This window comes from Poromitra crassiceps (genome assembly GCF_964638095.1).
Source record: "Poromitra crassiceps genome assembly, chromosome: 16".
NCBI classification, from domain to species: Eukaryota; Metazoa; Chordata; class Actinopteri; order Beryciformes; family Melamphaidae; genus Poromitra; species Poromitra crassiceps.
In genome coordinates, this window is record NC_139645.1 from 16,962,874 (window position 1) to 17,034,962 (window position 72,089).

At 45.5% G+C, this 72,089-nt stretch overlaps 2 protein-coding genes across 2 annotated transcripts; both read right to left on the minus strand.

Moving 5' to 3' along the window:
• Nucleotides 1-4,139: 4,139 nt before the first annotated feature.
• On the minus strand, nucleotides 4,140-36,617 carry LOC310791036 (putative palmitoyltransferase ZDHHC13). Its single transcript, XM_083652750.1, has 17 exons — nucleotides 36,509-36,617; nucleotides 32,718-32,944; nucleotides 27,906-28,028; nucleotides 24,822-24,899; nucleotides 24,036-24,180; nucleotides 23,852-23,916; nucleotides 23,298-23,460; nucleotides 19,972-20,097; nucleotides 18,986-19,119; nucleotides 17,265-17,367; nucleotides 16,582-16,704; nucleotides 15,800-15,862; nucleotides 15,545-15,638; nucleotides 13,706-13,789; nucleotides 12,414-12,571; nucleotides 6,369-6,466; nucleotides 4,140-5,028 (listed from the first exon to the last, which is right to left on the minus strand). The coding sequence occupies exons 1-17, from the start codon at nucleotides 36,530-36,532 to the stop codon at nucleotides 4,890-4,892; spliced, it is 1,947 nt and encodes a 648-aa protein (XP_083508876.1). The 5' UTR covers nucleotides 36,533-36,617; the 3' UTR covers nucleotides 4,140-4,889.
• Nucleotides 36,618-37,801: 1,184 nt separating this feature from the next.
• On the minus strand, nucleotides 37,802-39,631 carry LOC310790984 (uncharacterized protein). The gene is made up of 4 exons (XM_083652706.1): nucleotides 38,483-39,631; nucleotides 38,302-38,370; nucleotides 38,119-38,187; nucleotides 37,802-38,025 (listed from the first exon to the last, which is right to left on the minus strand). The coding sequence occupies exon 1, from the start codon at nucleotides 39,441-39,443 to the stop codon at nucleotides 38,811-38,813; it is 633 nt and encodes a 210-aa protein (XP_083508832.1). The 5' UTR covers nucleotides 39,444-39,631; the 3' UTR covers nucleotides 37,802-38,025; nucleotides 38,119-38,187; nucleotides 38,302-38,370; nucleotides 38,483-38,810.
• Nucleotides 39,632-72,089: the final 32,458 nt, after the last annotated feature.

A 72,089-nucleotide genomic window follows, 5' to 3' on the forward strand; every position in this document is an offset into this window, starting at 1 on the left:
CCTGCAGGACACTCGGGAGATGCCCACCCCCACCCCACCCATTGATTTCCTGTCCCCACCTTGACTCTCATTCTTTCAAAGTGTTTTATTGTTTTAGCAAAAATGTATGTAATTACTTTACAGCAAGGTGTCCATTAATAAACGGGGTATTTATTAGATTAGATTATTAGATCAAATATACTTTATTTATTTATTTATAGCTTATGTGTATTCAATTGTAACCAAATAATCGCTCCCTGTGAAAATAAAATGTAAAATTTCTATACATTTCTAATAAAAGTTTAGCTAAAATACTGTGGTTTATGCATATTTTCACATGACTTTAAAAATATATGCAGAGTAAATGGCTAAAGGAGATATACAAATGATTTCTGATGTATAATTTAGAATTTTCCAGTTAAAAACCAAGTCATTTGACACCAGAATCCTCAAAATCGCCCTGGACAGTGAAGTCTATGGTAAAAAAATAGCTGAAATGGCAGCCATTTTGAAATGTACATGGAATAAATCTGGCTTCTCTCTGGTCATAAATGTATGGTTTGATAGCAAGATCATTCATATTGGACAACTCTCGCCAAAGTTGCCCCCAAAATAGTGTTTTCGGGTTGGAAATGGCGGCCATCTTGGAACAATCTTGATTTGTGCATGGCTAATGAGTTTTTAATCAAAATAACCACAAGGAGTATTTGTGCCAATGTTGGCGCTTCTTTCCGGGAGGTGAACGATTTTACATTGAAAGTGCATTTAATCTGCCCCACTTCCAGACTCCTCTGTGGATTTTTCAGACCAAATTTGCCATTTGGAATATAGCTAGATGGTTATTATGTACATACATGGTTTGAAAATCCAACTGTTAACATGTATGTTACATTCATGCAGCTTTTTAAAAAACATACATTGCGTCGCTTTCATTTTGAATGCTAAACGTCAAAATTTGTATATATTCAGTAGCGTTCGGCACCGGAACTCTTATATTCGCCGGTAGAAGAACAGAGCGGCACTACGCGGAGGTGGAAGCCCCGGGCGGAAGATCTGCGCTGTATAGGAAGCCTAAAAAAAGGCACGGCTGTCCCAGAGTCCATTTACGTGGCGAAATAGACTCTGGGTTCCTCAGATTGGCATATTCCTAACCTTGAAACACACAAGGGTTAACTTTCAAGACTTCATACCCTGTGCAGAGGGGCTGGTCGAGCCTTGCTGCGGTGACCCTGGAGGAGAGGCCATAGTCAGGGCAGCAGTATGGCTGGGAGGCTGGGAAGAGACAGTAAGTGTATCCACTGGAGCCTGCTGTGGCTGGGGACGATGTGTTCCAGTGGAGGTTAGCCCTGATGTCCGCGATGCAACTGTACTTGTAGGTGCATTTGGTCGAGGTTGTTTTGTGGTAGCACAAAGCCATGTGTCCACTTTTAGAGGCTCTGTGGTTCGTGAGGTAACGTTAGTCTGGACGATGATCGGAGTGCCATAGCTCATAACTTTGACGAACGCCACAGCAGGAGAAACGGGTGTGAGTCGAAGTGGCCGTGGCAGCTGAGTGATGTCAACAGCTCGGTTTGAAGAGATGGGTGTCACAGTGTGGGTGGGGGGCGGGGCTGTGACCATCTCTGTTGTCCCCGATTGGCGGGAGGAGGTGGTGACATATTGCGCCGGTGTGGGGGCCGTGCTGCTGGTGCTGATGGGCGGAAGCTCACCTAAAGGAAGAAAACATTCTTCAGTGTTGTTGGAGAGGCTATCTTCTCTCAGCTCCTCTCCTCTGTTCTCTTCCCTCAGATGGAGTGCCGAGAGTGCGCTCTGCCACTCTGCCCTGAGTGTAGGGCTCTGAACAGTGTTGGGCGTAACTCATTACAAAAGTAACACATTACATGTAATATATTACTTTTAGCAGTAACTCATGAATATAACTTATTACAAATACGATTTCAGTAAGATTATACCAGTTACTTTGTCAAGTAACATAAGTTACAAATTCAGGTACTTTCTTCTTCATCAATCAAAGCACATATTTAAATAAAGATACAATCATTTCCTAATCAAATTGTGTGTTCTTATGCAAATAACCACTATACATGACAATAAAGGAGAAGGATAACATTTAGAATCTTGGACGGTTTACACTGACTTCAAAACGGTTGCATTTTTTATTTTTTTGATGGGCGGCGATGTCATTCTGCTACTGCTGTTATTTTGGTTAAAGTAATGCAAAAGTAGTGTAAAAAGTAACAAGTTACAATACAGTCTACACACACAGTAATATTGTAAAGTAACATATTACTTTCAAATGAAAGTAGCCTAACTAGTGTAGTATATTACATTTTTAAAGTAACTTGGCCAACACTGGCTTTGAATAACGCTCCCAATTTAACAGGTGCCAGAGTGCGCTCTGGGCGCTCGGAGGGCTATTTCCGAACGCACCCATATTAGGCTCGTTTGAGAGGACTTCTGGCTCGCCTGGGAAGCACCCGAGTACTAACCTCGCGTCACCAGGCTCTTTACGCTACCAGAGTACAGTCAGCCAGAGGCAGAGGCAGAGGGGGGCGGGTCATGCCCTCGCGGGGGGGGGGGGCAGACATACCTGCGGGGGGGGGGGCAGACTTACCTGCTCTGTGCAGCTTCACTTGGGATTTCAAAAGGGCATCGAGTAGCTTCCTCTGGCACCAGCTCTCCTGCTCTGGCCACTGAACTTTGTCTTCGTACTCCGCCATGGTTTTCTCCAACAGCCCAGAAATGTCCTGCGCAGCCGCAGTCAGCCGCTCGGTGAGCAGCGCTCTCAGCTCCGTTTCTTTTCCCTTTTCCAGCTGCGGCAGAAACAAGTCTTCAGCAGCGGCGATGATCCGCTCCTGAACACACAGCCTCAGCAGCTGACCAGCCCCCAAGACAAACATTTCACTCCCTCCGTTACTGCACGTTGTCCTGCTTCACCTTCCTTCAAAAGAAACACAGCTGCTCAATGTCAAAAAAACAAGTCTAGACTTCCCGAACAGTGTCAAGTGTGGTGTCCAGTGTTCTTCTTCTTCGTTAATTGCGTTAACAACTTTTAATTGTGTGCATACCGCCACCTACTGTACAAGCTGTGTAACATGTCATTTTACATCTACATTGTATCGAAGGCCATTTTAGGAGCTATATATAAGTAGGTGAAACAACTGTTTAGGGAAAACTGCTTTTAATGCTGGCACCCTAAATATTTATGGTGTTACTTTGTTGATATTACAATACATTTGACAATGATAGCAATGCTGTTGGACTTTAAGACCAGTTTATATGGTTTGGCAGAGCAGAGGCATGTTTCTGGTATTGGGCTGACCTGGCAACCTTGAGCAGTGAACAGGCATTTTCAGGTCACAATGGCAACATTCCTAAAAAGGGTTTTATTAGAAATAAAACGTGTGTGTTTCCGAGTGGTGAGATGTGAATGGAAAGAACACAGGCATGAAAAACCAAAGTGAAACAAACAAACATCCTTGCATTTATTTCTTGCAGTATCCAGTGCAGCGACCTGATGACACAAAGCGCTCTGTGGTTACTGATGGATCAGATGAAAACGTCCCAATACCTAAAACAAACGCTGTGACTTGGCCATAGCTAAAGCACACAGAGTGAATCATCACTGCTGAGAGACGAGGCTGTCCTTAGCACACACTGAGTAGCCTACATGCTGTGTTTCCAACAGAGCACAGGACTATCTGAAAGGAAAAGCAGGACACAGGTTTCTCAAAGGGGAACAGCTGCTGTGAGACCGCATGCATGAGTCTAGTACAGAGAAACAGCTGACGTGTTGTTGAACTCTGCTAGTATTTAAGGTGACCAGATTTCTGAAATGAAAATCGGAGACATTTCCAGCTGGGACAAATATGATATACTGTAAGTATCTTTACTCTAGCTTTAAAAATGAGCCTGCTGGAGCCTCTGAAAGACAGTAATGTCAGCTGTGCATGAGGAGTAGCAAGACAGTAATTTCAGCTGTGCATGAGGAGTAGAAAATCAGGAGGATATTTTCGGAGGACAGGTGCAGCTGGAGACAGGTCACCAAAAACGGGGGGACTGTACCCGGAAATCGGGGATGTCTGGTCACCTTCATCTTGGGTTGTGTCTCTTCCTTCCATGATAAAAAAAAAACCCAAATCGGTGATTCTATGATCTGTTGCTCTGCTAGAGGAGACTGGAGAATTGTAGACTCAGTCTCTATCCGCTTCGCTCCGTGCAGATCGGGGCGGTGACACGCAGAAGTCGTGTGCTTGTAAACGGATGAAACGGAATCAAATAACGCAACGTTGCGCCAGATATCCGTACTGTAGCTTTGTTAACGGCCGTTCTCGTCGCCATTAATTCAAGCAACTATTTTTTACAAGAAGAAGACGCACAACCCAAGATGCTGCCAGACTGAATTCAACAGACCTAAAGACTGGCACAACATTGCTATTTCAGAGTACCATATAGTGGTTATTCATTATTAAACGCATGCCTCTTTTACAAAAGTCAGAAAACATACATTTACAAAGATTCATCCTCCAGAAACCATGATAAAAATAGGCTTGACGCATTTATATATATATATATATATATGTATAAAAAAAAAATCTATTAAAAACTTCATATACAATTTAGGCCTTTAAACGTGGAGTTAAACTCACCCAAACTAAAACATCTGTGGGTTTTTTTCATTTCACTTCTTCTGGTCAAGTATAAGGCAGCAGCAGTCTGTACAAAGAGCAACCGAACACAACAATCACTACACGTCGCCTCGTCTTCCCTCCCCCTGTAGCCGAGTGGTCTCTCTCCACCAGGAGCAGAAGAGTACAAAAATAAATAAATAAGCTCTGTGCTTTTTGGTCCAGAACCACTGTGTAGCATCGGACCCCTGACACTGTGGGAGGGGGGGGGGGGGGGGGGGGTCAGACCATGTCGGGGGGTCCGAACATGTGCTGGTCACGGCCCGGCGGGAACTGCTGGGTCCAGTCGATGACGGCCGGCTTGAACAGTCCGCAACAGCGCAGCTTGAAGAAGGACACCAGGTTCCTCACGACACCCAGACTGCAGACAGAGAGATGACCAGGGGAAAACACAGCGATCAATAAGCAATAATCACATGATATACTGTATATCAGCGCGGCTGTGAGTCGGTGCAGGTGATTCAGTGCAGGTAATCCTAGGCATCCTAGGCATGTAATCCTAGGCATCCTAGGCAGGTAATCCTAAGCATGAAATCCAGTAGTTGGTGGTTTGCTGGCGCCATGGCTCCTGCGCCACATTGCGGGCTTGCAGGGGGAAGCCAAGCTAACTCTGGTCAGTTCTTGGATGGGAGACCGACCGCATGGTGCTGGAAGTGGTGTTGGAGGACCAGAAAGAAGCAGGTGCTCTTCCCTCTGATCTCATGAAAAGCTCTCCAATGCCCCAGGGCAGAGACAGGGACTCTGGCCTATGAGCGAGCACTTCGGATGAGACGTTAAACCGAGGTCCTGACTCTCAGTGGTCAGTCAAGAGTAGGGGTGGAACCCTGGCGCCCTGGGGGGCGTAACCCCGGTGCCCTGGCCAAATTCCATAGACATAAATAATATGGACGTATCTATCCCCTTAAATTTCGCTTTCCTGGCGGAGTTCAAACGGAGGGTGTCACCATCTTGATTTTTCGTCAGCAGAGTGGGAGGGAATGGGTTGAGTCCTTCCGCACCTCACGTGAGAGGGGTTTCCCAGAGCCGCAGCTCCGCGAGCTGCGTGATCACTGGACAGGCGATCTGTCAATCACCCCCTTTTCTATCATATATTTTACTCAAAAACGGGCGAGTTATATAAAAAATTACCCCCAACAGTTGTTATGAAAAGGTGTAATTAGCTATATAGACCAAAACCGTGTTTCGCCCCTCACTGGAAAGATGTTTAATCATCTTACAAAGTCGGGCATTTTAGGTAGGGAATTTCAGTAGGGAATGCCTACTGCCCCCGACGCCTAGTGGCCATTCGAGGAACTCCAGCTTTTCAATTCACTTCCGCATCCTCAGAGGGAAGGGGGCGGGCTTACTCACTGCTAAATTCCCACACGGCCCTTCCTTCCATCATGGCCACCTAACCATCCCTCCATATCTCATTGGCACATTCAGTCCTCATGACAGCTGATGTGTGCTGAGCGTTCTGGTGCAAAATGGCTGCCGTGCATCATCCAGGTGGGTGCTCCACATCGCTGGTGGATGAGTTGAGTCCTCCCCCTCCCTCCGCTGATACGTGAAGCACTTTGAGTACTGTACTTAGAAAAGTGCTACAGTATATAAATGCAACCAATTATAGAAACAGTTAAGATGGAGACGCAGATTTTTCAAGTTGCCAACATACTCTACAGGGACACGCTGAGTAAGAAAGGCGGGGCTATCTGAACTCACTTGTAGGGGTTCTGTCTCAGTGAGATGGATTGTGGGAGTTTCCTCTGGTGATGCGTCAGGCTGGTCCTCTCTGCTGTGGTCAGGCCCAGGAACGCAACCTGGAGACGCAACGGAGACACTTTAGTCACAGCTGGAAAATATAAAGTATGTAAGATAGAATTGGGTAAGTGGTGTCTATCTGTCTGTCTGTCTGGGTTCTGTCTGTCTGGGTTCGGGCTATCTGGGTTCTGTCTGTCTGTGTGGGTGGTGTCTAGGGCTGTCACTTTTTCCCAAAATAAAGTTCGAACGAACTTTAATTGCCCACAAAATGTTCGAATATATTCAAAGTTTTTTGGTTAATCTTTTTTTTTTTTTTGCAGGCAAGGGCACTGGGCATCGATCGGCCCAACGTGTTAGCTTGGACGCTCACAGTCACAACACTGCCTCACAAACTTGGCTGCATCCAACTCGAGACAACTTTTCAGACCCTGGAGACAATCTTTCTCAGAAGAGACTAACGCGACAAATCTGGAGACTTTTTCTGACATGGGATTAACATTACCAGCAAGCAGCAGTTGGTTAATTAAATTTTTTATTTTATTTAATAATAATAAAAAAAAAAATCGAACAGGTCAATTATACATTCGAACATGCCCTCCTCCCCCACATTCAAAGTTAAATTCAAATTTCGAAAGAAAAGTGACAGCCCTAGTGGTGTCCGTCACGATTTGTGATGGAAGTGATGTCACACGTGCAGATTTCCGTGTGTGTGTGTGTGTTGAATGCATTCTGCAATTGTTTAACTGTGATGTCACTCGAGCGTCACCCATCAGTGGGTGGGCGATGTCTGGGTGTCTGTCAGTCGCGAAAGTGACGCAGACAGTGTGTTTTTCCCAACTGTGAATTGCGCAACTGTGATGTCACTCGGGCAGGTGTGATTTCATCGGTGATGTCACTCGAGCAACTGTGATCTTACTGTTGTGATCTTAATGTTCAGTCAGAGGCTCCAGCAGCTCTCCTGCACTAAAGAACGTTACAGGAGGTCTTTTGTGCCCACTGCAATTAGCATGTATAATAAGTCACGTACATGCAGGGAGAGCAGACTCCTCCTTTCTCTCCCTCTCCCTCTCTCCTCCACACCCCTCTCATAGATACATGCAGGGAGAGCAGACTCCTCCTTTCACTCCCTCTCCCTCTCTCCTCCACACCCCTCTCATAGATACATGCAGGGAGAGCAGACTCCTCCTTTCACTCCCTCTCCCTCTCTCCTCCACAGACACACCCCTCCCATAGATACATGCAGGGAGAGCAGACTCCTCCTTTCACTCCCTCTCCCTCTCTCCTCCACACCCCTCCCATAGATACATGCAGGGAGAGCAGACTCCTCCTTTCACTCCCTCTCCCTCTCTCCTCCACACCCCTCCTCCCATAGATACATGCAGGGAGAGCAGACTCCTCCTTTCACTCCCTCTCCCTCTCTCCTCCACACCCCTCCCATAGATACATGCAGGGAGAGCAGACTCCTCCTTTCACTCCCTCTCCCTCTCTCCTCCACACCCCTCCCATAGATACATGCAGGGAGAGCAGACTCCTCCTTTCTCTCCCTCTCCCTCTCTCCTCCACACCCCTCCCATAGATACATGCAGGGAGAGCAGACTCCTCCTTTCACTCCCTCTCCCTCTCTCCTCCACACCCCTCCTCCCATAGATACATGCAGGGAGAGCAGACTCCTCCTTTCTCTCCCTCTCCCTCTCTCCTCCACACCCCTCCCATAGATACATGCAGGGAGAGCAGACTCCTCCTTTCACTCCCTCTCTCCTCCACAGCCCTCCCATAGATACATGCAGGGAGAGCAGACTCCTCCTTTCACTCCCTCTCCCTCTCTCCTCCACAGCCCTCCCATAGATACATGCAGGGAGAGCAGACTCCTCCTTTCTCTCCCTCTCTCCTCCACTCCCCTCCCATAGATACATGCAGGGAGAGCAGACTCCTCCTTTCACTCCCTCTCTCCTCCACACCCCTCCCATAGATACATGCAGGGAGAGCAGACTCCTCCTTTCACTCCCTCTCCCTCTCTCCTCCACACCCCTCCCATAGATACATGCAGGGAGAGCAGACTCCTCCTTTCACTCCCTCTCTCCTCCACACCCCTCCTCCCATAGATACATGCAGGGAGAGCAGACTCCTCCTTTCACTCCCTCTCTCCTCCACACCCCTCCTCACATAGATACATGCAGGGAGAGCAGACTCCTCCTTTCACTCCCTCTCCCTCTCTCCTCCACACTCCTCCCATAGATACATGCAGGGAGAGCAGACTCCTCCTTTCACTCCCTCTCCCTCTCTCCTCCACACTCCTCCCATAGATACATGCAGGGAGAGCAGACTCCTCCTTTCACTCCCTCTCCCTCTCTCCTCCACACTCCTCCCATAGATACATGCAGGGAGAGCAGACTCCTCCTTTCTCTCCCTCTCCCTCTCTCCTCCACACCCCTCCCATAGATACATGCAGGGAGAGCAGACTCCTCCTTTCACTCCCTCTCCCTCTCTCCTCCACAGCCCTCCCATAGATACATGCAGGGAGAGCAGACTCCTCCTTTCACTCCCTCTCCCTCTCTCCTCCACACCCCTCACATAGATACATGCAGGGAGAGCAGACTCCTCCTTTCACTCCCTCTCCCTCTCTCCTCCACACCCCTCCCATAGATACATGCAGGGAGAGCAGACTCCTCCTTTCACTCCCTCTCCCTCTCTCCTCCACACCCCTCCTCCCATAGATACATGCAGGGAGAGCAGACTCCTCCTTTCACTCCCTCTCCCTCTCTCCTCCACACCCCTCCCATAGATACATGCAGGGAGAGCAGACTCCTCCTTTCTCTCCCTCTCCCTCTCTCCTCCACACCCCTCCCATAGATACATGCAGGGAGAGCAGACTCCTCCTTTCACTCCCTCTCCCTCTCTCCTCCACACCCCTCCTCCCATAGATACATGCAGGGAGAGCAGACTCCTCCTTTCTCTCCCTCTCCCTCTCTCCTCCACACCCCTCCCATAGATACATGCAGGGAGAGCAGACTCCTCCTTTCACTCCCTCTCCCTCTCTCCTCCACAGCCCTCCCATAGATACATGCAGGGAGAGCAGACTCCTCCTTTCACTCCCTCTCCCTCTCTCCTCCACAGCCCTCCCATAGATACATGCAGGGAGAGCAGACTCCTCCTTTCTCTCCCTCTCTCCTCCACTCCCCTCCCATAGATACATGCAGGGAGAGCAGACTCCTCCTTTCACTCCCTCTCTCCTCCACACCCCTCCCATAGATACATGCAGGGAGAGCAGACTCCTCCTTTCACTCCCTCTCCCTCTCTCCTCCACACCCCTCACATAGATACATGCAGGGAGAGCAGACTCCTCCTTTCACTCCCTCTCCCTCTCTCCTCCACACCCCTCCCATAGATACATGCAGGGAGAGCAGACTCCTCCTTTCACTCCCTCTCTCCTCCACACCCCTCCTCCCATAGATACATGCAGGGAGAGCAGACTCCTCCTTTCACTCCCTCTCTCCTCCACACCCCTCCTCACATAGATACATGCAGGGAGAGCAGACTCCTCCTTTCACTCCCTCTCCCTCTCTCCTCCACAGCCCTCCCATAGATACATGCAGGGAGAGCAGACTCCTCCTTTCACTCCCTCTCCCTCTCTCCTCCACACTCCTCCCATAGATACATGCAGGGAGAGCAGACTCCTCCTTTCACTCCCTCTCCCTCTCTCCTCCACACTCCTCCCATAGATACATGCAGGGAGAGCAGACTCCTCCTTTCTCTCCCTCTCCCTCTCTCCTCCACACCCCTCCCATAGATACATGCAGGGAGAGCAGACTCCTCCTTTCACTCCCTCTCCCTCTCTCCTCCACAGCCCTCCCATAGATACATGCAGGGAGAGCAGACTCCTCCTTTCACTCCCTCTCCCTCTCTCCTCCACACCCCTCACATAGATACATGCAGGGAGAGCAGACTCCTCCTTTCACTCCCTCTCTCCTCCACACCCCTCCCATAGATACATGCAGGGAGAGCAGACTCCTCCTTTCACTCCCTCTCCCTCTCTCCTCCACACCCCTCCCATAGATACATGCAGGGAGAGCAGACTCCTCCTTTCACTCCCTCTCCCTCTCTCCTCCACACCCCTCCTCCCATAGATACATGCAGGGAGAGCAGACTCCTCCTTTCACTCCCTCTCTCCTCCACACCCCTCCTCCCATAGATACATGCAGGGAGAGCAGACTCCTCCTTTCACTCCCTCTCTCCTCCACACCCCTCCTCACATAGATACATGCAGGGAGAGCAGACTCCTCCTTTCACTCCCTCTCCCTCTCTCCTCCACAGCCCTCCCATAGATACATGCAGGGAGAGCAGACTCCTCCTTTCACTCCCTCTCCCTCTCTCCTCCACACTCCTCCCATAGATACATGCAGGGAGAGCAGACTCCTCCTTTCACTCCCTCTCCCTCTCTCCTCCACACTCCTCCCATAGATACATGCAGGGAGAGCAGACTCCTCCTTTCTCTCCCTCTCCCTCTCTCCTCCACACCCCTCCTCCCATAGATACATGCAGGGAGAGCAGACTCCTCCTTTCACTCCCTCTCCCTCTCTCCTCCACAGCCCTCCCATAGATACATGCAGGGAGAGCAGACTCCTCCTTTCACTCCCTCTCCCTCTCTCCTCCACACCCCTCACATAGATACATGCAGGGAGAGCAGACTCCTCCTTTCACTCCCTCTCTCCTCCACACCCCTCCCATAGATACATGCAGGGAGAGCAGACTCCTCCTTTCACTCCCTCTCCCTCTCTCCTCCACACCCCTCCCATAGATACATGCAGGGAGAGCAGACTCCTCCTTTCACTCCCTCTCCCTCTCTCCTCCACACCCCTCCCATAGATACATGCAGGGAGAGCAGACTCCTCCTTTCACTCCCTCTCCCTCTCTCCTCCACACCCCTCCCATAGATACATGCAGGGAGAGCAGACTCCTCCTTTCACTCCCTCTCCCTCTCTCCTCCACACCCCTCCCATAGATACATGCAGGGAGAGCAGACTCCTCCTTTCACTCCCTCTCCCTCTCTCCTCCACACCCCTCCCATAGATACGCTGGTGAACCCTCATTTCATCATTGCTGTTGCTGTATGTCACTTTATCATTATAATGATGTTGCACAATGTCCATTTTGGCCACATAGAACATGTGTGCTTGCTACTGCTGTAAATTACAGGTGCAATTTATTTTCTTATCTTATTTTATTTAACTTTATTGTAGATAGGATAACTTAAATGCTGGGCTTTCTTGACATGTTTCTGACAGGCGGGTCGGGGAACATGCGTTTCCCGACCCGCTGCCTCCCCGTGGCTGCACTGCTATGTTGTAATGTGGATACAGGAGATGACGAATATGTGTCTCGAATTGCGAATAGAACGACGCATTAATAAAACGCATTGGACTCAGTGTGCACGCCGTGATCTGTGTGTGACGATTTTTTTCAGATGACGGAAGTTATCCGCCACTAAAGACCTTAATTCTCTCCGTTTTCTGACAGCTATTTAAATTCAGTTGGGTCAAGATCTGTATCGTTCATGTTATTTGACGTGCTTCAGTCGCCTGCCTGTCTCTGTGCTCTGTGCTTGGTAAAGTTGGAAATATATGACAGATTCACACTTCCAACGCGACGCCTCCCTAGTTAGACAACGAGATACAAACTAATTTTCACCTAAAGCCGGACAAAGAAGTAATGAAAATGTGATTTTGCATTTTGCAACTTCTTTTGTTGTTTTATTGCGGAATTACCGACGGTTTTAACTTGACAACAAAAACATTCTAAATTGAACCCCCGCTCACTTCCTGTTGCAGTGTTTGCTATGGACATAAAAGAAAAAAAAACATTCAAGTGCAGGACTGACCATTCCGTGAAAACCGTCACTCAGTGATGTCACTCGAGCAATTGTGACGTCATCAGCGATGTTCAAAACAAACCAAAACAAATGAAATGTATTTTGTCTGCAGTCTGCAACACATTTTCTCTCCCTCTGACCTGGTACAGCTGCAGCAGCAGGACGACAGAGGACCAGGACGTGTGGTAGAAGGCCAGGCAGAAGACGCAGAGCACCCAGGGCGAGCAGCCCACCAGGGCCGACAGCACGCCCCACACCCCCTGCTCCGAGTACCGCACAGGACAGTGCTTCGACCAGTCTGACATACACACACACACACACACACGCGCACGCGCACGCACGCACACACACACACACACACACACACACACACACACGCACACACACGCGCACACACACACACGAGCATGAGGACCACTTGGAAGCACAAAACTTCAGGTACACAAAAGAGTACCTGTAGATACTGTGCTTACATGCTTATTGATCCTCTTTTATTGGAATCATAATCGTAACGATTTTGGGATATCATGATGAACTATTTACTCCTGTCTGAAATTATTATATTGAAATTATTAAAAAATGTATTATTAAAAAGGATTAAAAACTGACTAAATGAGGTATGATACATTTTAAGAAATATTATTTGAAAGATTTAGTCATGTTTGACTTCACATCTCATTCGGTTCAATGGTATGGATGTTGATTTGATTATTTAACATGCAATTCTCCAAGCATGATCCATACCTATCCACCTTATTTTTGAATGCCCCACTGTAAAAAAGAATCGTGGGTACAAGGTCCGGTTTAACGTGACTCATTGTTGCCGCTTGCCATTTCCTTTGTTATACTCTGGCTGCAGACCCGAATTATAAACCGGAAGCTGGAGTCCGTTATAAAAGTTATAAATATAGTCACGTTATAAACAACTAACCAACGCTGGAGGTCCGTATGGAAACTCGAAATGTGTGTTACTCGAAATGGTTAAAAGTTAAATCAATTTGGTGGCGTTTTACTGCCATGTAACATAGCTAGCTAGCTGCTAAATTAGCCACAGTTAGTAGCCGACTGTTGTCAACTGTTGTCGACGGCCTATGCTCCTCCAGGAGCGATAGGCGCAAGTAAGTAAGTAAGTAGCCGACTACCCACAATGCATTACGTTATCCCAGCACCCGAACGACACGGCTGTAGAGCAGAATGGCTCTGCTGTAAAAGGGTAAAATCCTCATAGACGTTTTTTTTGTCAGGGGCTGGGGGGTTATCTAAATTGGTTACACCGGAAATAGAACCCATAGTTAACGTAAGGCAAAATGGCCGCCAAAAATAAGGTGGATAGTGATATATCACTATCGGGGCAAGGGGGGTTACGATGACCCTGATGATATTAATTTCAACAACATGGCCCGGCTAACTGTGCTTGTGTTGGGTCACTCACACACGAGGCAGCCGTAGAACATCCAGGCTCCCATCATCAGGAGGGAGAACAGGAAGAGAACGAAGAAGTGATGGTTCCTCGCTCCTGATGGAGAACAAGCACACCACATGCAGGTTGTTAGACCGCCGAGCCGAGTGTGTTCACCTCTTCAACCTGTAGAAACTGATACTGTAATACATGTCAGATCATTTCATAACTTGTTAAATTGTAATGATATGCTGCTCTTCTAAATCAGTCAAAAACATTTAAAATTGTGGACTTTGTTTATTTGTTTCGAGTTCTGTGTTCGGTCACAGCTATGCCGTTTTACGTGCGATCGGGCTGAAACCTTCAGGGTGTGTAAAGGGCACCCGTGCGGGTGACCTGACAGAGCCGGATTTTTTAATTAGGCTAATTAGCTAATGATGTGATGTCACTCATCAGTGATGATGTCAAGAGTGATGTCATAAGGACGCACACACACACACACACACACACACACACACACAAGGCATTGTGACAAGACTGATCGGTGATGTCACACACACACACACACACACACACACACACACACACACACACACACAAGGAGGCATTGTGACAAGACTGATCAGTGATGTCATAGGGGGGCACACACACACACACACTGATGATGTCATCAGTGATATCATAATGGAACACACACACAAGGAGGCATTGTGACATCACTGATGCAATAAGATTTAGTGAGCAACACACACTCGTGTGCGCCAATAGGGCAGGCGAGGCCACGCATCAGCCGAGCTAGTTAGTGGCCAGGCCAGCGAAGCCTGTATTATTTTTATTTTTTTTCTTCCTCCCGGGAAGTTTGACTTCCCATGGATGAAAACTAACCAAACTTTGCACAAAGGTCCAGTCCCATGCCAAACGTCTTTGACACAAATTTGGGGCCAATAGTCCTAACGGTGGCACGACAGCGACCGTCTAAAGTTTAAAACTTAAAAGATTCATAAAAAATCAGGCATACGTGCTACGGCTTTGCAACTTTCACCGAAATGTGCGCCTAAATGAGGGGAAACTTTTGTACAATGCAACCTATGGCCAATTATGAAGTTTAAAGACCGCAAAACTGCAAAAACGATTAAACCCTACTCCTCCCACATTTTTTCTTCAAACGACACCAAACTTCAGTATCTGCATCGTTAGACTGTTCTACACAAAAGTATCAAACCAGATTTTCGATCGGTCAAAAATTGAGCCCACAGTGCATCAAAACGTTGAATTCTGGCCCCGTGTATAGCCTAATTACCTTAATTACCTTTGGCAATTAGGTTGTATTTGTGATGTCATCAGTCAGTCAAGCAATTGTGATGCCATCACTAATGTCACTCGAGCAATTGTGATGTCATAATATTTTTTTCCCCCATTGACTTGCATGGGGTTTCGAAAAATCTTGTTACATTTGGCAATTAGGTTGTATTTGTGATGTCATCAGTCAGTCAAGCAATTGTGATGCCATCACTGATGTCACTCGAGCAATTGTGATGTCATAATATTTTTTTCCCCCATTGACTTGCATGGGGTTTCGAAAAATCTTGCAGTAAATTAGCTGTAATTCAGAAACCATAACAGCTACAGCTACGAAACTTGGTAGGGAGGTGCACAGAGGGGCCTTTTATTCTACACGAAAGAATTACACAAATTGAGCAGATGGTGAAGCTATAACAGCCCTCTTTACATTCTGGTCCATAACTTCTGAACCGTATGGTCTATCATCAAAGCCTTGAGACTTGCCCGGCCACGACCCATTGCTGCGCAGCAGCTATAATTATTACATGAATCTGTCAGTTGAAACATAATCATTGCTGCAGTCCATCTCACCGATGCAGCCGTTGGTCCAGATGGAGTGATGGTCCTGTTTGGCCACACAGGCGTCACAGGTGAAGCAGTGGTTGGTCCTCATGGGTTTCTTTATCTGTGAAACAGACATGTGAAACTGTGCTGCTGGTTGTTCAGTGCAAGTGTCTCTATTCTGGAGGGCAACACAGTGGTGCCGTTAAAGTGAAGATGTGTGTGTGTGTGTGTGTGTGTGTGTGTGTGTGTGTTTGAAGTGCGTCGGTCCTTGGAGAGCCTCACCATACAGGAAGTGCAGAAGATCCTGGGGTCCAGACAGCCGGCCTCGGCCAACATCAACACGTTCTGACAGGAGAGGAGAAAAACTAGTTAATGACGTCCACATCAGAAAATAAGCCAGATCAAGAATCAAGACCCTGACGTGAAGCAGTGTTGACATTTTTTACAGGTGTGTAGCTGACATCAAAATGAAGGCCGAGCTGGAAAATGGGCGTGATCCGAGCAAGGGGGCCGGGCCCCCATATTGCCCCGCCCCCACTTTACGACCCTGGCCCACGTTCGCTTTAAGTCATCGGCGTCACGGCTGCTGTGATCCCATCGCAAGATGGTCTCTAGTCCTGCGTATTACACAGCCGCCTACCACACACATTCATCACACTTATACACAAAGATATCGAGACTATACATAGAAACATCCGCAGCTAGCATCCATGCTACATTGTAGGGCTAACTGTAACCGTAGCAACGTAAACAAATCCAGTCAGATTGCTGTTCAGCCCCTAACCAGCAATCAAAAGGTTCCGGATGAATTAAAAGAAATAATGGAATTTGTTTTTTTATGTTTTGCCACAAGGTGTCACCAGTTACTTTGATTAGAAATTAAGGAAATCGACCAGATGTCTTGACTACATACTTGTAGTGACTTGGTTTGAGGTGAAACAGCCGTCTGTCACTCAAAAAAAGACAACAGACAGCAGAGTGCGTTCATTGGTCAGAAACTGAGGTGAACCCACAAAGCAGTGTACAGATATTCAATATTATTCCATTTGAATGCTTGCTCCTACCATTTTCTTCTCTTCCTCAGTGGCCTTGACGAAGCCGGGGTCGGTCCTGCAGGTGCGGAGGTAGTAGTAGAGCAGAGCGGTGGCATTGACAGTGAACAGCACCTGAACTGTGGCGCTGGGTCCATGTGGGGGTCAAAGGTTAAGAAGCTCTCTCTCTCTTATCAGTGAGTGACCTGTCAACTCTCCCTTACAGGGAGGCCCCCCCTCTGCCGATCTGGGGAGAGCCATAGACTAGCACCATGCTTCCTCCGACACATGTGCAGTTGCCAGCCGCTTCTTTTCACCTGACAGCGGGGAGCTGGCAGGACGTAGTATGTGGGAGGATCACGCTATTCCTACCAGTTCTCTTCCGCCTCGAACAGGCACCCCGACCGACCAGAGGAGGCGCTAGTGCAGCGACCAGGACACATACCCTTAATCCGGCTTCCCACCCACGGACACAGCCAATCGCGCCTGTATGGACGCCCGACCAAGCCGGAGGTAACACAGGGGGGGCGAACCTGCGACCCTCATGTTGGTAGGCAGGGAATCTACCGCTACACCACCCGGACGCCCCCTACGATTGGACAGGTATTATCCATAAAATAGCAACCGAACAGCAACCATGTTTTAGGGTGGATTTCCCCTTTGAAGCAAACAACTCAGTCTCAAGTCAGGCTGTGAAGAGCTGACAGTCAAAGGATATCTGGCAGGAACCAGAGGCACCAGGTGACGAGCATCCAGAAGACTGAAGCCATCAGAGATGTCGCCGGGAGGAGAGACTGGAAGCCTGGAGCTGGAAAACTCCTGCTCAGACACAGACAGGCAAACGTTTCTTCATTCAATGATGAGCAACACTTTTGTGCAACATGCAATATGTCTGGTTGACAGTTCAGATTCAGATTCAGACAACTTTATTTATCCCAGAAGGACAATTCAGTTTCACAGCCTACCCAACACCTTCAAAAGCGCACAGTGAGCTACAAACTTCAGACATGACAAGACGTAGCGTAACAGCATGACATAACACAAACAAACAAATCATGTCAGAGATAGCAGATCAGCCTCATATAAACATGAACAAGAAATTAAAAGTATACATGTATTTCTAGACATAAGAACATGTATAAGAAATAAAAGATATATATCTATATATGTATGAACGAGCCTAACCTGTTCGTCACAGACAGGATACGTACAGCCTGTTGTGCGCTCATATAAGTGAAGGCATTCATTTAAAATGACTACTGTCTGTGTTTAACAGTCTTGACAGCTGAAGGGAAGAAAGACTTGGAGTACCAGTTAGTTCTCCCAGGGGGCGCATGGTAGCGCCGGCCTGAGGGCATCACAGCAAATTCACTGGACAAAATGTGGGGTTGGGTATCAAAAACCCCGGGTACCGATATGGTACCGGTACTTTTACAACCGGTACCACTGGTACTGAATTGCAACGCAGATTTAAGTGCCTCATTTAGGTGCCATGCCCGAGCTGCTGAGTGAAATACCTGCCGCTGCACGCACCTTCACTTACATTACAGGGCACATAACATTATCGTTTGAAATCCTCTTTACGGGCCTCTTTAAATAATAAGAAAAAATTGTTTATATCTGCTTTAATTTTTTTTAAAGTACCATCGGGTTTCAGGCACCGGTACCATTTTAAATAAAGGATAAATAAAAAATCAAATAAATCAAATAAAAATAAAATAATTCTCCTAGACAAAATGAAGAAGTGTCAAAAGAAGAGTGTGTTGTAGGGGTGTCACAATATATCGTCCCAGGAAATTTCGCGATAGTAAAACGTCACGATATGTATCGTTGAGATGAAATCTCATATCGCGATTTATTTTTTATTTTTATAATTGTTTTTTTTTTTATAATTGTTTTTTTATTTTTATTTTTTCAAAAATAGACTAAGAAACGTCTTTGTTTGTTGAAGTTCAATGTGTGGAAAGTAGTTCAGTTGAACAAGTCTCTGAAGAGACACATGAGAAGTTATACAGGAGAGTTTCTGGCAAAACGGTTTACTTGACAGGAAAAACTGAAGATGCATAAAAAATAGACTAAGAAAAGTCTAGTTGTTTGAGTTTGAAGAAAAACTGAAGATGCATAATGAGAATTTATACTGCTGAGAAACCTTTTAGTTCAAAGTAAATCTAAGTGACGGTGTAACTCATTCTATTTCAAGATAAGCCTTATCTCCAATCTCATGTTTTTTCTAGTTGTTATTGTAATAACAATTTCCCACAACAGCATGTTTTGTATTTGTGCATTTCAAATAAAATACTACTTTTCCAGTCATATATTGTCATTATTCAAGTTTAAAAAAATATCGTTAAAATCGTATCGTTATCGTGAACCCAGTATCGTGATATGTATTGTATCGTGAACTGAGTGTATCGTGACACCCCTAGTGTGTTGTGACCTTGCGGCGAGGTTGATCACGGCGATCACACAGGCGAGCAGGATGCCTTTGAGCAGCCAGGACTCAGACTTCATGTCCACGATGGCGCCCACACTTCCCAACACAGCGACGCACAGCAGGAACTGCAGGAACACCTGGAAACATTTCAACAGAGGGGGCGCGTCAAGAAGAACTTTCTCCACACGCGTTCCACACTTTGGCTGATTTGTGAGCAGCGTCCAAAAGTAACTTCTGTTGTCCACCGGCCAAATGGCTAGTGACTGTTCAAATTTGACCTAACACTCAATAATTCTTGTTCTTGTGTGTGTGTGTGTGTGTGTGTGTGTGACAGGCAGTGTGTGTGACAGGCAGTGTGTGTGACAGGCAGTATGTGTGACAGGCAGTGTGTGTGACAGGCAGTGTGTGTGTGTGTGTGTGTGTGTGTGTGTGACAGGCAGTGTGTGTGTGTGACAGGCAGTGTGTGTGACAGGCAGTGTGTGTGTGTGTGTGACAGGCAGTGTGTGTGACAGGCAGTGTGTGTGTGTGTGTGTGTGTGTGTGTGTGTGTGTGTGTGTGTGTGACAGGCAGTGTGTGTGACAGGCAGTGTGTGACAGGCAGTGTGTGTGACAGGCAGTGTGTGACAGGCAGTGTGTGACAAGCAGTGTGTGTGTGTGTGACAGGCAGTGTGTGTGTGACAGGCAGTGTGTGTGTGTGTGTGTGACAGGCAGTGTGTGACAGGCAGTGTGTGACAAGCAGTGTGTGTGTGTGACAGGCAGTGTGTGTGTGACAGGCAGTGTGTGTGTGACAGGCAGTGTGTGTGTGACAGGCAGTGTGTGTGTGACAGGCAGTGTGTGTGTGACAGGCAGTGTGTGTGTGTGTGTGTGTGACAGGCAGTGTGTGTGTGTGTGTGACAGGCAGTGTGTGTGTGACAGGCAGTGTGTGTGTGTGTGACAGGCAGTGTGTGTGTGTGACAGGCAGTGTGTGTGTGACAGGCAGTGTTCTTGTACCCGATATCTGTTGACTATCCTCCGGCAGCGCGAGTTGGAGCGGACCCTCTCCTGCTTGATGTGGTTGAGCATGTGGATGAGCAGCGGGCTGTGCACCTGGTGGGCCAGGTCGATGGGGGTGTGACCCTGAGGGAGGCGAGACAGAGGCGACACAGGCCGTCAGCTGTCACGGTGTGTCTCTGCACAAGCGACAAGAAGCTTTCTGTAGCATCGCTGCGTCTCATCATAAGAATCGTAATAATAATAATAAAACACGCTCAGAAATTACTTTCCGACACAAACGAGGGGTGCAACAGTTCTGCACGCATCATTGGCGAGATGTTTATTTCTGTAGTCGTTCAAATGACAGTTGTAGGGAACAGGACGTTTTTCACGGCTGGACTCAACCTGTCGTCCATCTTGTTTGTCGATCGGGAGGGAAACAAAGAACAGAAATCGGGTTGAGCCGCTGACGACCGATGACCACGAAAAGTCCAGCTTTTCTCGGCCGACAAGTTTGTCGGTCGTCCACATCGGCTGAGATTCCCCACCCCTGGTCACTCTACAGGGAAGGAATGGACCTCTGGTGACTTGTTGCTGACAGTTTGAACACAGAGTGAAACCTGTGGGACGCTCCTGTCTGTGTGTGTGATCTGTCTGTTCTGTGTGTGTGATCTGACTGTTGTGTGTGTGTGATCTGACTGTTGTGTGTGTGTGATCTGTCTGTTGTGTGTGTGTGATCTGACTGTTGTGTGTGTGTGATCTGACTGTTGTGTGTGTGTGATCTGTCTGTTGTGTGTGTGTGATCTGACTGTTGTGTGTGTGTGATCTGACTGTTCTGTGTGTGATCTATCTGTTCTGTGTGTGTGATCTGTCTGTTCTGTGTGTGATCTGACTGTTGTGTGTGTGTGATCTATCTGTTCTGTGTGTGTGATCTGTCTGTTCTGTGTGTGTGATCTGTCTGTTCTGTGTGTGTGATCTGACTGTTCTGTGTGTGTGATCTGACTGTTCTGTGTGTGTGATCTGTCTGTTCTGTGTGTGTGATCTGTCTGTTCTGTGTGTGTGATCTGTCTGTTGTGTGTGTGTGATCTGTCTGTTCTGTGTGTGTGATCTGACTGTTCTGTGTGTGTGATCTGACTGTTGTGTGTGTGTGATCTGTCTGTTGTGTGTGTGTGATCTGACTGTTCTGTGTGTGTGATCTGTCTGTTGTGTGTGTGTGATCTGTCTGTTCTGTGTGTGTGATCTGACTGTTCTGTGTGTGTGATCTGACTGTTGTGTGTGTGTGATCTGTCTGTTGTGTGTGTGTGATCTGACTGTTCTGTGTGTGTGATCTGTCTGTTCTGTGTGTGTGATCTGACTGTTGTGTGTGTGATCTGACTGTTGTGTGTGTGTGATCTGACTGTTCTGTGTGTGTGATCTGACTGTTGTGTGTGTGTGATCTGTCTGTTCTGTGTGTGTGATCTGACTGTTCTGTGTGTGTGATCTGACTGTTCTGTGTGTGATCTATCTGTTCTGTGTGTGTGATCTGTCTGTTCTGTGTGTGTGATCTGACTGTTGTGTGTGTGTGATCTGTCTGTTGTGTGTGTGTGATCTGACTGTTCTGTGTGTGTGATCTGTCTGTTGTGTGTGTGTGATCTGACTGTTCTGTGTGTGATCTATCTGTTCTGTGTGTGATCTGTCTGTTCTGTGTATGTGATCTGTCTGTTCTGTGTGTGTGATCTGTCTGTTCTGTGTGTGATCTGTCTGTTCTGTGTGTGTGATCTGTCTGTTCTGTGTGTGTGTGATCTATCTGTTCTGTGTGTGTGATCTGACTGTTCTGTGTGTGTGATCTGTCTGTTCTGTGTGTGTGATCTGACTGTTCTGTGTGTGTGATCTGACTGTTCTGTGTGTGTGATCTGTCTGTTGTGTGTGTGTGATCTGACTGTTGTGTGTGTGTGATCTGTCTGTTCTGTGTGTGTGATCTGACTGTTGTGTGTGTGTGATCTGTCTGTTCTGTGTGTGTGATCTGACTGTTGTGTGTGATCTGACTGTTGTGTGTGTGTGATCTGTCTGTTCTGTGTGTGATCTGACTGTTGTGTGTGATCTGTCTGTTCTGTGTGTGTGATCTGACTGTTGTGTGTGATCTGACTGTTGTGTGTGTGTGATCTGTCTGTTCTGTGTGTGATCTGACTGTTGTGTGTGATCGGTCTGTTCTGTGTGTGTGATCTGACTGTTGTGTGTGTGTGATCGGTCTGTTCTGTGTGTGTGATCTGTCTGTTCTGTGTGTGTGATCTGTCTGTTGTGTGTGTGTGATCTGACTGTTGTGTGTGTGTGATCTGTCTGTTCTGTGTGATCTGTCTGTTCTGTGTGATCTGTCTGTTCTGTGTGTGTGATCTGACTGTTCTGTGTGTGATCTGTCTGTTCTGTGTGTGTGATCTGACTGTTGTGTGTGATCTGTCTGTTCTGTGTGTGTGATCTGACTGTTGTGTGTGTGTGATCGGTCTGTTCTGTGTGTGTGATCTGTCTGTTCTGTGTGTGTGATCTGACTGTTGTGTGTGTGTGATCTGTCTGTTCTGTGTGATCTGTCTGTTCTGTGTGATCTGTCTGTTCTGTGTGTGTGATCTGACTGTTCTGTGTGTGTGATCTGACTGTTGTGTGTGTGTGATCTGACTGTTCTGTGTGTGTGATCTGACTGTTCTGTGTGTGTGATCTGACTGTTGTGTGTGTGTGATCTGTCTGTTCTGTGTGTGTGATCTGACTGTTGTGTGTGTGTGATCTGTCTGTTCTGTGTGTGATCTCTCTGTTCTGTGTGTGATCTGTCTGTTCTGTGTGTGTGATCTGTCTGTTCTGTGTGTGATCTGTCTGTTCTGTGTGTGTGATCTGTCTGTTCTGTGTGTGATCTCTCTGTTCTGTGTGTGATCTGTCTGTTGTGTGTGTGTGATCTGTCTGTTCGGTGTGTGATCTGTCTGTTCTGTGTGTGATCTGTCTGTTCTGTGTGTGATCTCTCTGTTCTGTGTGTGATCTGTCTGTTCTGTGTGTGATCTGTCTGTTCTGTGTGTGATCTGTCTGTTCGGTGTGTGATCTGTCTGTTCTGTGTGTGATCTCTCTGTTCTGTGTGTGATCTGTCTGTTCTGTGTGTGTGTGTGATCTGTCTGTTCTGTGTGTGATCTGTCTGTTCTGTGTGTGATCTGTCTGTTCTGTGTGTGATCTGTCTGTTCGGTGTGTGATCTGTCTGTTCTGTGTGTGATCTGTCTGTTCTGTGTGTGATCTATCTGTTCTGTGTGTGTGATCTGTCTGTTCTGTGTGTGTGTGTGTGTGTGTGTGTGTGTGTGTGTGTGTGTGTGATATGTCTGTTCCGTCAGACTCACGTTGATGTTTTCTGCGTCCACGCTGGCGCCGGCCTCCAGCAGGATGTGAGCGGCGTCGACGTTTCCTGCCAGCACGGCGCAGTGCAGCGGACTGTTCCTGTTCACCTTGTCCACTGCGCTCACAGACGCATTGTTTTTGATTAAGAAGTTGGTTGGCTCCGGTCTGGAACACAACAGGGAACCAGGTTTACTTTCGAACACTAGCCAGAACCACCAACATCCATCAAACAAAAATAAAAAAGTCAATGAAACAATGTTCCGTGGAGTTGTCACGGCGATGACCGGTGTTGGGGGAGGCAATACCTGTGTAAAAAAGTGTGTAAGATAACATTACAAGTAGTTCTGTTTGAACTTAACCCATTGATACCTGATGCAGCATTTGTGTGTGTATCCCTTTAAGACCGCGAACTGCGTTGACGCGGTTCGCAGTCTTAAAGGGATACACACACAAATGAGGGATATACACGCAAATGCTGCATCAGGTATCAATGGGTTAAAACAAATGGAGAATAAAAGCATGTCAGCAAGGGAGCAAGTTGCTGCTTAGTGCTTACCCAATAATCTTCTGCGCTGCTAGCATCAGCGGTGTCTGCCCGTTGCAGTCGGGGCCGTCTACTTCCTGGAAGCACAGAGGCAAATGAGAGGATAATCACCAGGGGGACATCAGAAGAAGAAAAAAAGCAGCTATACAAATGAGCTGAGAGCGAGTGAGGCCGAGCAGAGAGTTCAGGTCAGTACCTGTCCCTTAGCCATGAGGTACGCCGCGATGGCCATGTGCTGGAAGAGGATGGACAGGTGCAGGCTGCGGTAGCCTTCTCCGTCGGCGATCGACGGGTCCGCTCCCAATCTCAGCAGCTGGATCACCATGGAGAGGTGGCCCTGCCTGGCCCCGGGGGACGACAAGCACCGGCGCAGACTTTAGGCACAAGTCTATCAAGTCAAGAGCCAAGTCCAAGTGTAGTCGAGTCCAAAGTCCTTAATGTCAAGTCTCAAGTCTAAATGCAGAACCCCAAGACAAGTCGGAACAAATCAATAGTCCAGTATCAGTTTAATATCTTAAAGGAAAGGAAATATCTCAAGACTTTTCAATGTAATATGGTTTGAATAAAAACTTAGTGCTTAAGAACATCCTGAGTCATTTTCAACGTCGATCATTCCATACTTTACAGTTTAGACTTAAATGATACAAGTCTCAAGTCAGGTCAAAGTCTCGTGCAATTCTGTGACTCGAGTTCAAGTCATGTGACTCCAATCCCCATCGATGTATGTTTGGGCTTGAGTTCTGCTCTGACAGATGTGGGTATCTCTGCAGGTTTCAGCCCGAGTCACATGACTTGGCTCCCTCTGCTAATAACTAGAACTAATAATAATAATGCCCCTGCTAAATAACTGAATACTTCATAAACAAGTAAACATGTCGACCCCCCCAACGAATGATGCAGAGCATAACACACACTGGTGTTTGACAGACACAGGTCCAGACCCGGAGCGTAACAGCCAGCTGCAGTGGTCAGTCATATTCACCTGATGGCCCAGTGCAGAGGAGTGGAGTTCAGGTCTCCTCCCAGCTGGTCTATCACTGCCCCCTTAGAGACATAATACCTGCCAGAGAGAAGGGAGGGAAGGCACAGCAAACAAACTGCAATTGAAGATAATTTTAATTATGCAATTAAATGAATGCAATTCAAACTAATTCAAACTCTTCCGCAACAGTCTAGAACAGGGGTTTTCAAAGTGGGAGGCGGGCCTTCTTCCCCAGGCGGGGGCTCCAAACCGTTTCAAGGGAGGCTCAGTGAATGGACGTAAATAGGACATTAGTTATTACATAAGTTATCAAAAAGAGATCACATAGAATAGCCTAAATGTGTGTGGTTTGGTTATAGAGATTCAGTGATACAGTAGTTTGGGGGGGATTTTTAGCTGCGACCAGCAGCTCTATTCACCTTATTCACCACGCCCACTTTTTCTCTCTTCCGCGTTCAACGCAAACGTATTTGTTCTTCCGGTTCAGTGCTAGTTGGGAAGGCCACTAGTGGCTAATAATATTAGCCACTAGTTAGTTATGTTATATGGCAGTAAAATGCCACTGAATGACCAAATTGATATAACCGTTAACCATTTCGAGTAACACTGATTCCATACGGATCACCAGCGTTAGTTTGTTGTTTATAACGTGGCTATATTCATAACGTTTCTATCTCGGATGCGTTATTTCGAATCGCACATAGGTTACGCAACCTAACATAGGTGCGCAACCTAACGTCCACTCCACTAACGTCATCTTAAGAGCACAATATTCCTGGAATGCAAGTTTAACTAAACAGTTACATGTCCTCTGCATTCTACATAAAATTAAGATATTACGGGTTGTTTTATTTTGTATGTTACATACGTATTGGCCAAGATATGTTAGTTTATGGGGGAGTAATTTTGTCACTTTAGGAGCGGAGTGTGCGCAGCCATCTTGCCTGCGGAGTTTTTGGCAAGTCAAAACGGAAATACTATTACAAAATGACGTAATGCGGAAGCGTCCATGTGTGGGCAAAGAATAAGGTGAATAAGTCAGTCTGGTGGACGGTCGGTTGGTCCACAAAAAGTTCACCACACTTTAGCGGGCACAGTTTTTGCCCTAGGAGGCTGAAATTTGGCGGGGAGGTCAAGTGTGTGTGTTTGTCTTCATGCTAATAGACCCTCTTCACGGGGGCCATCTTGTGTCGAAAAGGCAGGCTAAACACAGGTGCAAGCGGGGCATGGTGGTGCAGTGGTAAGCGCTGTCGCCTCACAGCTCGAAGGTCCTGGGTTCGATTCCCACCTGGGACGCTGTGAACGCTGAAGGAATGTGTGTGCATTGTCCTCGACCGTCCGCATGTCCTCGAGTTTGCATGTTCTCCCATGTTCTCTTCTTCATATAGGAACCCCTTCACCAAAACATGCAATATCCTGGTTGCTGATGTGGTGCCTCCTCTGGCCTCCTCTGGGGCGCCTGTTCGGAGGGAGGGGAACTCGTTGGAATAGCGTAATCCTCCCACGTGCTATGTCCTACCGGTGAAGCTTCCCCCGTCAGGTGAAAAGAAGCGGCTGGCTAACTGCCCATGTCTCGGAGGAAGCATGGAGCCAGTTTCGGCTCTCCCCAGATCGGCAGAGGGTGGAGCAGCAACCAGGATAAATAAATTAAAATAAGCACTAATGGGGGATAAAAATGGGATAAAAAATCGGGGGAAAACAAAACAAAAAACAAAAAAAACAGGTGCAAGCAAAACAGCAATGAGGGTTTCCAACTTCCAAGTGGAAGCAACGACCGGGGCAGCAGGGGGAAAATTGTCCAAGTACAATTATTATTAATTATGAGGCTACAACAGAATAAAATGGATCTAATATTATATCACCATTCATTTTTCTAACCTACGATACGTATTGACACATTTTTTGCATTGCGATATATTAAATTTCAATATATCGTCCCGTCCCAACCCATCATCCTCTTTTCTTTTTTTTTTTGATTATCTTTGTGTCTGTCCATTATTACAGGCCAGTGTAAACTCTGCCAGGCACCTGCTAAGAGTCACAGCAGGACTTAAAGGATGGGTTTTCCGTGGGGAATATGAATATATATTAAATCTCACGCCCCTAAGGTTTTCGAATCCGTTGAAATTTTTGAAATTGGAGGTTTACTCACAGAGATATCAACCGAAATCCACTCTGTGTGTGGGGGGGGGTGGTGGGGGGGAGGTGCGGGTGCGGGGACTCGAAATACTACATTTCCCACAATGCACTGGGCTCGCGTGGCCTTCGTTTTTATGCCCACCCCTCAGGCATTTGGCTGATATCAAACTCCAGTAGGTGGCGGTAATGCACATATATGTTTGCCAACCGCCATAAAACTCAAAGAAGAAGAAGAAGAAGGCTTCGACAATAATATATGGAGAGAAGAAGAAATAAATCGAAAATAAATCGAAAATAAATTGCCTCCAAATTGCACCACATTTAAACTGAAGTATATATGTCGGGAGATGTCTTCATAAAAAAAAATTCATGCATTTTAAGGCATTTTCGTAGGAGTTACGCGCATCTGATGTTGTAACTATTTTCTGTAAAAATGTGTAAAAACGGGTACATTGCTCAGCGTTGATTTCGTTACTTCAACCCACCTACTACTAGATGTAAAATTTGACGAGCTTTCCAATGCCGCCAGTCCCGTGTCGATTAGTGCTTCCGTTCCCGAGATAATGGTCTCTTTGCAAGGAACTATGGGAAGCTAATATTAGCTACAGCAGGCTAGGCGGTTGGAAAGATGGCTGCCTTTTGGTTTTTGTCAAGGCCTCTGAAGGGGCGTGGAGGACCTCTAGAGGCGGGACCATGGCCAACAACAGTTGTAGTTCATAGGTGCACGACTTCCGCAAGGCGGACTTAGGCCAGATGACGCGAAACGCGTCGGCTGGCCCAAAAAATATGTGAGAGATGCTTGATATCTCTGGGAGTGAAGCTCCAATTTCAAGAATTTCAACGGATTCGAAAACCTTAGGGGCGTGAGATTTAATATATATTCATATTCCCCACGGAAAACCCATCCTTTAAAGCTGGTTGTGTGTGATTCTGTGCGGCTCTTACTGGACCACTTCTGCGCGGTTGTTGATGGCGGCCCAGTGCAGCAGAGAGACGTTCTCTTTATCCGGCTGTCTGACCTCATATCCTGCCTCCACCAGCTCCTTGCAGCGCTCCAGGATGCCGAACCTGAAACCAGGACAGAGGAACGTTTTCTGATGACATTTTGTCTTTTGTAGATTTGACAGAAGAAATAGCAGCTGCACTCTGTGACACCGCAGTTTGGTACGTTTTTCGATGCAGCAAAGAAGTAGAAATGCCAGAAAAGTTTCCGTGATTTTAACATTTTTAATGTATTTGTATTTTATTGATTTTATTATTTTTAATCTAGTTACATTTTTTATTTCAATTGACCACAATGTTTTCTAACCCTTTCATCTTTTACTTATCCACGATTTGTTCGGTTTGCAATGCGTATCAAGTGCCTGTATTGCTCGTATTGTGGGAACAACAGAGATCAAAGATGGCCAAAATGTAAATAAACATTATGTTGGTCGCAACGCGTTGGTCATTTGAAATACATATTGCCATGTAAAATAAAGGCCTTTCAATGTTGCACAAACCCTACAGTATGCATTGGATAATTTTGGACTTGCATTACATTTTATATATAGCGACCATACTCTACCCGCCCAGCACTTCCATTCACTTCATGCCTGGCTGCAGCTTCACGCTTGGAAAATAGGACTGAATCCTGAACGATCGCTTCAGCGTGGCTTGAGCGTGGCACGCGCGCGGCTGGTGTGAACGGCTTCGCCTGTTAACGAGGACGCCGAAATGAAACTTGTGGGTTCAGCGTAGGTTGAGCGCTGCTTCGCCGTATGGTGTAAGCCCTTGTTCACACAGGAGGACGCCGAACATAAGTAGAACTGAAGCTTGAAGCAGGCACAAGCTGAACGTACGCCTTACTGTTCATACAAGAAGCCTTCTCTTTTCCTCTCAGCGCCTACTCTCGCACCTTGAACCCCGCCCACAACTCCCATTGACTTCATGCCTGGCCTCACGCGTCACGCTTGGAAAATAGGCGTGAATCCTGAACGATCGCTTGAGCAAGGCGTGAGTTAGGGCTGCACAATATATCGTTTCAGCATCGTCATCGCAATGTGCACATGCGCAATAGTCACATCGCAGAGCATGCAATGTCAAGTAAGGCAAATTAACTCATAACATACAGTAATGCACGCCCTCTCTGTGACGTTCTAAGCTCTTTTCCTACTAACTATAGTACCTTTACTCACTTAGGATCCTGCAACTCACCCTGGATGCAGCTAAAAACACACTCACTTCCTACTACGTCAACCGTGCACGTTACCCACTAGGCCATCTTCTTAAACAGGCAAGGCTTGATAGACCTATTTAAGACTTTTGGTGAAAATTCCTGTTTTTTTTCATATCGCAATATATATCGCAGAATAAAAAAATATTGCAATGTCAGTTTTTTCCAATATCGTGCAGCCCTAGCGTGAGTAGGGCAGGGTTAAAGAAATCGATTATCCGACTTTTATTTTAATCCTTTGATATCGATTCATATGTCCAGAGATCGATTTAAAAAAAAAATAAAAAAATAAAAAAATAAAAAAAAATAAACATAGGCTATAATATTATAGGCTGTGTGTGGTAGTTGAAACATGGTTTCAAGTTGACGTTTATTTATGTTTGTAGTTGAAACAAAAACATAAATAGTGTAGGCTACATAAATGGAAATGTTTGATCATTAATATGTACTTTTAGAAATTATATAGGCTGAAATCAAATCACTGTGCATAATTGTGAAAGTGTCTTCATTGACAGATGAAAAGGCTGTTATTTACCCTTTGTCACCACCTGGTGAGTAAATATATGTGTAACTAAAACCATTAAAATTGACAACCGGTCCGCAACTTTTTTCCGCCATGTATCTACCGGTCCTTGGCGCAAAAAAAGGTTGGGAACCCCTGTGTTACATAACTGGACAATCATGTAATTCAGGTTACAGCTCAAAAAACATGTTTTAGTATCACTAACCAAATCGATATTGAAATTAATCGAATCGGAATCGAATGGGGATTAATCGATTCGGAACCTTGTGAATCGGAATCGAATCGATTCCGTTGCTTCGGCGTCCTGTGTGAACGGGGGCTTAGGCACTGAGGAAAAGACAGTGTGACCGGTTAAGCGTGAGCTTAACCGAGCTTGGGTTGTGTTTATGTTAGGCACCTGGTGTGAACAAAGGCTTTACTCCACCCAATTACACTGAGCCCTTCACAAGCAGTTTGAAGCAATCGAGATTGTCAGACTGTGTAGGAAACAGTGTGAACTGAATGAAACACTGAAGTGCAAACAGAGGAGGAGCTGCTTTTATCTACTCTCCCGCGGTCTTGCAAGAACACTGACCTTCGATCGGTCGGCTGCACCCTGAGTCAACGCACTACCTCACAGTCTGCCTGATTCCTGATCTCCTACTAACTATTTACAATCACCCCCCTCCCATGGCCAATGGTGTAGTGGTCCCCCTAAACCCCCCCCCCCCCCCCACACACACACACATTATAGGCTATAAATGTAACAATTAGGCTACCATAACCTGAACAGTACTGAATTTACTTCACTGACACCAGAATTTCAAACAGATTCACTAAGTTCATTTGAACCTAATTAGGCGCCAAAATAATGGAAAGGATGCATATTATATTGAAAGGAGGCCAAATTGACCCCCCAACCCCCCCCCCCCCCCCCGCCCCATCACTGTGACTATTTCTTCCTTAACATACAGGAATGGGTTTTATTTTGAAAACTGACAGTTTCATTTCCTGCCAGCCCAGCTCGATCTGCTCTGTGCTGCTTGACGCAACTCGAAGCGGGAAGTGAAAATGCTAACAGGGCCCGGATTTTAGCGGATTACCGGATTTAGCAGAGCGGAGAGCAGCTTCGGGGACCGTGCCGCGCTGACGTCTGGTGGCCTGGACACAGAGCGAGCAGCTCCGGTGTCGCGGTCGTAACGCGACACCTCCTGGTGGAATCTGCCGGTAGAAGTGGATATACGCAAAGCCAGCTGAAAAATAAGTGGGTATATACGCCATATACCAGCGAGAGCGTATACCCTGCACTACACCACTGCCCATGATGACTATACTGTATATGGAAATACAAATGGTGAACTTTCAGTTGAGCTGTCTGATCTGATATACAGTGTGTGCACTGAAAAAACACATCTGTCAATAGCAAGCAGCAGTGTTTCTTTAAAGTCGAAGTGAACCGTAACGGAATGCACCAGCGCGAGCGTCGGACACTGAGAACGAATTGAGAGGCGGACCATATACGTGTCGACGATTTGATTTGACAATTCTGAGGACTGGCTTTGGCATTGGCCAATCCTGGCGTGTTCCACCCCCAAATCGAGTGGGATTCAGCCTGTTGTCATGCTACGCGAGTGGGATCCGCAGAGTACCAGGGAGCCAGCTGCTTCGTGCGGAGCGAGCGGGCAATCCGATCCATAGGTGCTGCCCGCCCGCCTGGAATCTCCGAGAGACGACCCCTGACAGCCAGGGAGGCTGTCGGGCTCGGAGGCGCGCGCCATTATCGTTATAAATGTAAATAATATTCCTGGAATGCGTGTTTTAACGAGCCAGTTACATTTCTTTGCATTCTTAGACATTACCGTTTGATTTAGTTTGCATAATTGCTCAAGTTAGTAGTTAGTTTATGGGCTAGAAACTCTGCCAGATGACAGGCACTAGGCGCCATTTTCCCCTTCATTTGGAAGAGAAAATGATCCTGAAATGAAGATTTAGACAGCTGCATGTCGTGAAATGATTGGTTGAAATGGGGTAGAAATTTGATAGTAGGTGACGTCAGCAAACTGTAAATTACTGTTATCAATGAAATCTGGAAAAACAAACTTTTGATGTGAAAAAGTGTGAAAAACTAAAGAAATTAGATTGTTGTGATTTGTTTTGCATACATTATTAAATAGGTGCACTGCATACCCAGGTATTTGAACTAAAAGAAAAGAAAAGTCATTCTTGGGTTCAGCTCGACTTTAAGACAACAGGACCTAAACTCACCAATAGATTCCAATAGCAAAGCTCACTGAACCAGGCCAACACAATGACATGGGAAAAGACTATGCCGTTCTAGCTGCTGTTTCAGTAGTCTCAACGCCAGATCCACGAGAGTTCTTACGCTGATACACTACGTTACTGCATGCTGCAGAGCTCTCTGTGGGTCTGATACACTACGTTACTGCATGCTGCAGAGCTCTCTCTGGGTCTGATACACTACGTTACTGCATGCTGCAGAGCTCTCTCTGGGTCTGATACACTACGTTACTGCATGCTGCAGAGCTCTCTCTGGGTCTGATACACTACGTTACTGCACGCTGCAGAGCTCTCTCTGGGTCTGATACACTACGTTACTGCATGCTGCAGAGCTCTCTCTGGGTCTGATACACTACGTTACTGCATGCTGCAGAGCTCTCTCTGGGTCTGATACACTACGTTACTGCATGCTGCAGAGCTCTCTCTGGGTCTGGGACACTTTCCCTCAGCTGGCTGGTTATGGGAGGGAACCGTTGACTTGGCCAGTCATAATGCCGGTGGTGGATTCAGTCCTCTCCAATCAGTAACGACTTTGCGATCAGACGACACGGGAGGCGCAGCCCATTTTTCGAACGGCTCTCTCATCGGTGCTACGACCTGTCACTCATTCAATTTCAACCCGCCTTCAAAAACCAGCAGTGGGCTGCGAAGTGGCACAGACTCACTTACGTAGTATGCGGAGCGCAGCGATTCAACGTTAATACTTGAGTCTGGGGAGAGAGACTACTGTTTCAGTGCTTACTGTGTGGCCTTGACTATGTCCCAGCTGCTGCTGTCGTCCATGTGCGAGCGTTTCTTTGGCTGCTGATCTTTGGCCGTCATCACCTGCTCCGTGTTTCGGCCAAACTGCCCGTGAAACGCGGGCAGCAGGCCGTGCCCCGTGCCGCCGAACGCCGCCCCCCGCGGCCCGTGGCTGTGGGCGGGGCCTCCATGCCCGTGGTGACAGCCGTCACCCATGTGACTGTGACTCTGGAACACAGACGAGAGGGGAAAAGCACACGTCGCATATTGAAATGTACTGTCATCAATATATCGCAATAAAGAAATGTGACAATATTTTGGGTCAGGATTTAGTGAGCGATATTGGCTCCATTTTTATTCTGCCGTGGTAATCGCAAATGAGACGCTTGAGCATCGCAATTTCACAAGCTCTCCATCCAAAATTATTGTCACTTTTGTAATGACAGTCTAGACAGGTTTGCATCTGAAAGATCAGATTCTGTTGTCATTTCACTTTCATCTATTTACAGTGTTTCCCCTATATGTGAAATATGGCCACCGCTGCTATAGATTTTTTTTCTTTAGAAACTAACGTTACATTACAGACGCTTCATATCCAGTCAATTCACACACCTGAGAGTAAAGCATGTACTGCTAAACAAGAAACGTTGTGCTTCGTCGCTTACCTGATCATGCCAGCACAAAGCATAGGTGTATATTAAAGGGAATATTAAAAGGTGGTTACAAAATAAAGCACTAAATTCTGTTATTTACCTCCGCATTGAAAAACTAATCACTGGACTGTTATTTTGAAAAGCCGTTATTTTTTAAAAGGTTGTTTATTGGGGGGGGATGGGCCATATGTATGTTTAATTGAAATGGGGGGAAATAATATTGTGAAATGCTGTGATATTTTGGTAGTGGACCATAATGTGAAATTTCAAATCATTACATCGCTATTGTCTAATAATGCAATTGTATTGACTGGCTGTCATACTAGACAGGACTAGGCACTAGACAGGACAGGACTAGGCACTAGGCAGGACAGGACTAGGCACTAGGCAGGACAGGACTAGGCACTAGGCAGGACAGGACTAGGCACTAGGCAGGACAGGACTAGGCACTAGGCAGGACAGGACTAGGCACTAGACAGGACAGGACTAGGCACTAAGCAGGACACACTTTGCAAGCGAAGTAAAGAAAATTGTGCTTCACCACCGCTGCTCCAGCTCCATTCTCGGGGAAAGACTGTCGTTCTGAATCCTTAACCACAACATGATCATATTGAATCATATCATGAGATAAGCAGATCCCCTAGTCAACACAGTAGTAAACCTTTGAACCCACAATGCAACCGTTTGGCTAGAAGACACGTTGATTTTGCCGCACTAGCAGTTTAGAGGAATTCCATCGCCATTTGACGCTTATATTAGTGCTGTAAAAAATAAAATGTATGAGGAAATGAGTTTGTGAGAAGGCTGAGTTTTGACTGACATGGGGGTGAGCAGAAATTAAAACAGCTTTTCAGCCCGACCTGGGGGTGTCTCCCATTTCCAATTGTACTTGGCCAATAATTTCCACCTGCTGTCCCGGTCGTTGCTCCAACCCCCTGCTGCCGATCTGGGGAGAGCCGTAGACTAGCACCATGCTTCCTCCGATACATGTGTGCAGTCGCCAGCCGCATCTTTTCACCTGACAGCGAGGGGTTTCACCGACAGGTCGTAGCGTGTGGGAGGATCACGCTATTCCCCCCAAGTTCTCCTCCCCCCACCGAACAGGCGCCCCCCCCGACCGCCCAGAGGAGGCGCTACTGCAGCAGCCAGGGCTCATACCCCCACCGGCTTCCCACCCGCAGACACGGCCAATTGTGTCTGTAGGAACGTCTGACCAAGACAGAAGTGGGAATTGAACCCGGGTCTCCGCGGTGGTAGACGCCTCACCTGCAGGCTCTTGATGTTGTTCATGTTCTCTCCATCCTGAGACACCTAAAGTGACAATATAACTGACAGGCAGGTAACTAACAGCATATGGGAAGCAATGCCCAGGAGATGGCTGGGGGGGAACCGGATGAAATGATTATAAACCCTGAATAAACACATGGAGCTAGCAAGCAAACAGCCTGGAGCAGTGGGTGGAGGAGTGGGTGGAGCAGTGGGTGGAGGGGTGACGGCTCTTGCACACAACACCTACAATGGCAAAATCGCTTCTCCGCTGTGACGCAGCGTGTTGTGGGCGTGGAAACCAGCTTCCAGCTTGGAGCTGTAGCCTGTAGAAACGTTTTCAGGTAGATGTACACAGGAGGGTGGTTGGACGAAATGTGTAGGAAGAGCTGTCATTGGGTAGCTTCAACGAAAGGTCCCGCCCTAGTCCCGCCCCGCGAGCGTGAAGCCGCTCGGAGACAAGCCGCCTCTAGTCTGCGACAGCGAAACGCTGGGCGGTTCCAGCGGCAGGGGGCGCGAGGTTGAAATGGACCAATCAGACGCGGAAATAGAGCCGTGCAAGAGCCGTTACGGGCGGCTCTGGCACACCATGAAACGCTCGGCGGCATGCAGAGCGCTGCATCTTGATAGGCTGTCTTGCTCTATTTCCGCGTCCGATTGGTCCATTTCAACCTCGCGCCCCCTGCCGCTGGAACCGCCCAGCGTTTCGCCGTCGCAGACTAGAGGCGGCTTGTCTCCGAGCGGCTTCACGCTCGCGGGGCGGGACTAGGGCGGGACCTTTCGTTAAAGCTACCCAATGACAGCTCTTCCTACACATTTCGTCCAACCACCCTTCTGTGTACATCTACCTGAAAAACGTTTCTACAGGCTACAGCTCCAAGCTGGAAGCTGGTTTCCACGCCCACAAAACGCTGTAGGTGTGCACGAGGCGTTAGTGAGTCATTCACAAGGTGTGTATGTTCCCCCACTCTATTTAGCATAAAAATCGTACTATATGACACGGGCTATTGCGGGAACTCATCAAAGGGGGGGGGTTCTGTTCAATCTCAGCACCTCCATAATGCCTCTCAATATAATAGGCCACTATACTTGAGGTAACTTATAAAAATGCTTGGAGTCATGGAATCACCAAAGGCAAAGATACCTAGGTGTATACATGTTTTTACTCACACTTCTTCACACATCTGTCTTCTTCTGACATAAAAATAAATAAAAACAAAATCATGACTTCAGTATCTTATTTTATTAAATTTTGCGTTTGCCTCTAAAACGATACTTTATTTTTTTCTGCATTTTGGGTATAGTTGATTGACCACCTTTTTCTATTTTTTAGCTGTGACTGATACAATTGAATTATGATAGAATTGGACCTGGGGAACACATAGGACCCTGGAAACATAGATACGCTATCGGTTCTAGTTTCATAACAACATTATAATATATATTTAGCTAAAGAAAATGTTATAGCAGCCAGCGAAGCTAGCTGACAGGCACAAGGGTTAAACGAGCGTTAGCTGTCAGTGCAGTGTGTGCATCGTCATATCAACCACAATCAAAACGGGTTTCCGTATTCGTTAACGAATTCAATGATGATGATGATATGATAGCACAAGATCTGAGTCGTGATTGAGAACATATTATCTAAATTGCTGTTAATTAACGTCAGGACTTCAATCAGTAGTGTGTCTCACACAGGTTAGCCAACGTTACAGCCTGTTACAGATGAGCTCAAATAGACATGATGCTAGCTGATCATGCTAACACGACACCGGAGCGGAGCGGAGATCAGCGGGTCAGCCGGGGCGCTGCCAGCTGAAACAGACACCCGCAAACACCGGGAACACGAGCCGCTAATGACCATAAATCAACTTACAGCACTGCCCTCGTTCCAGTCCATCTTGCTGTGCAGGAAAAGCTTTGGGTTGGAAAGGGGGGGTAGGGAAGGGAAGAGCGGAAGACAACATTGACCGCATTTCCGTGTGCGTCATATCCGCCGTGGGGAGGGGGGGGGGGTGACACATGCGCGGTGGAAAACAAACAACCGGCTTGAAATTCAAACATGAGTGAATTAATGACATCAATGTCATCATCAGTGACATCACTGAACGTATAGCCTTGTGTGTGTGTGAGAGTGAATTTATGACATCACTGATGATGTCATCAGTGGAATTTATGACATCACTGATGATGTCTTCAGTGGGACAGAGAAACAAACAGACATTTCCACAGCACTTGAGTTGCAAGACAGACTGCTACATGGACGAGTCAACTTGGCTGGCAGTATGACATAAATTACGCAATAGGACGAATCAGCGTGATGTCATTTATCATCAGTTATTTTGGTGAAAATAATGCAAAAGTAGTGTAATAAGTAGCGTCACCGACGCCAAACCCAACCACCTTTTTGACAATATTCTATCAAAATTATGTTTCAACTGCTGCTACAAATGATCAAGTGCTGTTTCCACCCAGTTTAATGGCTGAAACCACAAGTAAAACTTTTTATCTTTCTGGAGACATCTTGTTTTATTCAATCATCCGTTTCCTTACCAGTCTGGGAAGTGACGTTATTGCTGGTGAAAAAGCTGCGAGCCAAACCCCCGGGCGTTTTGCAGGGATTTTCTTCTGTTGTGTTTTACAAAAGTTGGCATCCTGCCTGGCTACATTACTGCCTCCTTCTGGATTTACCCAGCCACTGATTGTGTTACCCAAAACTATGGCTCGGGACCTGGGTCGCAGACTCGTGGGGGGTGGGTCACCAATTGGTCATCATGGCAAGTCATCATCACCATAATATGTTTGATAGTTTATGATATCACTGATGATCTCATAATATCTATGACATCTTCAGTGATGTCATAAATCACTGATGGTGTCACACAAACTCCTTTTCCTGACACGGAATACTCACAAAATACCAGCTGATACAATTATACACTGCCAGTAATCCACACAGAATTACTTATGACATGCCTATAGACAATGTTTATGACTATAATTGAATTGTCTGAATCAAAGACAGATGACTAGGAAATGATGGAACATTTATTTAAAACATATTTTTAAAACATTTGTTTTAAACAAAAACTTGATATAACTTTACTTATTTTTAAACATGTATTTTAAACATAAAAATATATTTGTTAGAACTTATAGACAGGACAAAAAAAATGCAAATAAATAAAATTACTCCTCTATGCACCAAAAACACATGTAGTTAATTTCATCGTCGTCCAGCTCCTCCTCCCAGCCGACACAAACGCCGTGAAACCATTTGTGGCAGCTGGCACACTGGACCCCACAACACCAATCCCTCCGCACTCTCCGGAGGCTCTTCTTTCCAGCACCGGCCACACCGCGACTCCAGTTTGCCTTTCTCCGCGGTGTGACCTATTCTCACAAAAAGAAAGGAAAAAAGTTCAGAAAATGTCCTTATTGATTCTCATGTTTGCATGTAAAAACAGTCAACATGGAGCACACTACCGGTGGATGTTGTGGGTCCAGCAGACAAGGAGGAGCTGGACGACACTGAACGCTGGTTGCGCTTGCGGGCTGTAAAAATAAGAGACAAAGTTTAGGCATGCCTTGTTTATTCATTGTGATTGTTTATTATTGATCAAGTCTAATGTCTAATGTTCAAATGTTTTTGACAGATAAAGGATTTACTTTGCGAGGGAGAGGAAGAACGGCGGGACCGCTGGAGACCACGTCCTTGCCGTCCTGATGTTGAAGGCTCTAAAGAATGATCATGTTTATATTAAAACATGAAAATACAGCCTCCCAATAATGTCTATGCATCACAGTAGTTCTTACATTTTTATATTTGAATTGAATTCAAAGCAAATACCAGCAAAAGATGGGGGAGTGTGCTGAGCAGGCAGGCTTGCAATGGACGCTGGTGTGGTGCTGGGGGCAGGCAGCCGCGGCCCGTGGGGGGCACAAGAGGGGGCCAAGGGGGTTGAGGGCCGGTCTCCCTTTCCCACCCAAACGACAATGTCATTTTGCTTCTCTTCGCTTTGGGGATCTTCGGCTTCCCCGAGCGTCCACAGCGGAGCTTTCCCTTCTTGTGGAGGCAGTAGAGTAGACCACTACAATGAGGATCACTCCACTGCCATTGGCATCACCATCGGCCGTAAAATTAAATGCCATGTGCCACTTAGCCATTGTTCGCCCTCTCACTGACCGTGGCTGGAGCAGTGCCCGAGGGAGACTCTGCGGCTGGGGGCGCCGGGAGCCGCAAAGCGGGGCAGAGGGGGTGGTTGTCGGGTTGGCGTCTTCAGCCCGCTGCTGCTCTCTAGTCCTTTCGCTCCAGAGCCTGGGCTTCCCGCCGCGCAGCACGGGTCCTCCAGGTCATCAATGGCATCCGACATCCCCTGAGCCGTCAGGACCCTGGCCTTTGTCATGTTCCTCCTGACTGTGCCGGCGTTCCGGTTATAGTTCACCTCAGCCAGGAGGAGGGCCAGGTCCGGTGGTATTCGGCGTGCTGCTACCAGGGGGTGGGAAGAGATATGTGTGGGCAGGTGGTTTGGGGACAGGAGGTGGGCTCTGGGGGTGAGGGGCAGACATAGGGTGACTCGGGGCCAGGGTTGCTGGGACAGGTGGGGGAACTGTGGATGTGGATGGGGGTGGGGCAACTGTGGACAGGGGAGGGGAGGCAGCAGCAGGCACGGCCCAGGAAGATGTCGGAGCAGATGAAGGTGGCGGTCCCGTGGAGGTCCCAGCTGGCGGCGGGGGTGGTGGTGCAGTGGAGGTCGACGTCCCAGCTGGCGGGAGTGGTGGTGGTGCAGTGGAGGTCGACGTGGTCCCATGCCGCGGCCCAGACGGCATGACCCGTGACCAGTCAATCGCCGTCGGGTCCAGAGGGTGGAGGCCACACTTCCTGAAGCCAGCCACCACCACTCTCCGATCCACGAGCCTCTCTAAGGACCCTTGAAAACTCTTTCTTCGAAACGACGAAAGAGTGGTTCATGACCGACACGTCTCCCGCAACCCGGGCGAAACCTGCCTGTGGGGGCTTCTGGGTTCACCTTGTCCAGACTGGAGCTGTGTGTGTGTGTGTGTGTGTGGGGAGGGGGGGGTGAAAGGGTTCATACAGACATTACAAAACAAAACAAGGACTTAGTTTCAAGCACCTTGTTTAAAAAAAATTGCTATTTTCAAGGTATTCCAGGACTTGACTTTTTCCCCCTCAAACTCCAAGCACTTCAAGCACATTGGCAGAACCCTGCAAGTTAACGTTATTTTCATGTTTTATTGTCTGTCTATACTGTCATATCAGGCAAATGGCTGCTTGATTCTTTGTTAAAAGCGCCCCACCGAATCTTCAGTCGAGACAAAGCAGTAGACTATGGGGCTTTTCAGCATTAAAAATACGTCTAATGCAGTCGCACACATTCTTAAACTACCGTCGCCCAAGCACTTCAGTGCTACTTTCTCTTATCAAAGGTACTTCCATAAGGTATTTGGACATCTTATCATGCACATATTAATATGAAACTTTCCATATTTAGACTGTCGTATATGTGCTAATAATAACGACTCACCTTATCGCGCGATCAGCCTCCTTCAAATGACCGGGAAGGAAGGAGGAAGTACGTCACTCGGTCCGCAAACAAAGGTGGTCGGGTTTGCGTAAAAGTGTCCGTGCATGGCGTTGGTTCCGTTAACTGCTCTACACCAGCTCTACACCAGACAGTATTATTGTAATGTCACTTATTACTTTCAAATTAAAGTAACTAACGCTAGTCATATTTACATTTTGAAAGTACCTTCCTAACACTGCTCCTGCATGATTCAGAGTTGTACACTTCATATTATGAAGTGTGTTTGAGTTAGTTATATCCTTGTCCTGTGGAGGGCAGTAATACGCCTAGTAGCGTCTACACTGCCGGAAATTGGAAACTTGAAAGAAGAAGAACTGGCATGGCTTCCAAGTGTGCTTCCAACTTTCCAACCTAACCTAAACTTATTGAATCGAACCTTTTGTCGTTATTATAGTGTTTATATTGTTAATAATAGTGTTGTAATATAGTGTAGTTTGTTTGAAGTGTTATCGACATGGGACAGTGCTTCGTTCCAGATTGCAATCACCGCTCAGGCATCAATCAATGCCGTTTCTACATCTTCCCAAAGAGTGAGTCTGCAAAGAAGCGGTGGCTGAAATATATAAGGTAACGTTCATCATAGCCTTAACCTTGCATTCACGTAGCTGAGCTGCATGGGACAAGCAGCTTACTAGTAGTAGGTAGCGTTAGCCCTTTCCAGAACGCTGTACATTCCGATCATCCGACCTACAACGTTCTTGAAAGGGCTACGCTAGCTAGTAGGTAACGTTACGTTAGTTAGCGTTGTAGCTCACTAAAGTTAACTTCCAGAGTGTACACTTGTGCCTAATACCTTGCTTATCCTGCATCCTAGCCTACCAACAAGCCCCGGTGCAATTTGTGTCATTTTCTATGGCTATATGGACCTTCCTAAGTGTCTGGAATAAAGTTGAATTGATAAGGCTTCATGGAGTTTGCCAGAGATAACGTTAGTCTCAACGTGAGACTCCTCTGTTATAGCTAACAGCGTCTAGCCAAGTCGAGGGACCACGACGCGGCGTGATTTCTAGCCCCACATAGGATAAGCAATAACCACGCCCTGTGGCGCCGGGATTGGCCAGGAGCATTGAAGCTTGGTACTAAAGCACCAGGGTTTTTCATCTTTTAAAATAAAGATGTTTAAAAAACTATTGCTTGTTACATTTTCAGTGCTGTACCTTTTCTCTGGGTAAGAATTGAGCTTGAAATTAAAGGAACACTCCGCTCATTTTCAACCAGCTTTGTATCATTAGAACATCAGTAGTATATCAGAAAACTGTAAACCGTTTTGAAGTGTGTCATTTAATTTGACAGTTATTGAGTGTTAAAGTGTGGACCAGTGACATCACTGGTCCACACTAACTCAAATGAATAACTCATTAACTCAAATCAACTCTCAATAACTGTCAAACTAGATGAATGATGAATAGTTTGACAGTTATTGAGAGTTGATTTGAGTTAATGAGTTATTAATTTGAGTTAGTGTGGACCAGTGATGTCACTGGTCCACACTTTAACACTCAATAACTGTCAAATTAAATGACAGACTTCAAAACCGTTTACAGTTTTCTGATATACTACTGATGTTCTAATGATACAAAGCTGGTTGAAAATGGGCGGAGTGTTCCTTTAACGATATGATACATTATATTATATGAGCTATGAACGTGAACACAACACCGTTTATATTATTGCATGTTTTTGTAGATTGTGTACATTGTGTAGATTACAATTATTATGCCTATTATTATTATTACTATGCAAGGTGACAAGGACAAGGACAGATTGGCTTTATCTGTTCCCCACTGCACTTGTTAGAAGTAAAAGTACTGCATTAAAAGTCTTAGTAAAAAAGTAATTGGCATATTAGCAGAAAATGTAGGGCTACCTAAAGTAACGGTACACGATGATTTTAATGTGCAGCATTTTATTAAAGTGGCTGGTCGAGTTTGAACAAATTCTAAGTAATTATACAGTTTGTTTAATTTAATTGAACAACATTGCATCATAATTGATCAAATGCTCATATCTTTTCTATGTTGGGGCAGGATGACTTCCCTGTTACCATACAAACTAGGGCTGGGTATTGGCAAGGACCTCATGATACAATACGTTTGTATCAGGATACATTGCGATACAATACATATTGCGATATATTGCAATAATCTACATCATTTACTGGAGATTGAATTCGCTGTGTACTACCCAGGTAGTGTAATAATATGTACATCACTTTATATTGATAACTTGGACAAAATTGAGTCAAAATTACTGTGTTGAGTGTAGGGGTGTCACGATACACTCAGTTCACGATACGATACGTATCACGATACTGGGTTCACGATAACGATACGATACGATACGATTTTAACAATATTTTTAAAAACTTGAATAATGACAATATATGACTGGAAAAGTAGTATTTTATTTGAAATGCACAAATACAAAACATGCTGTTGTGGGAAATTGTTATTACAATAACAACTAGAAAAAACATGAGATTGGAGATAAGGCTTATCTTGAAATAGAATGAGTTACACCGTCACTTAGATTTACTTTGAACTAAAAGGTTTCTCAGCAGTATAAATTCTCATTATGCATCTTCAGTTTTTCTTCAAACTCAAACAACAAGACTTTTCTTAATCTATTTTTTATGCATCTTCAGTTTTTCCTGTCAAGTAAACAGTTTTGCCAGAAACTCAATTGAATGGTTTCTCTCCTGTATAACTTCTCATGTGTCTCTTCAGAGACTTGTTCAACTGAACTACTTTCCACACATTGAACTTCAACAAACAAAGACGTTTCTTAGTCTATTTTTTGAAAAAAAAAAAAAAAAAATTTTTTTTTTTTTTTTTTTTTTTTTTGCGATATGAGATTTCATCTCAACGATACATATCGTGACGTTTTACTATCGCGAAATTTCGTGGGACGATATATTGTGACACCCCTAGTTGAGTGTGTTACTGAACATACTGTAATAAAAAGTATTTTTTATTGTGTCACTGAACACGCGGCTGTGCAAAGAATCGATAACGGCGATATATCACCATATTTTTCTGAAATATCGATACAGTATTGCGGAAAAAAGTATCGCGATATATTGCCGTATCGATTTTATGGCACAGCCCCAATACAAATGCCTCTCGAGGTCTATCAATCAGTCAGTCCTTTAGCAACTACAAACCACACTGTTCAAATAAATGTAGTGGAGCTAAAAAGTACAATATTTTCCATTTTGCTACTCACTAGACCCTTCTCACGGGGGCCATTTTGTGTCGAAAAGGCAGGGTAAACACAGGTGCAAGCAAAACACTAATGAGGGTTTCAAACTTCCATGATTGGAATTTGGAAACCCTCATTAGTGTTTTGCTTGCACCTGTGTTTATTCTGCCTTTTCGACACAAAATGGCCCCTGTGAAAAGGGTCTATACTCTATGTAACAGTAAGGCAAGGGAAGGCGCCTACACGGCACATGCACAAAGTCCATTTTTCTTTTCAATTAATGAGCTGAACCAAATGCACCGCAGCAAGATCATGACTCCTGCACCCCCTGTACAGTAGGATATGTAATACGCTGTTTTCTTCTTTCAGACGTGCAGACAGGCAGCCCGGTACCTGGTCTAGAGTGTGCAGCTGTCACTTTACAGAAGGACGTGAGACTCCAAAATGGTTCCCCGGGCGTGTGAAGAGTCCGACCGTGGAGAAGAGTGTGCCCGTGGCGGGCAGTCCACCTGTGGAGGGGAGTCCGCCTGTGGAGGGGAGTCCACCTGTGCCCGTGGATGACAGTGTGCCCATGGCGGGCAAGCCAAAGGTTTGTGGTTGTGGGGCGTTTGTTTATAATGTTTTCTGAAAATCGCATTAAAAAAAAGCGCATTTACGCTTCAAAAGTCACAAAATATTATATTTAAGCTTATGATGATGAGGCTCGTTGTCTGCTTTAATGACAATTTACGCACACCACTATAGCCTATCTTGCGGACCATAATATTGATTGATTGATCAATCACACATTAGGTCTGATTATGATCCGATATGCGTTACAGTTTTGTTGTTCGTCGGATCCATGTGCATAGGTATCTGTAGGAAAATGGCATGCTCCAGGCTCTAAAACCTGTTGAAATCCTGTAGTTGTGTGTGTGGATGGCGCTGCCTGTGAGCGGGAAGATAAAGTATGGCGTTTTCAGGCATTAGTTTGGCCAGTTGCTGTGGATGCAGTTGTTACAGTAGCAAAGCGGCATAAATAACTAGCCTATAATTACATGATGAACAGTACAACGATATTTCATGGCATAAACCTCTTGTTTTTACGCACACACTCGTCGTCATCTCATAGGCTATTTTCTATAACCTATCTATCTGATGATGTCCATTTTATTGCACACACACCCGATAACATGGTTTGGACATAAACACGTGATGATGACTGATGCGCGACTAAAATCAGACTCATTCATTAATAACAACGCCAGTGTGTCATTACGCACTGCACAGCATTACGTAACGCTGGTATGGCCACATGGAGAGAGGCAGAATCCATTCATTTTTCATCTATTCTGAGGTCAATTTACCAAATTAATAACTCATTAACTCAAATCAACTCTCAATAACTGTCAAACTAGATGAATGACAGAATGTTTGACAGTTATTGAGAGTTGATTTGAGTTAATGAGTTATTAATTTGAGTTAGTGTGGACCAGTGATGTCACTGGTCCACACTTTAACACTCAATAACTGTCAAATTAAATGACAGACTTCAAAACAGTTTACAGTTTTCTGTAGGGCTGGGTATCGAGTTTCGATACTTACTTGGCACCGAAATGGAAACATCGATACTAAGGGGTATCGAAGCCTCCCTTGTCAATCGATACCAATTTTCGATACCAAAACAAAACAGCGTCATTGAGCCTATAAGCATGCGACATGCTTGCACGCCGCGCTCTAATACGGCTGGTGATTGGCTGTCATGTAGAGGCATGCAGGAAACGTTACGTCCACTTTAGCCGGTGTGTTTGTTGTGACTGTGAGCCAGGCGTGCGGTGCGGATATAGTATACAAGAAGTTAGCCACTCAAGCTACTCCTATCCTGGAGTACCATATGGCGAAGATGATGAAAAGCAGGAAAAGAAACAGAAACAACACGGACTGGTTTCCACAGATAAGAGAAATAATTGAGAGGTGGGTCAGCTTACCGCAAGTTAGCGGTTATCAGATCCCTCAGTCTGACAAATCCATGCATCTGGCTGTGAGTTGTAGCTAGCAGATCGTTTAATTAATTGCCGCCGTAACGTTATGCGCAAGCGGGCATTGTGTATTTTTAGCAACTCGTTAACAAACGCTGATGTCATGATAGTTTGTTGAATGTAAATGCGATTCATTTATATTGATTGGCTAGTCAGTGAATGCGTGAAGTGGAGCTGTCTCGTCAGATTTGACAAGAATGACGTTCTGTTGCAGCAGTGAGCATTAAACACTGATCTGCAACACTAGCGTTAATGTTTAATTAATTAGCGTTAACGTTATGTGCAAACGTTATCGCCCATTATGTATTTTTAGCAACTCGTTAACAAACGCTGATGTCATGATAGTTTGTTGAATATAAATGGGATTCACTTTGTGCCATTGGCTATATTGATAGGCTAGTCAATGCTCAACTAGTCTTCCATGCATGAAGTGGATCCATCTCATCAGTTTGGACAATAATAGAGTTCTGTTGCATCAGTGAGCATTAAACCCTGATTTGCAACTCTGTTTTGCACTGAAAACTATTCCACTGATTTATTTGTTTTACATTTCTTTCCTTTGTAGTACTTCCAATATTTTTTGTAGGGACGGCAATACGTTTAGAGAACTTAAAGTTATGTTAAATACAGTAGGTTTTATTTTTTTCTGCTGTAAAACTTAAGATGGGGGGAAAACTAAAGATTTGTAAAATAATTTCAATGTGTAATGCTGTTTTATTTTTGTTAAAATGGATTTTTCTAAAAATTGGTATCGAAAAAAGTATCGTTCAGGAACCGGTATCGAAATCCAAGTATCGAAACGGTATCGATATCGAAAAATTTTGAACGATACCCAGCCCTAGTTTTCTGATATACTACTGATGTTCTAATGATACAAAGCTGGTTGAAAATGGGCGGAGTGTTCCTTTAAACAGTTTTTCATGAACGCGAGCAGCAGGTCTAATAATGACTCGCATAAGCCTCTTCCTGTTGTGTCACGTGCCAAAAGAAAACCAAGGAAGTGCTCGTGAATAGAGACGCCTTTTGAGGGCTCACAATTTACAATTTGTAGCACCACTGATTCTAGCTGCTCATTGTGACTGAGGTCTGGAGTGCAGTCCATGATTACTGCATCATCTTTGGCTTTCTTTACTCTCTCTACAATTGCATCAGCTGTACACTTTTGCCACAAGGCAAATGAGCTCATTCTGAATACTCTTGCTTAAACAAGTCTCACTGAGCTCTTGTGCCTGAATTCTCCTCAAATGCTCTCCCATTTGACGGGGTCAAACTCAGCCATCAATTGAACTTGCCCAAGGAACTTTCCATTTATGCCAGACTCAAACAACTTGTCTGAGTGGCCACGGAATGCAAGATTACGCTCTGCCAGTTGGTTCACAGTTGCAAGTCATCTTCTTAACACGTTAATTGCCAACAACGAGTTGAGTCGTCAAACACAATCCAGCTGTTCACTGCCACCGACGAGTTGAGTCGTCAAAAAATATATATATATTTTTTTGACGGTGCTACGTGGATCAATGCCCCCCCGCGTCTCCTATGGAGATATTGGAAGTATTGAATGTGTATAATCTATTTTACCGACCAGCTAGGTGGCGACGGTCCTCTCCCGACAGAGATAAAGTCAACCAAAAGCAGCCGCCTCCCGCGGGTGCTTCCTCCAAGGAAGGAAATCAAGGAAATGGCTTGGCGATTTTACAGTCAGAAACGAACAAGCCTCATTCTCATACTGTAGGCGGGGACGCTTTCGCGCTGCTGCGGTGGGGGGTTCCAGAAATGGACTGTGTGGCTACTGTCCATGGTGGGCAGCATAAAGCCTAGAGTCGCACGGGGCTTCATCGGGGCTCTCAAACCCAAGAGACGAGTGAGACCTACTGTATCCACACTCGCTGCCAGGGAGGCAGGCTGCTCAAACTCGCTGCCAGGCTCCGAGCAGCAGAGCACTCACTTGTGACAAACGCACGCTGAAAGCCACTAGACACGCCCACGGAGGGAGGAGTTGAAGGAGAGGGCGTTCAGAACTATATTGTTTGGATGTCTGATCTCTCACTGATGCCAAAAATAAATGGTTAAAGTGACTGTTCTGCGTGTTTGATTGAATTTCACAAAACTGCGATTATCTCAGCTTCCTGTCTCACACGCTAAAACCATGCTGTACTCAACGGCTAATATCTACATAACTACTAACTCTACAAACTAACTCTTTTAGACAGAGAAAGCACACATTCTATTAGTACTTTTGTGAACTTTGTGTTGACAAACTCCAAGCAGAAAAGAATCCTCGGCTCTTGTAAAATGAGCCAGAATCCTCAAAAAAACGGCTTGGCAAAAGCTACCTACAGCAAAAAAAAAACGGCTGGCAGTCAATGTGTTAAAATCTCTCTCCAGCGCTTTGCTTCAAGAGCAATTAGATCTTGGGTTCAGTTGATCTATAGCTGTGTTTGTTTTAGGGATGGGCATTTCTAGCAAAAACACTATTCGAAATTCGCTGGCCAAATTCGAATTTAATTCGAATTTCGAAAATAAATAAAAAAATGTAAAAAATTTTTTTTTTTTTTTTTTTTTTTTGTGAGTGAAATGTTGCATTGTCTCCCCTGATTCTAAGTCTACGGCTTTATTAATTAATATAAAAAGCTTCTGCTGTGGATTTTTAGCTCAAACAAGCATTGCACCACTGAAGTAAAGAACATGTTACATGACATTGACATTTTCGAAAATAAAAAACAGTTTTGACAATCATGAGTGGTTCATTAAATATTTAGTAGGCTCAGGTCTGAGTGCCAAAGGGGTGCCAAAGTCACCCCCTCTCCCTCTTCATGGGATTTCATCTGCCATTAATTTTTCCATAAACCTTGCTTAAAATGCTTATAAAAATTGTTTTACTTGCTCAAACCAAGCGATTTGACTATACTTAGAATCAGGGGAGACAATGCAACATTTCACTCAAAAAAAAAAAAAAAATTTTTTTTTTTTTTTTTTTTTCGAATTTCGAATTTCAATAATAAAAGTCGACCTTGATAATAACAACGATTATTCGAAAATTCGAAATTCGATGCCCATCCCTAGTTTGTTTGTAGTTTCTGTAATAGATTGCGCCAGGTATCCATGTTTGTGATGTGCTCGGCCTCAGCGGAACTCTCATGCATTCTCAAAACGGCTGAAAGATCTTTCCCATGGCGCTGAAACCATCCCCACTTAGCAGAGTTATCTTTTCTCTGTTTCCAAACAGGCGGCAACAAAAGAACAGAACGCTGTCCTTTTTTCACTGTACACAAGCCAGGACCTGTTGATCTTTTCTCCATTCTTCATTTGGATGTAATAGTTACTGCTTGTTACTGCTTGACAGCTGTTTAGGCCAGAGTCACTGTTTCCTCTAGATTCGTTTTGCAGCGGCGCACCGCCGCTCCTGGAATTTGCCCGCTGCTCCTTCAGAAATAAGAGTATGTCATTGGACAATACAATGTCAATCTTACCGATCTTCCCAATCAACAACCAATTAGGTTGAATAAATTAATTGATTGGTAGTGATTGGTGAAGAAGGTTTAGGCTTCACTGTTCCCTGTGAAGTGCATGTGTTTTTCAACCAATCATATTTAGCATGAGATAAATTGCCGAGGAAATAAAACGCCCTAGGGGGTAATGTTTTTCTATTGTACCCCTGAGGGACAGACCCACTGGCACAGACTCTGTCTGCATGCCGCTTCATCAGTGCCCTACAGGTGTGACTGTTGTTATAGCATTTTAAGCATTTTTATTAAGAAAAAACACATTTGATTGATATTTTATAAAAAAATGTATATATTATTATATAAAGTCCCCCATCTCTTCTAAAAAATAAGGGAGGACCATCCTCCTTTGGATACATTAATAACCTCCACTGCTTGTTACTATCATCATCATCAGTATATAAATGGGAACTAGGGCTCTGTCTGTCTGTTTCTCTGTCCCACTGTGATTGTCCCACTGATGTAACATCATCAGTGATGTCATAAATTCCACTGTGACATCATCAGTGATATCATAAATCCCACTGTGACATCATCAGTGATGTCATAAATCCCTCATAAATCCCACTGTGACATCATCAGTGATGCCATAAATCCCACTGTGACATCATCAGTGATGTCATAAATCTGACATCATCAGTGATGCTGGTCTCATTGGCCACACAGCGGCCGAGCTGCGAATGCGAGCTGCAGGACAGGTGAGCCGCAGGACAGGCGAGCCCGCGAGATCCCTAGTAAAATAAAGAAACAAGCATGGGTTGTGGCGAATCAGTGCTTCTGACTACAAGTTGCGTTTGCCAATCGCTTACCATCAGTGCTTCCAAGCTATGCTTCCAAGTCTTTTCATCCATGTTACAAGTTCCCACAGGCTGAAATCCGATGGTTAATTACTTTAAATTGTGTCCAATGGAACCAAAATGACTGAATATAGCACCAGAAAACAAGAAAAAAAGCGCCTCTTGAGGTACGCTTCAAATTGCTCAAGCGCCAAGGCAGCCAGAACAAAACAAGTAAACCCGGGAAATCCCCGGTACTCGCTAACCTTCCCCTAGTTGAATAGGGCCCCGTTTCTCACGGGTATTAACCCTCATCTCCTCCCTCTGCCCTTTAGATGGTTCCTGCTGAGCAGCCCTACCCCGGCGTTGACATTCAGCCTGAGATGGAAGATGAGAGAATGAGCCGCTCGACTCCTGGCCCTAGCCAGCCAACTTCCCACCCCGCTAGCCTGAGGGGCGTCAACACTACCCCTCGCAAGAAACAAACCAGAAGCCGCTGGCGACCTGCAGAAGTTGAAACCCTCCGAAAAATTATATCCGATAAGGGAGGTAACCCTGGGCTATACGCACAGATCAGGAAAGTCCTCCCCAGGTTTACCGTATACCAAATAAGGCATAAGGCAAAATGGGTCTGTAAGACTCTTACGAAAGAGGTGCCGTCATCTCCCAACGACTCCACCTGGGATACTTTCCTGAAAAACTTAGGGACATCACTACCGGCAGGCAATCCCCCCAATCTGGCTAGGGGACTTATTAAAGAAGAACTAGAGAACCCGAATAGGAACAATCTATGGCTCTTTGCTTCCCCATTTCCCACCTGCAAAGAGATAAACAAATTCCTTAAAAAGCTTTTCCGTAGACGTAACCTCACTAAACCGAAAACCAGGAGACGTCTCTTGCGCACTAAGGTAACGCCAAGAATGATCGTAAACAAAAAGTTGCAACAGAGACTAAAACTTCGACGACTGTATAAAGAAGACAAGGAACGCCTGGCTAGTCTTATATTTGATGGTTGCAAGCAAAGGAGCTGTAGAATTAAACCTGCTATAGTAGAAGAAGCCTTTAAAAGTAAGTGGGAGGCAGAGGATAGATTTGCGGGACTCGGCCAATTCTCCCCCTTTGATAAAGCGGACAATGCTATTCTGCAAACACCTATCAAACCCAAAGAAGTGCAAAGAGTACTCAAAAAGCTACATGATACAGCAGCGGGTTTGCATGGAGTCTCCAAGAGCCAAATCTTAGACTGGGACCCAGAGGCGACCAAGTTGGCTTGCCTCTTCAATGCCATTCTCTTGACAGGGAAGGTACCCTCGTGCCTCAAGAAGAACAGAACAACCTTGATCCCTAAAACTAAAGATATATCTGAACTTGGTGCCATCTCTCAATGGAGTCCCATCTCCATAGCCCCCATATTCTTCAGATTGCTCTCGGGGGTGGTCAATAATAGACTTGAAGTGGCATGCCCTCTGAACCCCAGGCATCGAGGTTTTATTGAAGGCCCAGGCTGTGCAGAGAATCTACTTATCTTGGAGGGAGTCATCAAGCTAAGTAAAAGAGAACGCGGTCGCAGGCCCTTAGCGGTAGTCTTCATAGACTTCGCAAAAGATTCAGTCTCTCATCGCCTAATCGAAGAGGTACTGCGACAAAAAGAACTAGACCTACTGATGCTGAATTTCCTTACTGCCTCCTATAAGAATTGTACCACGGTGGTTGGTACATGCGGTAAAACCACAGGAAAGATTAGCCTGAAAGTTGGTGTCAAACAGGGGGACCCTTTGTCCCCATTGCTGTTAAGCCTGGCGTTGAACCCACTCCTTTGCAAATTGGAGGAACTAGGCAAGGGTTTTACTTACGGAGATGCTAAAGTTGCTGCTCTAGTCTTTGCCGACAATATCGCTCTTCTGAGCTCTTCCTGGGAGGGTATGGACAAAAACCTTCAAGTCCTTGAGAGATTCTGTGAGCTGACAGGCCTGGAGATTAATGCCCAAAAATGCCACAGCTTTTTCATTGACCGAGCTGAGAGGAGCTATGTGATCAACAACAGCCCCCCCTGGAAACTTAAAGGAGTTGAACTCCACCTGATCGGCCCAAAAGAGTCAGAGAAGTACCTAGGAGTAGGCCTCAGTCCCTGGAAGGGAATCGTAGTTCCAGACCCCTGCAAGTTGACTAAAGAGCTAATAGACAGACTCTCTTCCACCCTCTTGGGACCCAGTCAAAAAGTCGAACTCCTCCGCTCGTATGGCATTCCTAGGTTGACCTATGTAGCTGACAACGGGATGATAAAAATGCCCCAACTCAAGAAGTGCGACAAAATTGTCAGAAAGGCAGTTAGGAGCTGGTTACGTCTCAGCGAGACTGTTGCCAGCGGCTTCTTCTATGCCAGAAATAGTTGCGGGGGACTAGGGCTGGCCAAGATGGCTCAACAGATTCCCACCATTCAGGTGAACAGATTAGCAGCTCTAGCCAATTCCTCAGACTTATGCACTAGGATCCTAACCCTCGAAACTACCTTGAGAAGCCACATAGTGAAACTCAGAGAATGGTCGGGAGCGATGCCCAGTAGGAGTATCTCTGAAGGGCTCCTTGAAGAGACCACGAACAACCCAGGTGTAGCTACAGGAGGCGCTTCTTGTGACCGTCTTGAAAACGACTCCGCCCAAACCTCACCACCCCCTCCTCCAGCTCCCACTGGGGAGTTGAGCCCCGGCAAGAAAACCCAAAAAAGGAAGAATACCCCTTATGACCTCCCTACTAGCCCCTCTAAAGTCGCGAGGTGCTCAGACCTCTTTGAAAAGATCATACCCGACTGGAGAAGAACTGAGTTCAACAACTGGGTCTCGTTGACGGGCAAGGGTACTGAGGTTTTTAGGAATGACATTGTCAGCAACCACTGGATTAGGAATCCCTCCCTCTTTGGGATGACTGAATCCCAATTCATTCTGGCAGCCAAACTTAGGACGGCGACCTTTCTTGCACTCAAGAAAGGCCGAAAGACCTCCGCCAAGGAGGTCGCCAAGGAGGTTAAGTGTAGATTGTGCAGGGAATACAAAGAGACCATTAAACATCTGACCTGCAGATGCAAAGTACTAAAGGTAAACCGTACGGATAGACACGATAAGATCGTCAAACTTTTAGGCCGTGAGGCCGCAAAGAAGGGCTGGGAGGTATTCATGGAACCGCATCTGCAGACCGAGGAAGGGAAACTGGGCGTGCCCGATCTCTGTTTAATTAAAGGTAGCCAGGGAATAATGATAGACGTCACCATCAGAATGGAATTGTCCAAAACCACGCTAGAGAAAGCATACAACGAAAAAGTCAAGAAATACTTCCCCTTCACTGCTGCCTTTAAAGAGAGGTGGCCCCAAGTAAGAAGGGTGGCAATCAGAGGGTTCCCGCTTGGAGCCAGGGGCAAATGGTACAGACCGAATGACAGACTCTTGAAAGACATTGGTGCATCCGAATGGCGTCGAGCTCAACTGGCCCGTCTTTTCAGCAAGAGAGCCCTTATAGGCACTATTGATTTACTAAAAACTTTCAGTAAAGGGAGGGATTTCGGGCGAGGCAGTAACCCGAAGCGGCGAGATAAGCCCGAGCTGAGGAGGGCTAAACCTATTGTTGGGACTGGTGCGCAAGGGAACATTAGAGTCGTCCGGACAAAACTGGTGAGTGTCTTTGCTAAGCTCTCTAAGAGCTCTAAGTTCTCCCCGAACCTAGATCCACAGACGCTAGCAGCCTACCTTGGAGACAAACTTGGCCGTAAAGTTAACTGTGAACGCATAGTCACTGGGGGCCATCGGTACAGCTCGTTTAAAGTGTGTGCAGAGTGTAACGATGTTGCAGAGATGTATACACCTGATCTGTGGCCTGAAGGCTCTGTGGTTAGGCGTTACTATGAGCCTCGCAAGACGGGTGCTGTGGGAGTCAACTTAACCATGCCCTCCCACTACAGATGGCAGTAGTGCGCTTAACGGGGCTTCGGCTGAACCGTCCGCTTAAGCTATGCGGGTTGGCTCATATAACTGTAGGGGGCTGCGTCTCGGGAGCAGCGCTGGTGACAGAGCCCGACATGTAACTGTTGACAATGTGCTGCAAACATGTGACATCCTGTGTCTGCGGAGGACTTTGGACCTCTCCTGCCCAAGCTGGTAATGCAGGTGGAGTAGTGGAAACAAATGTTGGTAAAATATTTGACAGATTATTAAAGAAAGCCCTTCCTGTTTCAAGATGTTTATGTATGGTAATAAAATTGATGGAAAAATGTTCATCAAGTCTCTGTGTCTATTGATGTATTTCTCCTGATGTGCTGGTAGCTATGGTAGATTCTAGTTCCACTTCTTGGCAATTAGAATTTAAGAGGTAACAGTCGTAAGTGGCTCAACTGTATCTCTGACGCTATCCATGGTTCAAGAGGGCAACAGTGAGTTAGCAGAGTAACCATATCGCTTGGACCAAGTCCTCCAGGAGCCTGTCATCCTGGGGGGCGGGAAAAGCAAGACAAGAATGGTCGGCCATGCCACAAATTCCTCCACCCTACCGATCTTTTACCAACTCAGGTACTCAAAGACCATACCCAGTATTCCTAGTTGGGTCCCCAGTCTGAAGGGCAGACATCTTGGGCTAAAGATGGCCAGTATCCTCGGGTCTCGAGGGGCGGCCCTCTACCTGTGATACTGATGGGTAAAGGGCGCAATGGGGTGGGCATCACCTCCATAAGAGTTCCTACCTGGAACTCTAATGCAAGAGAGCGGCACTAGGCCCGAGACACCCATGATTCATGAATTTGTCGTTCTGATGCAATTTTAGCATATCGCCGCTGTCGTTCCAGGACCTCGAATTTCCAAAACATGAACTTTTCAGGAAGTAAAAAAACCCTGTTTGCTCTTAAACTACTGAACCAAATGTCGTCCAAGTTGGCACATGTCTTAATTATAGTTAGTTTCCCGCTGAATGTGTCATTACTTTATAAATATCTTACCTGGATAAGCTCAAATGATGTTGTTTATATTATCAGTCCGACTTGGAAGCGCTTTCTCACGGCCAGTCAAGCGGGAGAGAGTCGCATACTCATGCACGAGCCCCCAAGCTCCAGGCCGCGGGGGCGCGCGCAGGAGCAGCAGCATTGCCCCTCGCCTCTCATGGCCGAGGCGGGGGCTTTCGCATGGGGTGAGAAATAGTCTGACATAACGTAACGTTAACGTTACTTTATTCTCGTCAGAAAGCACTCCGATTTGCATGTTAAAACAAGTTTGCAGCCTAGGAATAACTGGAAAACATTTGATTGATATATTAACGTCAGAGGAAGCCAGGATTAGTCAAAACGATATGAGAAATACACAGCGCGTCTGCCGTGTGTCTTTTCCGGGTTTATTGTCCTGCGTGGGGGGGTACACACGGAGGTAGGGGGGGAATTTCGAGGTTTGACTGACAGATTGAGGGCGAATGGCGTTACGAGATTTACTCACAAGCTTGTTTTAATGCTTTTCCATTGGTTGCATTTGTTAAAAACCACACGGAGACGTGAAGGGTGACCAATGGCATTGATTCATGACAAAAAATAAAAAAGTGAAAAAAGGCACATTCGAGGTCCTGGAACGACAGCGACGATATGGGTATTTAGAAAGAAACAGTGCAAAGTAAAAAAATAATCAAAAAAAATTGTGCCAATGGTAGGTCACCTTACCTTGCCTAATTGTAAAGTCCGCCTCTGCACACACACACACATTTGGTTCCAGAGATGAAGTATGGCATGTGATTTGCTGTGGATGCAGGCTTGTTACAGTAATGCGGATGGTCTGATAGCCTATAGTCCTGACAATTAGCGGTGCCATCTCATCTCGCATGGACACCTTTTGAAGAATTGGGTTGTTTCAATGATGGGCATCATGGACTGTTATCATGGACTGATGAGCATAAACACCCCTATGCTATTTTTCTTTCCATTTGAATGTAATTGGCAACACATGGCTGAATTAACATGAAGAAATCGCTTGATCTCTGCGTGCTTGAAAAGGAAATTAGATAAGATAAGAAGGTGCATGCGTTGTCTCCTTCCCTCCAACAGGTTTCCCAATAGGCTACAGCCTGGGTCATGTGTGCCATTTTGTAATTGTAATTGCTGGGTTAAAAAAAAATCGATATATCGATATTGAATCGATATTCATGTGAAGGAACAAGTATCGATACATAAATCCCAGTATCGATCTTTTAAAATGCATTTTACAAAAACAAAACACAATTTTGTTTCTTTAAATAAACATAGGCTATAATATTATAGGCTGTGTGTGGTAGTTAAAACATAGTTTCAAGTTGACGTTTCTTTATGTTTGTAGTTGAAACAAAAACATAAATGCTGTAGGCTACATGTGCATTGTGCATGCACCATGAGCCAGATGTACAGACCTCAAATCTGTTTGCACTATAATCTTTGTGAACTGGAAATGTTCATGAGCTGTATTTAATTTGATTTGATTTGATTTACAAAGCATTTATAGCCTACTTTATGAAACACTGTTTACAACATGCTGCTGTTCAATGATTCTGTTGTATAGTGGAAATCTAAATTTGTTTGGCTTCTCACAGAAGACTGTAAAGAAAGAGACAGAAGACTGTAAAGAAAGATAAGATGTTGAATGACTATGTTGGTAATGTTTAAATAAAAAAGAATTGCATGATGTAACTGCTTGCTTTATGGTCAATTCTTAATGTAAATATTAATATTCTTTAATAATGCACCAGGTTAGAGGGTTCCTTGTACAATTTACAGCATTAGTTCTTTGAGAATCTCTTCCATTATCAAAGCAAAACTGGTGTAACTAAAATATTGAATCGTATCGTATCGGAAATCTTATCGACTTGGGACCTTGTGTATCGGAATCGTATCGTATCGGGAAGTCAGTGGCGATACCCAGCCCTAATTGTAATAGAGATATGCATATGGCTATGACAGACATTCATATTGTTTCATAAAATTAGACCTAATCATGTGTGATCAATAAGCTATAGGGTTCATAAGATATCGGTGCTATACTGTATGTGTATAAAGTGGCTGCCTTTCCGGCCCATGCTGAACATGGTGAATTAAGTAGCCGACTATGGCTTTAGATCAAAACATAACATATATTAGGCTATGTTTACAGGAAGAACACTCATATTGACACTAGTTAGTTGATGATGTAATCAACACTACCCGGACAGCTCCATGGTGCTGAAAGAGCGCACAGGCTACTTCACAAGCATAATGGAAAAACAAAAACGGGCATTGTTATATCGAGATAATGAAATAAGTCGTTATCACGATAAAACGGTAATAAAATAATAAACATGTGGCCGGCTTCCACAGGAAACAAAACTTATTTTTTATCCGCCTTTTTTTTTAATTTTTGGTCAGAGTGAAATGTTCTATGGTCTCTTGTAATTCCAAATATAGCCCAAACAAACATGGCAGCTCCCAGTCCCAGCTTTCCACCCTATCACAGCTGACTCAAACAACACATCTCTCGTGAGATTTGAGCGAGACTCCCGCGAGACTTGAATCGAGCGAAATGAAAATGATATCTCTATCATGTCACGATGGAATAATCAGATCCTGTCAGTGGTAAAAAAAACAAGCTTGTTTGTTTCCAACTAAAAGGAGTGAAGGATTTGGGGTGTTTGTGGATGTTTCTGTAATTGGAACATCAATGTTGCGTTGGTGAAGGCTCGCAGTGTGGTGGCCACAGTGGCCACCACAAAGAGTAGTGATGTCACGGTACCAATAATTCAGTAGTCGGTAGTACCGGTACTAGTGAATTTCCACGGTACTCGGTACCAATTTCGGTACCACGGTAAAAAAAAACAGACTGATATTTCTTCAACATATTCTCCTTTATTAAAGTATGCAACCATTTCCAATGAACAAATGGCATGTAGCCTTCAACTTTAAAACAAAACAATGTGCTTCTGCTTACTTCTTACATTCAACTCTGTATGGCAGTGAGTGCAGACAGTGCAACACCAGTGGCATGTAGCCCTCAAGTATTGTTTATTGAATAAAAATAAAAAGTCGATACCCTCGGTACCATGCAAAAACAGGTACCGAAGTACCGAAAACAATGTAGTACCGACTAGGTACCGAAGTACTGAAAACCGTGACAACACTACCAAAGAGTCAATTTTTGTGGCCATGGTTAATGTCGAACCCTGCACCTCGATTGGTCATCGATTTGAATCTGTGAATTGTTACACCCCTAGGATTTAGCCTTTAGTGAACTCAATCTGATTCCTCTCCCTCTCTCTCTCTCTCTCTCTCTCTCTCTCTCTCTCTCTCTATCTCTCCAGTTAAGCATGGATGGGACGCCAGATACACAGATCCTCCAGTCTGTTGTACCTGCTGCTGCCAACCTACAGGGGGCTCCAGTGAGTTCACATCCATCGAAACAGACGGAGACAGCCGTGCCGAGTGTCGCTGCAAGAGAAGTCATCCCAGTCCATTTCAGTAAACGTGGTCAGCCTACATATGTTGTTAATCTGCCATGCATCAAGTCAGGCTCGCGGACTACAGGCCAAACAACACTGGTGAAGGTCAGCGACATCGTAGCTGCTTTGCATTCAAACCCAGACTGTGTGGTTTCAAAAGAGCAAGATGTCACAGGAGGTGTGACAAACAAAGTCGAGGCAAAGCCGCAGTGTGAACCAACACCGGGAGTCAAGACATCACCGACTGTGTCGAGTCTATCAGGTGTGTCTGCAGTGAAACCCGTCTATAAACTCTCTGACACATCGACACGCTCTTTACCGTCTGACGGATCAAAAACAACGCAGGCCCTGGTGAGCTCTGCAGCTGTGACGGACGCTAAGAGACCCAGAAGAACAACTGGGCTGCGCTATCCACACTGCAGGGAAATAGGCATCGAACTCGGCACAAAGAGACCACGGCGAAAGGAGAAGCTGGATGTGAAGCGGCTCACCAACGGCGTCGTCGCGGAGGTTTGTCGTTACGCCGACAAAGTGACCAAGGCTTATCGGTTTGTCGTGTTTAAAACGTTGGAGGACCACTTTGAGCTCGGTTTGGAAAGTGACCTGCATGAGAAATTCTACCACAGCGTATCCACGGATTTAATCAAGCAAGTGAGTAAGAACAGAAAGTGGATGAAGGGCGCAGGCCGGTTTGGGGTGTACAATCTACCTGTGGTGAAGAAGAAGGTTCTCCGTCCTATAAGCCTAGATAGTATAAATATCAAATTGCCCAAAAAGCTGGATCCATCAGTGGCCCTCGAGAGGCGGAAACGCTATCAACAGGTCCTCTGGGAAAGAAAATTAAAGACGTTCACTGCTGTGCAGAATGAAAGGATCAGAACATTTCAGATGTTTGTACATCAACACAAAATGTTTCTTAATAATTGGTTGTATCGTGACGGACAGGCGGCCGAGTCTGACGGACCAGAAGTGAGGGAAACCCCGGGAGTGGAGTGTGACCGAGCAGACAACACCGCATCCGGAGGCGTTTCCAGGCGTTTCCAATCTTGTCAGATCAAAACCCAATCGGCTGCTGAACTCTTGCACGTTGAGCACAGCTACGCAGCAGCTGAGGCACCAGACAGAACGGCTGATAACCCCTATCCCCTCAGCAGGAGAATAGGTCTACACCTGGGTGTCAAATCAACATTTGAACCCTGTAGACGGAGGCTTCCTTTGAATCTGCTCACTAATGGCATGATGCTTGAAATTCACGATTTTGCCAAAGAAGTCTGTGCCTCTTCCAAGCAGATTGTCTTTAATATCCTTGCGGACAGTTTTGACTATGACCTCACATCCGAACAGGCAGAGTGCTTGGATAATCTCTGGCTCAGAATAAAAAGTATGTTAAGTCGTTACCAGAAAAGACATCACATGAAAGAAGTCTTCAGCCTGACTGATGCTGCCTCTGAACCCAAGAGGCCAAAGCAGCCTAGAAAACCTCCAGAAACAATCTCACCGCTTCCGAGGTACCATGGCCTGAAGGAAAGATCCAGAAACAGGCGACAGGCTTTGCAGCAGAAGAGAGAAGAGAAGGCCGTCCAGCTGGAAAAGGCCAAAGAAAGGAAAGCTAGACAGAAACAGCCAGTTGTGTGCACCAGCTTCTGGAGGGTTCAACCAGCTTCCCATGATGCAGTGCGGGGTTTCCTTATCCCCGATTCAAGGAGCGTTACGCAGCTAAACATGGACCAAAACCTGGAGTGTGACCCAGCAGAAGTGACTCTCATCATGCAGTAATTAGTAATTAGTACAAAGAGATTTTCTACAGAGAAATTGATTGCCAATGCCAACATGGAATTCAGTGGTTCTAAACCTGGGCATCGGGACCCGCCAGGGGGCGGCAAAATATTTTTTCTGGGTGGTCGTGAGATTTAACCTGACGCTGCCAGATTGATGAGTTTGCTTCACATTCTGTTTCACAGGTGGATTGTGAATTTGTGGAACAATGCCGCCCCCGTCTGGTGAAGTCAGGCTACGTGAGATTATTCACAGGAAAGGAACAAAACAGATTTCTGCTATTTAATATGTCTTATCTTTTGTGATCTTTCTACAAGCCCCCCCCCCCCCTTTACTTAGGCCTCCAATGGTAATTAACCAAATAAAACGCCCTAAAAAATCTTTCTTTTTTCCATGAGTTTTTATCAAACAAGCTAAAAATGGAAAATATTTTCGCCCCTCATAATTCTTTTGGGCATTTCTGCCTTCATTAGAACAGATGCTTGTCATGTGTGTTGTGTGAATAGACATCATCGTGTCGTTGTCGTTTTAAGCGAACAGAACAGGATAAATGAAAAAGTGATTTAGCCTTGTTGTGATTACACAGCAGTGGTTCCCAATGTGTGGCGTCCCGGGTGCTGAAGAGGGTTACAGAGGCCGAGCGTTCCCGGGAAATGTAGCATAGTTTCATTTTATTATCATCATTCATGGGACTACCATGATGTTTTATCCTTGGATGTTTGAAGAGAGAGAGAGACTTACAAGAATATGGACATTTTTCCACACTGGCTGTTAAAGAGAGAGAGACTTACAATACAAATCTTTTCCCACTCTGGCTGTTGAATGTTAGCCTGGTAAACCGCCCGTCACGTGAACTCACATTGCATTTGGTCGACTGGTTTAGTGAAACCTATGTGGAGCTATACCGTCCATCTGGCAGCGTCAGGTTAGTTGAATGTGAAAGTTTGGCGCATTCGTCAAGGGCTTTGACGGGGAAGTATATTTAGGCCTTTAAGCACTTTGTACCTAATGTTAAATTTATAATGATAATAAATAAATGGCAAATGTGCTGCATTCATCCAAATGTGTTTCGATTTGAGTGTGAAAATGTATCACACACACACACACACAGGGTTATGCAGTGAAAGATGATATAAAAGTGTGTGTGTGTGTGTGTGGCTGTTGATTGATCTTAAATGTAAATATATGTTGGGGGAAGATTATGTCAAGTGTCGAGCCTGCCAAGTGCCAACATTCTAAAATGCATCCTTGCGGCTTGGCCACAGCTGAGCGCTGGCTGCCCAAAGATGATATATTACTAGGGGTGTCACGATACACTCAGTTCACCATACGATACACAATATTGGGTTCACGATAACGATACGATACGATATTTTAACAATATTTTTTTGCAATCGATTTGTAAGTTGAGGGGCCATCCTCCACGCTAATTTGAGTAATTTCACCATTCACAAATGGGGGTGCGGGGACACCCAGGGGATCCCCAGCCAAAAGGGGGTAATTTATTTTCGCTATAATTCTATTCATAAGTAACACAATGACTATTTTTGTCATTTCTGTTGCACTTTTATTACACTTTCTGTAATAAAACATCTAATGGCTTAAATGTTATTATCGGGGACCATGGGACAAAATCTTATCAAATGGGGTCCGCGGTGGTCTATTCTTGTCAGTTTAGGGGCCCTCCATGTGAAACAATTTGAGAACCACTGACTTAATAAACTTACTGGCCCCAATCAGCCCCAATGCAAAATTCGGACTCTGTGAGCGTCCTTGAAGCTACCGCGGAAGTAAACAGGATGTAGTTAGTATAATGTATTTCCGGTAGCTTAACTCGCGGTAGTTTTGCCTTACTGGTTGTTGTGATCAATGTCACAGGTTAGGTAGAATACGGGATGTAGGTAGTGTGCCTTATTGCACAGATTCAAGGAATAATCAACCTTATTTAATTTCCCTACAGAAGAAAAGTTAAGAAAGATATGGATTTTGGCGATAAGAGGAGAAGAGGGACCCCTGTTTACGGTGAGGAGAAACAGTACGCATGTGTGTGCTCTACACTTCAATAAGAACGAGGTGCTTTCCCACCGAGTGTCTGGTCTTAAATATCTACAACCCCAGGCTGCAGCCCCTTCCCGATTTCACTCGAATAACCGATAAGTAAAACAACGGCAGACACACACGTCAAGGAGAAGTGGCTGTGATGTGGAAATGGAGAGTGTTGCTGCGGCAAAGTTTGTGCAGGAACACGACTACTGCGCTCTCCCCCCGGGTGAGTGTGTAGGTAGGCTAGCTGTAGCATGTTGCTAACGAATGTGATAAATAGCTACAGTACTTACTAGTCACACCCAGTGGTGGGCAGAGTAGTGTAGACAAAAACGCTACACATTGTAAAAGTACACTTTATAATTAGTATAAGTAAAAAAAAAAAAAAAAAGTACTAATACAAATAATTATCCTACTTGTAAGACTGAGTAAAAACAAGGCTGTTGAAAAAACTACTTAAATCGGTAACACTTTACAATAACGTACACAAATCCTATAGTAGTTACTGATAAACTAACCATTAACTAATCGCCAGTTAATCATTCGCTAATGAAAAATTTGGCATTAGTTTATCACTAGTTAATCATAGTTAATGAGTAGGTAGTCATTAGTTAATGATTAGTATCTAATTTCCTGAGTAGAGTAGTTAATCAGTACCTAATGATTACTAAATTTCAGCTCGTGAATAGAGTAGTTAATCATTACTTAATGATTCCAAAATGTCAGTGCGTGAATGTATTAGTTAATCATTAGTTAATCTTTTTGTGTACCCTATTGTAAAGTGGTGCATCATACTCAGTAGTTTATGAATACTGAATCATTACCTGTCCATTAGTTACTCTTTTCGCACCCTAATATAAAGTGAAAGATATCCTTATCAAATAAACACTCCCTCCAGGTGAGATTCGAACTCTGAACCCCAAGATTGTTAAATTGTAAGTCTGGTTCTCTACCATCTGAGCTAACCAGCCTGTTACTTGGTAGAGCCATACTATAGGTCTGTAGAGTCAGAGACTAAGTATTATGTCCTATCCACATACTACTTTCTGTTCAAGTACTTATAGTTTTTAAGATATATTCCACCCAAATACTACCTTCTCTCCAAATACTTATAGTTTTAAAGGTATATTCCATCCAAATACTACTTCATGTCCAAGTACTTAGGTATGTTTCAGCCAAATACTACTTATGTCTAAGTACTTGTAAGTACTTGGACAGAAAGTAGTATTTGGGTGGAATATACCTTTAAACTATAATACTTGGTCTCAGGCTCTACATTCAATAGTATGGCTCGAACAAGCAACAGGCTGGTTAGCTCAGATGGTAGAGAACCAGACTTACAATTTAACAATCTTGGGGTTCAGGGTTCGAATCTCACCTGGAGGGAGTGTTTATTTGATAAGGATATCTTTCACTTTATATTAGGGTGCGAAAAGAGTAACTAATGGACAGGTAATGATTCAGTATTCATAAACTACTGAGTATGATGCACCACTTTACAATAGGGTACACAAAAAGATTAACTAATGATTAACTAATGATTAACTAATACATTCACGCACTGACATTTTGGAATCATTAAGTAATGATTAACTACTCTATTCACGAGCTGAAATTTAGTAATCATTAGGTACTGATTAACTACTCTACTCAGGAAATTAGATACTAATCATTAACTAATGACTACCTACTCATTAACTATGATTAACTAGTGATAAACTAATGCCAAATTTTTCATTAGCGAATGATTAACTGGCGATTAGTTAATGGTTAGTTTATCAGTAACTACTATAGGATTTGTGTACGTTATTGTAAAGTGTTACCCTTAAATCTAGCTAAAAGCAAAGTGCAGTGCATTGTTTTGGATGGTAGCCTAGGAGGTGAAATGCTTGTCCATATTGTTTTCAAAACAAAAGCCCCGCGATGCTACCAGTAAAATAACAGCAGTTCAAGCTTCAAAGTTGTATTCATCTCATGCCAAGGTACAATGTACAGTAAGCAAAGCCGTGAAACTAGGGTCAGACCTGTGCACAATATATATCTAGCCTATATCTATATTTGTGATTCTGACTGCATGCATACGTAGGGACACTCTGGAGTTACTTCCGCTGTTTTTACTGGGGGATCAGGGATCGCTCTTTTATGGGTTATGCCCACGGACGCCAAACTCAATGCAAAAACCTGTCCGTTTTACTGTTGTCTTGCTTGTCACTAAGTGCGCCCGACTGCTATAACATGACTTTAGACCTGTTATGAATCGTGGTGCTTGTGGGGCCTACTGTATGACTTGTACCTGTTCTTTTATTTGAATGGAATTCATTACTGTTGTTCATTTTACGATTTGTCTTGTTTTCACCTGTGTATGTTGGAATGGATCCTACACTGCAGTTTCTAAGCAGCGCAAAGGTCGCAGTCAAGACGGCCAAGTTGAGGAAGCAGAAACGCCTCCCATCACCAAGCAGTGTCTGTCTGACGAGATACAGGAGAGGGATGTAGCCAAGGAGGATGGAGACCAACAGGCGGCCACGGTCGAGTCCAGCTCCTTGACAGCTTCATCGGTATTCATTCATTCATTCATTCATTCATTCATTCCTCAATATTCTTATACCGAAATGTAACTTAATGTGAAATTAACCAGAATGGATAAAAAAAGAAGAAACTACGACCAGAGAATACACACCTTGATATACTTGTTTTGTTTCCCCCTGAACTAATATGGCGGAAGCTCTTGTGAGTGACGTCATGGCGTCCGCACAAATGTCCTCTCCGGGCGTGCATCCCCATACCATCTTTTTCTTATCTTCTTATTCCATGTAGATTCCTAAGTCTAGCAAGGGCCGCGACCACACTACACCAATGGGCTCCAGGCAGTTTTCCTATAATATCGTAAGCCACATTAAAACAAATTCACGAATGTTTACCGTGACCAAACCCTAATCCTAACCTTAACCGAGTTGTTTTACTTGCCTAACCATAACCGTGACAAAACAACCAATCTTTGGGACCTATGTTACGTCACGTTTTCATGTGGGAATGCACGTTCCCAGGGGTGCGTATCTCTCCTTGTGAGACGACAATACATATCTCGATACGTGATCAACGATCTGATTCATGTAGGTACATTTTAAGCGGCCAATGATTATGAGACGATTCAATTCAGCCCAGGTTTGATGCGATACAATATGAATGTGATATGATACGATGCAATTCAATGTGATGGAAAAGGTTTAATTAAATAAATGTAAAGTCACGTACAAGTGTGGGAGTTTGTAAGTGTGGGAACTAGCATTTCAGTATGGACTCGCACATCAGTGGATCATCCTGCGCTCGCACCAATGCGACTGCGTGAAATGTTTACCCGCACACTCTAAAAAATAATGGTCGCATATGCATAGTCTGGAACCCTGCCCCTACTATTTAGCCTTTTTCCATTCAGTGAACTCAATCTGAATCATCTCTCTCTCCCTCTCTCTGTGTCTCTCTCTCCCTCTCTCTGTGTCTCTCTCTCCCTCTCTCTGTGTCTCTCTCTCCCTCTCTCTGTGTGTCTCTCTCTCCCTCTCTCTGTGTCTCTCTCTCCCTCTCTCTGTGTCTCTCTCTCCCTCTCTCTGTGTCTCTCTCTCCCTCTCTCTAGCTATTTTCACACATGAACTCCGGATCAGGTGAGGGTTGCCCCCCACTGAGCCTGCCCCGGATGATACGTGAAGTGTACGCTTTCAGACATGAGGCATGTTACTTTCACACATGAGTAGCACCTCCGCAGAGTTTGTAAAGTAGAGAGGGGGCGGGGGCGGGGGTGGGGGAATTTGGGCATGACCACACGAGTTGTGAAAACGAAAAATACATAATGGGCGATAACTGCCTAACGTTCACGGCATATAATCGTTTGCGCATAACGTTAGTAAGTAATTAATTAAACAACCCTACAACTCACGCCCAGATGCATCGATTTCCTCGAGTCGCAAGCACTACAAACAAAACAGGTCTTTGCTATGTTCAGTCCTAAAATGCATCCAACCTACTAGAATTATACAGAATACAGGAAGCTAGACGTTTTTACCTTCAAAATAAAATAAATGTTGTATTACTTAGTAACAAAAAATCAGAATGTCGACTCACTACGGGTTCAAATAGACTTTTCGAAGGGAGCAGATATTCTTCCAGTTTATCTCCGTTCTGTATCTTTCGAAACACACACAAAAAACATTACACGTGCATTTACTTTATTTACCGTAAATTCCGGACTATAAGCCGCGGCTTTTTTCCCGTTTTTTGGCCTTTTTTGGCCCCTGCGGCTTATATAACGGTGCGGCTTATCTATGGATTTAAAAAAAAAAAATCTCTCTTTTTTAGCACTCTTTCTAACTATAAATCCACTTCTGTTTTAATTTCCTCTCGTGCCCTCTTTTAACAACATAACATAACATAACATAACACAACACAGGTAAGCAGAAAGAAAAAGACGAAGAAATCACCGCCATGAATGAGGAAATGACTCACCTGCTGGAGGCTGGAGATACACGGCTTGGGCTAAACTTTTACTCCGTGAAACACTATCGATTAAGTCCAACATCGCTCAGAGGTTTGAGCAGCTTGAAAACAAGTTTGAAAACGTGCAGAAGTCCATCCACTCACTCACTAAAGAAAATAAGCGAACAGAGTTTCTAATGCGGAAAAGCGCATCAGCGCACTGGAGGACAAAAACAACACAGTGAGTCCGAAAGTGGATAAAATGCAAAAACAAATCGAACCCCTGCACACGCAGGTTGATGACTTAATCAGCAGGAGTAAAAGAAATAACATTCGCCTGATCAATGTAAAAGAGGGAGCTGAGATTGGTGACATGGACGCTTTCGTGGCAAAATCCTGTGTTACATCCTGGACCTGAAGGAAGGCGAGAAACCACCAGAGGTGGACAGGGCACACCAGGCGCCTCGGCCACGTCCAGACCCCGGCCTGCCACCGAGGGCCATCTTCATCTGCCTACTCCGCTGGCCCGACCGTCAACTCATCCTCCAGGCTGCGGGGAAGAAGCCCCTCACCTGGGAGGGTACGCGCTTTTTCGTCCGGCAGGACCTCTCCGCGTTGGTGCAACAGAAACGCGCAACATACAACAGCATCATCGAAAAGTTTAAAGTCAATGGATATCGCTTTGGCGTACTGTACCCAGCGAGACTCGTCATAACCATTGATGGACAGCGGCGGAACAAGAGCTCAAAGTGAAACTGCCGAATATCTTTTGAGTTGGACTGGTCAATAGTACTGTGAGTAACTAAAATAAAAAAATAAAAAACGGAATTCTCTCTTCTTTAGCACTCTTTCTAACTATAAATCCACTTCTGTTTTAATTTCCTCTCTTGCCCTCTTTTCACCACACCGCGGACACTGTGTGCACTGTAAAAAAAAACAAAAAATACCATTAAAACACCCGCGGCTTATAGTCCGGTGCGGCTTATATAAGAAAAAAATAGTCAACTTTGAAGGTGCGGCTTATACACCGGTGCGCCTTATAGTCCGGAATTTACGGTAATTGCCATTATTGCGAAGGTTATACCTGGAAGTTTTCGTTTTATACTGCCTGACTTGACGCTACTTGGAATTTGCGGTTCTGCCATTGAATCTTCACAAACGCTGTGTACACGTTAAATCAAAGACATGAACGCAACCAGATCCAGATACCCTACCCGATGTCCAATACTGGGAAGCGGGACGACCCTCGCGTCCAAAAATGCTTATTAAATGTGTGTGCTGTGCGAAGCAGACATGAAATCAGATCAGAGCCATGAGCCTTTCAATCCAGCAATCCAGCAACATGTTGGCTGTCGCACACGGAGCAGGTTTGAGCTGGCATGTGTTTTTTGCTCGCTCATTCACATCGACTATTTATATAATAATAATCTGTCACGATGTCTCTGTCCATGCACTCACGAGCTGACTACTTCACGGAGCTCTGGAGGGGGGGGGGGGGACAATTTGCCCCTGTGTGTACCCTGAGCCCAAGACTTCCCTCCGGCTAGGAAGAGGCTCCGCGGGAGCGCGCATGAGCCACATGCACACATTCACACATGACAGCCAACCGCATAGCCTCTAGATAACTCCTGAATTCCAAACATGTGTGAAAGCAGCTTCTGTGTCTCTCTCTCCCTCTCTCTGTGTCTCTCTCTCCCTCTCTCTGTGTCTCTCTCTCCCTCTCTGCAGTTGAGCATGGACGTAACGACAGACACAAAGATCCACCAACCCGTTGTGCCTGCCGCTGCAGTGCAGACAGCCGACATACAGGGGGCTCCAGTGTGTTCACAGCCATCTGAACAGAGGGAGACCGCCGCCGGTGAAGGGACAAACCTGTACATCCCCATCCGTGTCAGTAAAGCTGGTCAGACGTATATTATTTATCTGCCGTGTGCAAAGTCAGGGGCGCAGACTACAGGCCAAACACTGGTGAATGTCAACGGCTTTGTAGCCGCTTTGCACTCAGACACACTCTGTGTGGTTTCAAAAGAGCAAGATGTCACGGTCAAAGTCGAGGCAAAGCCGCAGTGTGAACCAACACCGGGAGTCAAGACATCACCGGCTGTGTCGAGTCTATCGGGTGTGTCTGCAGTGAAACCTGTCTATAAACTCTCTGACACATCGGCACGCTCTTTACCGTCTGACGGACCAAAAACAACGCAGGCCCTGGTGAGCTCTGCAGCTGTGACGGACGCTAAGAGACCCAGAAATGAGCTGCTCTATCCACACTGCAGGGAAGTAGGCATCGAACTCGGCACAAAGAGACCACGGCGAAAGGAGAAGCTGGATGCGAAGCGGCTCACCAACGGCGTCGTCGCGGAGGTTTATCATTACGCCGACAAAGTGATCAAGGCTTATCGGTTCGTCGTGTTTAAAACGTTGGAGGACAACTTTGAGCTCGGTTTGGAAAGTGACCTGCGAGAGAGATTCTACCTCAGCCTGTCCAACGATTTAATCAAGCCATTCAGTAAGAACGGAAAGTGGATGAGGGGTGCAGGCCGGTTTGATGTGTACAATCTACCTGTGGTGAAGAAGAAGGTTGTCCGTCCTATAGGCATAAAAAATGTACATATCAGCTTTATGAAAGAGGTGCGTCCCGAAGTGGCCCTGAAGAGGCGGAAAGTCCGACAACGGCAACTCTGGAGACTGCAAGTAGAGAGAGATGCTGCTTTGCAGATTGAAAGTGTCAGAAAGTTTAATGGATATGTACATGAAATGGACTGCTTTCTAAATACTTGGTTGTATCGTGGCGGACAGGCGGCGCAGCTCAGCGCTGAGAATGAGAGCGTTGAGGGGGACGTCGCTCCACGCTCTGTGGAAACGGCGATCTCCAGCCAAAGCGGCGGACGTGCAGACGACGCCGCTTCCGGAGGCGTTTCCATACCGGACGAATCCTGTCGGATGGAAACCGAATCGGCTCCTCGACCCCCGCGCCTCGAGCAAAAAGAAAATGACTCGGCAGGACGTACGACGCCGACCCACGAAGCAGCCGAGGCCCGCGTCAAGAGCGAAGTGAGCATCGAGATGGAGTGCAGCGCCGTCAAGGAAGAGCCGGACGATTATCCCATACCTCTCCAGCAAACCAAGACTGAGTTCAGCTGCAAGGCAGAACCGGATTTGAGCCATAACGCATCTTCTGAAACAGAGTATAGCACAGAAAGCACAGATGAGTTTGAAACACTGGCGCACGAGGAAGCGTGTGTCAAGAGCGGCGTGAAGATGGAGTATACCACCGTCAAGGTCAAGGAAGAGCCGGACGATTATCCCATACCTCTCCAGCAAACCAAGACTGAGTTCAGCTGCAAGGCAGAACCAGATTTGAGCCATAACGCATCTTCTGAAACGGAGTATAGGACAGAAAGCGCAGATGAGTTTGAAACACTGGCGCACGAGGAAACGCATGTCAAGAGCGACGTGAACGTGAAGATGGAGTATACCACCGTCAAGGTCAAGGAAGAGCCGGACGATTATCCCATACCTCTCCAGCAAACCAAGACTGAGTTCAGCTGCAAGGCAGAACCAGATTTGAGCAATAACGCATCTTCTGAAACGGAGTATAGCACAGAAAGCGCAGATGAGTTTGAAACAGTGGCGCACGAGGAAGCGTGTATCAAGAGCGACATGAGCGTGAAGATGGAATATACCACCGTCAAGGTCAAGGAAGAGCCGGACGATTATCCCATACCTCTACAGCAAACCAAGACTGAGTTCTGCTGCAAGGCAGAACCAGAGGTTGACGCTAACGCAGCATTGGAGCCGACACGCATTGCTGTAAAGAATGAGCCCGAGTCTGAAACGGAACCGGAAAGTGAATATCAGTTTGAAACACTGGCACACGAGGAACGAGGAACCGCCTCTGAGAAGCCCTATCCCCTCAGCAGGAGAATAGGTCTACACCTGGGTGTCAAATCAACATTTGGACCCTGTAAACGCCAACGGAAGCTTTCTTTGAATCGACTCACTAACGGCGTGATGCTCGAAATTCACGATTTCGCCCAAGAGGTCTGTGCCTCTTCCAAGCAGATCGTCTTTAATATCCTCGTGCACAATTTTGACTTTGACGTCACGTCCGAACAGTGGGAGTGCTTGGATCATCGCAGGTTCAGAATCAAAATGATGTTGTCAAGAAAACGTGAAAAGGCGAAAAAGCACAGCAGCAAAACAGATTACATGAAAGAAGTCTTCAGCCTGACTGATGCTGCCTCTGGACCCAGCAGGCCAAAGCAGCCTAGAAAACCTGTAAAAACCATCTCGCCGCTTCCGTGTAACCAAGGCCTGAAGGACATCTCCAGGAACAGGCGACAGGCTTTGCAGCAGAAGAGAGAAGAGAAGGCTCTCCAGCTGGAGAAGAAGGCCACAGAAGGCAAACTGAAAAATACCACCACCTTCAGGAGGGCTGATTCTCAGCACCAAATCTCTCCTTTAGAGAGACAGAGTCTGCAGCAGATGATCACCGAGGAGCATCCACGCACGGTGCCTGTAGATGAAAACACAGCAGGTGTCATCGAAATGGAAGCAGCTTCCCACGATGGAGAGCAGGGTTTCCCCACCCCTGATTATGAGAGGGTTACGGACCTAAACGTGGAGCGAAACCTCGAGCATCAGCCAGCAGAAGTGACTGTCACCATGGAGTTTTAGTACAGAGATTTTCTACAGGCAAGTTAGATAGGGACTTTACAGCGGTTTCTGCAATACAAATGTAATATCTTGCATATTTATTTTCTATTTTTTCTAATGAATGTTTTTCTCCCAATTGTACATCGCCAACTTCCCCCGACTAATGCTTAAAATACAGTACAAGAGTTTCCCTCCTTTTACATAGGATTCCCAGTTGGCCTCAGTCTGTCTTTGTTGACTCTAGTCTGCAGTTGTTGTGGGCAGTTGCTGTGCCAATTAGCAGCACAATCTATTAGTGTATTATGGGTACAGTGTAAACTGCCTCTAAGCAGTCCCGCTCGTTTCTCTGTCACCCATATTTTTTGTGATTTTTCAAGTTAGATTGGCAACATCTGGACTTTACGGGGAGTCGCAGATTTCGGCTATACAAATTTAATATCATATTTATTCGTATGTTTTCTGATTTTCACCCTTTTTCTCCCAATTGTGCATGGCCAATTTCCTCTGCCTAAGCGGTGCCAAATTATTTGTTTCTCTCTCACGTGTATTTTTCTGTGATTTTTCTCAATTTTCTTTTCCTGTGAAATACTGAATAGTTTTCAGCCTCTCGGCCTCCAATGTAATGAACCAAATGGAGCGACCTGCTTTTCTTTTCCCAATTAGTTTCTGATCAAACAACCTGAAAGTGGAAAATCTGTGTTTTTTCCCCTCATTATTTTTGGGCCATGTTTGCCTTGTGATTAGTTGTGTGTTGAATGCAGAAGAGAGAAATGGACATTTTTGGAGACGCTGGAGAAGTTGTTTGTTCACAGATGTTTTGCAGGCGTGATGTCACAGCTGGGTTTTGCATTGCTGGAGAGGAACCGAGACGAACCTGCCTTTCATCTGACTGGTAAGAGCTCATTCACTCACTCCCGTAATCACCCATTTAATAAACAGACTTTTTAGAGTTTACAT

Bases quoted from the DNA above. Each gene is read 5' to 3' on its own strand.
- LOC310790984 (XM_083652706.1), bottom strand. From the start codon at position 39,443: ATGGGACCACGTCGACCTCCACTGCACCACCACCACTCCCGCCAGCTG.
- LOC310791036 (XM_083652750.1), bottom strand. From the start codon at position 36,532: ATGGACTGGAACGAGGGCAGTGCT. The intron at 24,900-27,905 runs GTAAGAGCCGCA...TCTCTCTGGCAG, and splicing joins AACCGCGCAGAAGTGGTCCA to GTATTATGTCTCTAAGGGGG. The intron at 16,705-17,264 runs ATCCTTTGACTG...TGACCCCCACAT, and splicing joins GCCTCTGGTTCCTGCCAGAT to GGACCCAGCGCCACAGTTCA.